The sequence below is a fragment of the Triticum aestivum genome, chromosome 6A (genome assembly GCF_018294505.1).
Source record: "Triticum aestivum cultivar Chinese Spring chromosome 6A, IWGSC CS RefSeq v2.1, whole genome shotgun sequence".
NCBI classification, from domain to species: domain Eukaryota; kingdom Viridiplantae; phylum Streptophyta; class Magnoliopsida; order Poales; family Poaceae; genus Triticum; species Triticum aestivum.
Genome location: NC_057809.1, coordinates 553,315,159 through 553,387,247, shown reverse-complemented (window position 1 = coordinate 553,387,247; position 72,089 = coordinate 553,315,159). Strand labels below are relative to the sequence as shown.

At 45.1% G+C, this 72,089-nt stretch overlaps 1 protein-coding gene across 2 annotated transcripts; it reads left to right on the top strand.

Annotated features, from left to right (window-relative positions):
* The first annotated feature begins 23,029 nt into the window (after positions 1 to 23,029).
* Positions 23,030 to 32,634, top strand: LOC123128435 (uncharacterized). Of its 2 annotated transcripts, none has more exons than XM_044548434.1 (23): positions 23,030 to 23,270; positions 23,433 to 23,509; positions 23,670 to 24,377; positions 25,061 to 25,242; positions 25,347 to 25,418; positions 25,499 to 25,633; positions 26,589 to 26,707; positions 26,885 to 27,178; positions 27,247 to 27,334; positions 27,525 to 27,630; positions 27,797 to 27,907; positions 28,207 to 28,370; positions 28,696 to 28,816; positions 29,050 to 29,274; positions 29,362 to 29,552; positions 29,685 to 29,852; positions 29,933 to 30,038; positions 30,696 to 30,833; positions 30,932 to 31,096; positions 31,167 to 31,370; positions 31,694 to 31,888; positions 31,959 to 32,030; positions 32,110 to 32,634. In XM_044548434.1, the coding sequence occupies exons 2-23, from the start codon at positions 23,450 to 23,452 to the stop codon at positions 32,260 to 32,262; spliced, it is 3,777 nt and encodes a 1,258-aa protein (XP_044404369.1). In that variant the 5' UTR covers positions 23,030 to 23,270; positions 23,433 to 23,449; the 3' UTR covers positions 32,263 to 32,634. The 2 variants fall into 2 exon arrangements, with proteins under 2 accessions (XP_044404369.1, XP_044404368.1); XM_044548433.1 differs by having other exon boundaries at positions 25,344 to 25,418.
* Positions 32,635 to 72,089: the final 39,455 nt, after the last annotated feature.

Sequence of the window (72,089 nt, the reverse complement as noted above, 5' to 3'; positions counted from 1 at the left end):
CTAGTGACTGTTAGGAATTTCGGTGGGACTGACATGCAACTCGGTAGGACCGATTCGGTTAGGGTTTGGGCATAACGTAATCTCGGTGAGACCGATTACACAAACTCGGTGAGACCGAATTTGGTAATTAGCTAACCAAAGAGTTGGTCAGGCAAACTCGGTGGACCGATTTGCTCTTTCGGTGAGACCGAGTGGAACTCGGTGAGACCGAAAAGTTACAGAGGGGAAACACTGAGTTTACATTGCAATCTCGGTGGGACCGATTCGCTCTTTCGGTAAGACTGAAAAGTTACGAAAGGGAAACAGAGAGTTTGCAACCCCATCTCGGTGAGACCGAGATCCTTATCGGTAGAACCGAATTGCTAGGGTTTGGCAGTGGCTAATGACAAGTGAAACTCGGTGGCGCCGGATAGGAAGAATCGGTAGGACCGAGTTTGGCTTAGGGTTTAGGTCATATGTGGATATGGGAAAGTAGTTGAGGGTTTTTGAGCATATCACTAAGCACATGAAGCAAGAGGCTCATTAAGCAACACCTCATCCCTCCTTAATAGTATTGCCTTCTCCTAAAGACTCAATGTGATCTTGGATCACTAAAATATAAAATAAAGAGTCTTGAGCTTTTGAGCTTGAGCCAATCCTTTGTCCTTAGCATTTTGAGGGTTCCACTTTCACATCCATGCCATGCCAATCATTGAGATTTCCTGAAATAATCATCTTGGAATAGCATTAGCTCAATGAGCTATATGTTGTTATGAATTACCAAAACCACCTAGGGATAGTTGCACTTTCAATGTGAAGCGGAGTACATAGCTGCTTCGGAAGCAGCAAATGAAGGAGTCTGGATGAAGGAGTTCATATCCGATCTAGGTGTCATACCTAGTGCACCGGGTCCAATGAAAATGTTTTGTGACAATACTGGAGCAATTGCCTTAGCGAAGGAATCCAGATTTCACAAGAGAACCAAGCACATCAAGAGACGCTTCAATTCCATCCGAGATCTAGTCCAGGTGGGAGACATAGAAATTTGCAAGATACATACGGATCTGAATGTTGCAGACCCACTGACTAAGCCTCTTCCACGAGCAAAACATGATCAACACCAAGGCTTCATGGGTGTTAGAATCATAACTGTGTAATCTAGATTATTGACTCTAGTGCAAGTGGGAGACTGAAGGAAATATGCCCTAGAGGCAATAATAAAGTTATTATTTATTTCCTTATATCATGATAAATGTTTATTATTCATGCTAGAATTGTATTAACCGGAAACATAATACATATGTGAATACATAGACAAACAGAGTGTCACTAGTATGCCCCTACTTAACTAGCTCGTTGATCAAAGATGGTTATGTTTCCTAACCATAGACATGAGTTGTCATTTGATTAACGGGATCACATCATTAGGAGAATGATGTGATTGACTTGACCCATTCCGTTAGCTTAGCACTTGATCATTTAGTTTGTTGCTATTGCTTTCTTCATGACTTATACATGTTCCTATGACTATGAGATTATGCAACTCCCGTTTACCGGAGGAACACTTTGTGTGCCACCAAACGTCACAACGTGACTGGGTGATTATAAAGGTGCTCTACAGGTGTCTCCGAAGGTACTTGTTGGGTTGGCGTATTTCGAGATTAGGATTTGTCACTCCGATTGTCGGAGAGGTATCTCTGGGCTCTCTCGGTAATGCACATCACTTAAGCCTTGCAAGCATTGCAACTAATGAGTTAGTTGCGGGATGATGTATTACGGAACGAGTAAAGAGACTTGCTGGTAACGAGATTGAACTAGGTATTGAGATACCGACGATCGAATCTCGGGCAAGTAACATACCGATGACAAAGGGAACAACGTATGTTGTTATGCGGTCTGACGGATAAAGATCTTTGTAGAATATGTAGGAGCCAATATGAGCATCTAGGTTCCGCTATTGGTTATTGACCGGAGACGTGTCTCGGTCATGTCTACATAGTTCTCGAACCCGTAGGGTCCGCACACTTAACGCTACGATGACAGTTATATTATGAGTTTTATGTTTTGATGTACCGAAGGTTGTTCGGAGTCCCGGATGTGATCATGGACATGACGAGGAGTCTCTAAATGGTCGAGACATGAAGATTGATATATTGGAAGCCTATGTTTGGTTATCGGAAGTGTTCCGGGTGAAATCAGGATTTTACCGGAGTATCGGGAGGTTATCGGAACCCCCCGGGGCTTAATGGGCCTACATGGGCCTTAGTGGAAAAGGAGGGAAGCTAAGGAAGTGTGGGGCGCGCCCCCCAAGACCCAAACCGAATTGGTTTAGGGCAAAGGGGGGCGGCCCCCCTCTTTCCCTCTCCCCCCCCTCCCAAGTCCTAATCCAACTAGGAAAGGGGAGAGTCCTACTCCCGGTGGGAGTAAGACTCCTCCTGGCGCGCCTATGCCCTGGCCGGCCGCACCCCCCCTTGCTCCTTTATATACAGGGGCAGGGGGGCACCTTAGAGACACAACATTAGATCATTGATCTCTAAGCCGTGTGCGGTGCCCCCCTCCACCATAGTCCACCTCGATAATACTGTAGCGGTGCTTAGGCAAAGCCCTACATCGGTAGAACATCAACATCGTCACCACGCCGTTGTGCTGACGAAACTCTCCCTCAACACTCGGCTGGATCGGAGTTCGAGGGACATCATCAGGCTGAACATGTGCTGAACTCGGAGGTGCCGTACGTTCGGTACTTGATCGGTCGGATCGTGAATACGTACGACTACATCAACCACGTTGTGCTAACGCTTCCACTTTCGGTCTACGAGGGTACGTAGACAACACTCTCCCCTCTCGTTGCTATGCATCACCATGATCTTGCGTGTGCACAGGGCCGGTCCTGAGATTTTAGGGGCCCGGGGCGAAACTAGAACTCGGGGCCCTTTAACTTTCAAAAGCTACTTTCGGTATAAACTTTGTGAAACTTTAAGTTTTTGACTGTACAACATACTCTCCATTCTAAAATATAGTGCTTCCTCTATTTCCGTGCTTCAACTTTGACCATAAATTTAACCAACGAGACCGACTGCAGCGGGAGCAAAAGTTATACGAGTGAATTCATATTAAAAAAAAGGTTTTCAATTATATAATTTTTTCTCCCGTCGTAGTCGGTCTCGTTGGTTCAATTTATGGTCAAAATTAAACCTCGGGAAGCGCGGGCGCACTATATTTTGGAATGGAGGGAGTACTAAAACATGCAGTAGGAATGATTATCGATTACTATAAAAGAATAATTACTCTGTGTACATTCGTTTGCTTATTAGCATTGTCATGCCTTTCTCATTTGCGGGTGCTTCAACTATTCCTAATTAATCCGACAAAATCAACCACGTACTTATATATTGTGCTGTGTTTTGACATTTCTTTGATGGTTTTCAAGAAAAAGAAGTGTATGTATTTTTTTTACAATAGAAGTGAATGTAATTTCATATTGCAAGTACACGCAAAAATTGCCTTTCATCAAACAATTTTACTCGGCTAAGATGAACAAATCTATAAGTTGTACATAAATTTCATTGCATCGAGAGTTCTACAGGGTATGTGCATACCTGGATTCGGCAGTCCGGCAAGCAGCCCAGTAAACGCAGCCCCGTACAGACCCTTCAAGCCTTGATGAGGCATAGGTATAGGGAGCAAAAAAGCTGGGACATAAGTTACGTCAAAATCGTTAAGATATAGGACACCTCTCACATCGGCGGCGGTGATGAGGCGTAGGTTGGAGCTGCTGCAGCGGCGGTGCCATGGTGAGGCGTGGTTGTCTCGCTTCCGCAATCCGCTGCCATGCGGCCGCCGCAACCTGTCGGCGATGAGGTTTTGAGGCGATCGGCGAAAAAGAAGGCGAACAACCTGCAGGCGATTGTCATCGTGCGTGATGTAAACCGATGAAATCACTGCGCCCACATTACGCCGCACAATCTGCTCTCGCTCTCTGCTGGATCGATCTCTCCAAAACGTAACCAGTGCAGGTAACGTAGGCCCAGTTATAACACTTTACAAACTGTATTAGCACAGGCCCAGTTGTATTAACAGGCAGATTTGGGGGGGCCCTCGTTTTTGGGGGCCCAGGGTGGCCGCCCCCCTGCCCCCCATCAGGGCCGGGCCTGCGTGCGCATAGGAATTTTTTTAAAATTACTATGTTACCCAACATTTATGACATTTAATTGCTCATCAGGAAAGCTATCATCAATAGGAAGTGGGTCATCAAGCACATTTTCTAACCTAGACAAGTTGTCTGCAACGGGGTTCTCGGCTCCCTTTCTATCAACAACATGCAAATCAAATTCTTGTATCAAGAGAACCCATCTAATAAGTCTAGGTTTAGCATCTTTCTTTTCCATAAGATATTTAATAGCGGCATGATCAGTGTGAATAGTTACTTTAGAATCAACAATATAAGGTCTGAACTTATCACAAGCAAATACAACTGCTAAAAATTCTTTTTCAGTAGTAGCATAATTTTTTTGAGCATTGTCTAGGGTTTTACTAGCATATTGAATAACACTTAATTTCTTATCAACTCTTTGCCCTAGAACAGCACCTACAGCATAATCTCTAGCGTCACACATAATTTCAAAGGGTAAATTCCAATCAGGTGGCTGAACAATAGGTGCAAAGATTAATGCTTTCTCAAGTATTTCAAACGCTTCTACACAATCATCATCAAAGACAAATGGTATATATTTTTGTAATAAATTAGTCAGAGGCCGAGAAATTTTTGAGAAGTCCTTAATGAACCTCCTATAAAGTCCGGCGTGACCAAGGAAACTTCTTATACCTTTGATGTCCTTTGGACATGGCATCTTCTCAATAGCATCAACCTTCACTTTATCAACTTCAATACCTCTTTCAGAAACTTTGTGCCCCAAGACAATACCTTCATTAACCATAAAGTGGCACTTTTCCCAATTCAAGACAAGATTAGTTTCTTCACGTCTCTGCAAAACTCGATCAAGGTTGCTCAAGCAATCATCAAAAGAAGATCCATAGACAGAGAATTCGTCTATGAAAACCTCACAAATCTTTTCACAAAAGTCAGAGAATATAGCCATCATGCATCTTTGAAAGGTAGCAGGTGCATTACATAAACTAAAAGGCATACGTCTATAAGCAAAAGTACCAAAAGGGCAAGTAAAAGTAGTCTTTGATTGATCTTTGGCTGACACAGGTATTTGAGAGAAACCAGAATAACCATCTAGAAAGCAAAAATGTGTATGTTTGGATAATCTTTCTAGCATTTGATTGATAAAAGGTAAGGGGTAATGATCCTTTTTAGTGGCCTTGTTTAATTTGTGAAAATCAATTACCATCATATAACATGTAATAATTCTTTGACGAATCAATTCATCTTTATCATTAGGAACGACAGTAATACCTCCCTTCTTAGGGACACAATGGACAGGACTTACCCACTGACTATCAGCAACGGGATAGATTATACCTACCTCAAGGAGGTTTAGTATTTCCTTTCTTACCACTTCTTTCATTTTAGGATTCAGTCGTCGTTGATGATCACGAACTGGTTTAGCATCTTCTTCCAAATTAATTTTATATTGACATAGAGTGGGACTAATGCCCTTAAGATTATCAAGAGTATACCCAATAGCAGCACGATGCTTCTTCAGAGTTTTCAATAATCTCTCTTCCTCATGCTCTGAAAGGTTAGCACTAATAATAACAGGATATATCTTTTTCTCATCAAGATAAGCATATTTAAGAGTATCAGGTAATGGTTTAAGCTCAAACACGGGATCACCCTTGGGTGGAGGAGGATTCCCTAGGATTTCAATAGGTAAATTGTTTTTAAGAGTATGTTCCTGTTTAAAGAATACTTCATCTATTTCCCTTCTTTCATTCGTAAACATATCATTTTCATGGTCTAGAAAATATTGTTCTAAAGGATCACTAGGAGGTACGGCAATAGAAGCAAGACCAATAATTTCATCCTTACTAGGTAATTCTTCTTCACGGTGTTGTCTACTAAATTTAGAGAAATTAAATTCATGAGTCATATCATCTAAACCGGTAGTAACAACATCCCTTTTGCAATCTATGGTAGCATTAACATTGTTCAGGAAAGGTCTACCAAATATAATGGGACAAAAGCTATCTTGTGGGGAACCAAGAACAAGAAAATCAGCAGGATATTTAGGTTTCCCACACAAGACTTCAACATCTCTAACAATTCCCATTGGTGAAATAGTATCTCTATTGGCAAGTTTAATTGTGACATCAATATCTTCTATTTCAATAGGTGCAATATCATGCATGATTTCTCTATATAGGCTAATAGGTATTGCACTAGCACCGGCACCCATATCACATAAGCCATGATAACAATGATCTCCTATTTTAATAGAAATAACAAGCATTCCTACCACATGTCTAGGTTTATCTTTAGCACAAGGTTTAGCAATTCTAGCAGTTTCATCACAGAAATAAATAACATGCCCATCAATATTATCAGACAAGAGATCTTTAACAATAGCAATATCAGGTTTAACTTTAATTTTCTGAGGAGGTGCATAAGTTTTAATATTGCTTTTACGAACCACAGTTGAAGCTTTAGCATGATCCTTTATCCTAAAAGGGAAAGGTGGTTTCTCAACATAAGAAGTAGGAACAATTGGATCATTATAAGTGACAGTCTTTTCTTCAACTTTAATAGGTGCAACTACTTTTACTTCTATGGGAGGATGATATTTAAACCACTTCTCCTTGGGGAGATCAACATAAGTAGCAAAAGATTCACAGAAAGAAGCTACTATCTCAGAGTCAAGTCCATATTTAGTGCTAAATTTACGGAAAGCATCGGTATCCATAAAAGATTTAACACAATCAAAACTAGGTGTCATACCTGACTTCTTACCTTTGTCGAGGTCCCAATCTTCAGAGTTGTGTTTAATTCTTTCCAATAAATCCCATTTAAATTCAATAGTCTTCATCATAAAAGAGCCAACACAAGAAGTATCAAGCATGGTGCGATTGCTATCAGAAAGCCTAGCATAAAAATTTTGAATAATCATTTTTCTTGAGAGCTCATGATTGGGGCATGAATATAACATTGATTTAAGCCTCCCCCAAGCTTGAGCGGTGCTTTCTCCTTTGCGAGGCCAAAAATTATATATATATAATTGCGATCACGATGAACAAGATGCATATGATAAAACTTCTGATGAAATTCCAATTTCAATCATTTGTAATTCCAAGACCCCATATCATCACATAGCCTATACCATGTCGATGCATCTCCCTTCAAAGATAAAGGGAGGACCTTCTTCTTAACAACATCTCCGGGTACACCTGCAAGCTTAAATAATCCACAAACTTCATCCACATATATTAGATGCTCATCAGGATGATTTGTTCCATCTCCTAAAAAAGGATTAGCTAGCAGTTTCTCTATCATACCCGAAGGAATTTCAAAGCAGACATTCTCATTTTCAGTAGGTTCAGTAGGTTGAGGAGCAACTCTTTGCTCTACTAGTCGAGGTGAAGATACCCCGAACAAGCCCCTTAGAGGATTACTTTCCATAGTAACAAGTGACAGTAAATTTCAGCACACTATATAAATTTTTCCTTACCAAATTCCACCTACCAAAGGCGCTTCACTCCCCGACAACGGCGCCAGAAAAGAGTCTTGATGACCCACAAGTATAGGGGATCTATCGTAGTCCTTTTGATAAGTAAGAGTGTCGAACCCAATAAGGAGCAGAAGGAAATGATAAACGGTTTTCAGCAAGGTATTCTCTGCAAGTACTGAAATAAGTGGTAATAGATAGTTTTGTGATAGGATAATTTGTAATGAGCAACAAGTAACAAAAGTAAATAGAGTGCAGCAAGGTGGCCCAATCCTTTTTGTAGCAAAGGACAAGCCTGGACAAACTCTTATATAGAGAAAAGCGCTCCCGAGGACACATGGGAATATCGTTAAGCTAGTTTTCATCACGTTCATATGATTCGCGTTCGGTACTTTGATAATTTGGTATGTGGGTGGACCGGTGCTTGGGTACTGCCCTTACTTGGACAAGCATCCCACTTATGACTAACCTCTATTACAAGCATCCGCAACTACAACAAAAGTATTAAGGTAAACCTAACCATAGCATGAAACATATGGATCCAAATCAGCCCCTTACGAAGCAACGCATAAACTAGGGTTTAAGCTTCTGTCACTCTAGCAACCCATCATCTACTTATTACTTCCCAATGCCTTCCTCTAGGCCCAAATAATGGTGAAGTGTCATGTAGTTGACGTTCACATAACACCACTAGAGGAGAGACAACATACATCTCATCAAAATATCGAACGAATACCAAATTCACATGACTACTAATAGCAAGACTTCTCCCATGTCCTCAGGAACAAATGTAACTACTCACAAAGCATAAACATGTTCATAATCAAAGGGGTATTAATATGCATATAGGATCTGAACATATGATCTTCCACCAATTAAACCAACTAGCATCAACTACAAGGAGTAATTAACACTACTAGCAACCTACTAGCACCAATCCCGGACTTGGAGACAAGAATTGGATACAAGAGATGAACTAGAGTTTTGAGAGATGGTGCTAATGAAGATGTTGATGGAGATTGCCCTCTCCCGATGAGAGGAGCGTTGGTGATGACGATGGCGATGATTTGCCCCTCCGGGAGGGAAGTTTCCCCGGCAGGACAGCTCCGCCAGAGCCCTAGATTGGTTCCGCCAAGGTTCCGCCTTGTGGCGGCGGAGTTTCGTCCGAGAAGATGGCTTCTTAATTTTTTCCATCGAAAGACTTTATATAGCAGAAGATGGCCACCGGAGGGCCACCAGGGGGCCCACGAGGTAGGGGGCGCGCCCAGGGGGTACGGCGCCCCCCACCCTCGTGGGCGAGGTGTGGCCCCCCTGGTGAATCTCTTCCGCTGAGTATTTTTTATATATTCTGAAAACGTCTTCCGTGAAGTTTCAAGACTTTTGGAGCTGTGCAGAATAGGTCTCTAATATTTGCTCCTTTTCCGGCCCAGAATCCCAGCTGCCACCATTCTCCCTCTTTATGTAAACCTTGTAAAATAAGAGAGAATATGCATAAATATTGTGACATAATGTGTAATAACAACCCATAATGCAATAAATATCGATATAAAAGCATGATGCAAAATGGACGTAACACCTACTCACTCACATTGATATCTATTGATGGGTGTCGGTGTCAAAACCGGCGGATCTCGGGTAGGGGTCCCGAACTGTGCGTCTAGGTGGATGGTAACAGGAGACAAGGGACACAATGTTTTTACCCAGGTTCGGGCTCTCTCGATGGAGGTAAAACCCTACTCCTGCTTGATTAATATTGATGATATGGGTAGTACAAGAGTAGATCTACCACGAGATCAAAGAGGCTAAACCCTAGAAGCTAGCCTATGGTCCGATTGTTGTTCGTTCTATGGACTAAAACCCTCCGGTTTATATAGACACCGAGAGGGCTAGGGTTACACAGAGCCGGTTACAATGGGAGGAGATCTACATATCCGTATTTCCAAGCTTACCTTCCACGCCAAGGAAAGTCCCATCCGGACACGGGACGAAGTCTTCAATCTTGTATCTTCATAGTCCGAGAGTCCGGCCAAAGGTTATAGTTCGGCTATCCGGACACCCCCTAATCCAGGACTCCCTCAGTAGCCCCTGAACCAGACTTCAATGATGACAAGTCCGGCGCGCAGATTGTCTTCGGCATTGCAAGGCGGGTTCCTCCTCCGAATACTTCATAGAAGATTTTGAACACAAGGATAGTGTCCGACTCTGCAAAATAAGTTCCACATACTATCGTAGAGAGAATAATATTTACACAAATCTAATATGCTGACGTATTCCGTAGCGTGTCATCACGCCACAACCAAGCCTTTATTTGAACCGTTTTTACTGTCCCACCTCAGTGCATTTTACGAGGCGGTTTCCTTGGCACGTCTTGTCGAAGCAGAGATCATGTCCCCTTATCCCGGGATTCGCATCAATACGGGCGTGGGTAACCCAACCGCGCCATTGATTACGGCGCTTGGGAGATAAGCGAGTTTTACCAGGCTGGTGGGGACGCATAGTTTCGTCCGCCCATATAAGGGGATAAGGATCCGCCTTTCCATCCACGCCTTCTTCCTCCTTTGCTCATCCATTTTCGCGCACTCAAGCTCCAACGCCCAAGTCCGCATTCCCCACCTCAACCTTCTCCAGCCATGTCCGGAGCGGGAGGCAAGTGGATGGTCTCCTCCATTATGGAGGGACACATCAAGAAGCTGAGGAAAGTCGGGTACTTGTCTGGCGACATCGCGCACCGGCTTCCAGACGAGGGGCAGCTCATCCCCACCCCCAGGCCCCATGAGAGGGTGGTGTTCCTCACCCATTTCCTCCGCGGACTAGGCTTCCCTCTCCACCCATTTGTCCGGGGACTCATGTTCTACTACGGCCCGGACTTCCACGATCTGGCCCCGAACTTCATCCTCAACATCTCGGCGTTCATCGTCGTGTGTGAGGCCTTCCTCTGCATCCAGCCCCACTTCGGCCTATGGCTGAAGACCTTTAATGTCAAGCCGAAGGTAGTGGGCGGCCGCCAGGCGGAGTGCGGAGGCGCCATGGTGGGCAAGATGCCCAACGTTCTATGGCTCGAGGGCTCCTTCGTGGAGACCATAAAGGGGTGGCAATCGGGGTGGTTCTACATCACCGAGCCGCGTGACCCTGAATGGGTCGCAGCCCCCGAGTTCCGATCCGGAATCCCTACGCGGCTCACCTCCTGGAAAGAGAAGGGCCTACCATGGGGTAAAAAAGGAGAGCCGACCGGACTCCAAACATGCGTCCAAAACCTGGTGAGCAAGAAGCTCAAACTTGTTAACGTAGTCCAGGTCATGCTCATCCGCCGGATCCTCCCATGCCAACAACGGGATTTCAGCTTGTGGGAGTTCGACCCGGCCCAACACCAAACTCTGAGCAGGCTCTTCGACACAACGTACGAAGATGCCTGGAAGGTGCTATTCAAGAGCGCCGAGGCTCCCACATCCGCTACCGAGGATCGCGGATTCAGCGCGCAGCGTCAAGCCAATGCGGTAAGCTGTTTTTACCTCTTACAGGATATTTGTCTTTCATAGTTTGACTCTATGCGGGATCTAAGTCCCCATGCCTTTGACAAGACTGGCAGAGGACGGCCGAACAGATCAACTGTCCGGCTCCTTTGCCTGAAGACCCAGCGAACGCCGGCTTGGCAGAGCTGCTGGTTCCGGCACCTTACGTGGTGCCGGAGAAGAAGGCCAAGAAGAAGGCCACGGGAACCCGGAAGAGTTCCCGGTGCCCGGTGGAGTCAGACTCATCGTCCGATGACTCCGAGGCGCACTCCTCCCACAAAGACGAGGAGGAGGAAAGAGAGGTTTCTTCCTCAGCAGGGGGAGAAAAGAAAAGGAAGGCCGCCCCAACTGGGGAGGCCGGAGGGTCCAAGAAAGGAAGGACCCTCCCTACGGACTACTCCACCAACGCTGACGATGGCGAAGAGGAGTGGCCGCTCAGGGCCAAGCCCCTGGCAAAATCATAAGTATTCGGATACCTGAGTGACTCATGGCGTTCCTTTATTGCACAGCTTCTCCTGACACCGAATATAATTATGCAGTCCGCCCAAAGCCCGGCTCGACGTGTCGTCGAGCGGCTCCCTGGATTCGTCGGATGTGAATAGTTCTTCACTTCCGACCGCTACCTCCCCCGCCCTACGGATGATGCCGAGGTGTTGTCCCAAAAGGTTCCAAGCCAGGAGGAGGTGGTCCTGGAGGCGCCGCAGGGCGACCTCCCGGACTCCAGGCGCAAAGGGGAAAAACCCCAAGGGCTCCAAGTCCGGCCTTGGGCCAGACACCGCACCGGAACCTTCAATGGTTCCGGAGTTCGGCAGGCGGCCCCCTAGTAAGAAGGGCAAGCCTACGACGCCGATGACCTCCGTCCAACCGGAGGCACCGGATAATTTGCTAGAGGTGCTTAACGGCGCCTCCATCGACGAGGAGCACCGCACTATTATGAGTGCGGTGATCCAGAAGGTTCAGTCTGCCAAAAGCGGGCTGACTGAAGCCTGTGCCAGCCTGCTAACAGGCTTTAGCGTATGTGAAAAATATGTGAAAATATTACTGCATAGACAGTAGCCCCTGATGCTCTGTTTGGCATTCGGAAAGAAAAGCCGAATAGAGGATCTAACAATATTCGTAGGAGTCTAACATAATTAAGTCAATATGCGTATGCAGGCTTCGCTGCTGGCCTCTGCTGCACTGACTGTGGAGGTGGATGCGCTGAAGCAGAGCCTCGAGCGGTCCGAGCAAGAGCTCGGCCTTGCTAAAAAGGAGCTCGAGGAAAAAGAAGGTAAGTAATGCCTTGTGGAGTATATTTAAAAAGATGCAGTTGCAAAAAATGGCAGGATCGCTATTGGTGTCCTAGGGGCCACGGCTGAGGTGGCTACCCTTAAGCAAGCGCTTTCCGAGGCCGAAAATAAGGTGGCCACGGAGCGCACTGAGCGGGGGAAACATGAGGCGCGGGTTGGCGAGGTGCAGCAAGAGCTCCAGGCTCTCATGAAAAAACATGAGAGTTTGGAGTTTGACTCAAAGACGCGAGAGTCCGAGCTCGCGGCGGCCCTTGAAAGCACCAAGTCTGCCAAGGCCGAAGCCCAGAAAGCCCTCCAGAAAGTTGAGGCGATGAAGAAGATAGCGGTGGGTAAGGCATTCTTTATGCAAAGCAAGCACGTGAAAGTGAATTACTTGTTACTTACCCGAATCCGGAGCTCTCCAGGAGCATTCGCGGATTTGCCCCATAGTGTGTCAGATGCCGCCGCCTTCTACCGGGCCGAGGAGGGCAGCTCAACAGATAAGGTGTTCTGGTCTCAGTATGCTGAGGCCGGACACTCGGTGCCCTTGAGCGACCAGCTGAAGCAACTGGTCGAGCTCCATAAGGTGGCCGAATAGGCCATGAAGGGCCTTATAGTTCGGCTGTGGCTTGGAGAGGCCCTGCCTGTGAGCTACTTCGGGCTGGTGAGGCGGCTGGTGGATGCCTGTCCGTGGCTTGAAGTCGTCAAGCGCTCCGTCTGCATCGAAGGTGCCCGTAGGGCGCTTGCCCGTGCTAAAGTGCACTGGGGCAAGATGGATGCGGAGAAGCTTGTGAAGGACGGGCCACCACAGGGCAAGGAGCATCGCCACCCCGAGATGTATTATGAGGGCGTCATGAAGGGCGCCCGCCTTGTGGCAGACGAATGTTCCAAAGATGTAATATTTGAGTGAACTTGTTCGTTTTATCCTGTGCGCTGAAAACTTGTACATATGCGCTATGCAACGCTTGTTTTAATTTAAAATATTACCTTCTATGCGGCCGTTTATCGAGTCTGAGAGATGGCGAGTCGTCGGCTTCTGCCCCCATGCCACGAGTGATGGGGTGTTCGGGATAAACCTGAGCACTCTTTTTCCCATTCTTGGGTCCTTCGAGGGAGGTGCTCAGCACAACGAACAAGGCAATCGGACTATAATGCATTATCACTCTCACTTAGCCAGAGAATTCTATAATTTTAAATTTCGGCAAAGCCCCTAGTGTTCGGAAGACCGAGTTCGGGGCGCTATACACGCCTAGGCCGGACAAAGCCAACTCCTCGCTCTAAGCGGCATAAGTCTTTAGGGACTCGAAACCTCCCGAACAGCGACCAGCTCTCGCCCTATCATGACAGTTAGTTTTAGCTTTCTCTACTGATGTGCTTAGCCCAGCTCAACCGGGGCACAATCGCAGTAGTTCTCCCAGCGCTACCTTAGCCGATATAGCGGAACGTAAGGTACCAAAACATGGGAGCCGGGCAAACCCAACTATTGACCAAAGACATGATTCAGAGCTGATGCATATAATGCTATAAGTTCGGAGGGCCGCACTTTGTGAAAGTGTTCGGACTTCTCACGCCGTATTATGGGGTGCTTGAGCCCCTGGCGTATGGACCGTACCAAAGTGTACGGGTGCTAAATGTCATAACTGAACATATGTATTGAAAAAGAAATGAATAGAGAATGCAATAATAAGCTGAAGCTAGGCATTGTTTATTTTAAAAGGCTGTTGTGAAAGCAGAACGATACAAATAGTGCGATAAGCAAGAGATGGGACTATTTGACATGTCCCCCTCCAGGGGCGAGCTGCGAGACGGTATGTAAGATAGGTATTTTGCTCATTATAGAGACCACCTGGGAATTCGACGTAGCTTTCTGCCTCCTTGGTTGTTGCATCGTGTGTTCGGCGATTGTACTGCCGGACAGGCCTTCCGAAGAGTGGAGTCCTGAAAGTAGGAAATAATGACAAAATCGGGAGCCCCTAGTGCGGTTGAGCCGCATTTTTGGGCGTGCCGTGGTCGTGCCCCTCCCCCTGTGCCCATGGTATTTTCAGAGCGTAGTTATGTACGCGTAGTACTAATTTCGCATTTTCGCGAGGGTTGGGGTTGGGTCCGTATTGCTACGCTTGCTCGGGACGTGCCAGGCGGTCTTGTTGTAGGTTACTCCGGGTGCGCTTGACAGTGTCCGGACGTTTAATAGCCGGACTAGAGAATTGCCTTGAGAGGCTGCTTTGTACTTCCGCTGCGAGGGCCTCCATGTGCTCCTCCATTCGGAGAGAGCGTTCGGTGTTTCCATTGACCGTAATGACTCCTCGAGGGCCTGGCATCTTGAGCTTGAGATATGCATAGTGCGGCACCACATTGAACTTTGCAAATGCGGTTCGTCCGAGCAGTGAGTGATAGCCACTGCAGAACGGGACTATGTCGAAGATTAACTCCTCGCTTCGGAAATTATCCGGGGATCCGAAGACCACTTCAAGTGTAACTGAGCCTGTACAGTTGGCCTCTACACCTGGTATGACGCCTTTAAAGGTTGTTTTTGTGGGTTTAATCCTTGAGGGATCTATGCCTATTTTCCGCACTGTATCCTGATAAAGCAGGTTCAGGCTGCTACTGTCGTCCATAAGGACTCTAGTGAGGTGAAATCCATCAATGATTGGGTCTACAACCAATGCGGCGAATCCGCCATGGCGGATGCTAGTGGGGTGGTCCCTTCGATCAAAAGTGATCGGGCAGGAGGACCATGGGTTGAACTTTGGGGCGACTGGCTCCAACGCGTATACGTCCCTGAGTGCACGCTTTCGCTCTCTTTTGGGGATGTGGGTTGCGTATATCATGTTCACCGTCCGCACTTGTGGGGGGGAAGCCCTTCTGTCCACTATTGTTCGGCGGCCGGGGCTCTTCGTCCTCGTCGCTATGCAGCCCCTTGTCTCTGTTTTCGGCATTTAACTTGCCATCCTGCTTGAACACCCAGCAATCCCTGTTGGTGTGATTGGCTGGTTTTTCGGGGGTGCCATGTATCTAGCACGAGCGATCGAGTATACGGTCCAAACTGGACGGGCCCGAAGTGTTCCTCTTAAATGGCTTTTTCTGCTGACCGGGCTTAGAGCCTCTGAATCCGGCATTAACTGTCGTATCTTCAATGTTGTCGCTGTTAATGCGGCGCTTGTGCTTGTTGCGATGCGACCTGCCATTACTGTCCTTGGTATCCGAATTACCAGGGCTCTTGGTCATGTTATTGCTATGAGCCAGCCAGTTGTCTTCTTCCGCGCAAAAGCGGGTCATGAATGTCGTGAGGGCTGCCATAGATTTCGGACTTTTCCTGTCCAAGGTGCCGGGTAAGCCACTCGTCACGGATGTTATGCTTGAAGGCTGCTAGGGCCTCTGCGTCCGGACAGTCAACGATTTGATTTTTCTTGGTTAGGAACCGTGTCCAGAATTGTCTGGCAGATTCTTCTGGCTGCTGAATTATGTGGCTAAGGTCATCGGCGTCTAGTGGTCGCACATAAGTGCCCTGGAAATTGTCGAGGAATGCGGCTTCCAGGTCCTCCCAACAACCAATTGATTCTGCTGGCAGGCTGTTAAGCCAATGCCGAGCTGGTCCTTTAAGTTTGAGTGGGAGGTATTTGATGGTGTGTAGATCATCGCCACGGGCCATGTGGATATGAAGGAGATAGTCCTTGATCCATACCGCAGGATCTGTTGTGCCATCGTATGATTCAATGTTTACGGGTTTGAAACCCTCTGGGATTTGATGATCCATTACTTCATCTGTGAAGCATAGTGGGTGGGCGACGCCTCTGTACTGGGCTATATCACGACGTAGCTCAAATGAGCTTTGTCTACTGTGTTCGGCCCGACCGGATTTACTGTATCCGGCGTGACGGTTATCGTCTCGTGTCGTGGGGCGCCCGCACGATCCGTAGATCGATCTTGTTTGCCTTGCCCTGTCTTCCAACATATCTCGCAGGTCTAGCACATTTCCCCGTGCCTTGGTATTTTTTGAGCGACGCCGGGGTGCGGCTTGAGTGGAGGGCCGGGAGGACTCTCTGTCGCGGCCGTGAGGTGTCCGGTCAGCCGCATCATGCGCTGGTGATGTAGGCTTAAGTGCTTCCTCCTCTAAACGGAGTAGCAACCTGCGCTTTGGGTAGCTCTTGGAGGGGCGTTCGAGTTCGTATTCCTCGGCCGCAAGGACTTCTGTCCATCTGTCGGCTAGCAAGTCTTGATCAGCTCTAAGCTGTTGCTGTTTCTTCTTAAGGCTACTCGTCGTGGCCATAAGCCTGCGCTTAAAGTGCTCTTGTTCGACGGGATCCTCAGGCACGACAAATTCCTCGTCGCCGAGGCTTGCCTCGTCTTCGGTGGGAGGCATGTAATTATCATCCTCTTCTTCTCTGTCTGCCGCTCTCTCAGGGGGGCTGGCTTCTCCATCCTCCTGCGCTAAATCTTGCTGGAGGGAATTGTCTTCGGCACTGTCCAGGGTGTTATTATCTCCCGTGCCGGCATCACCGTTTTTGCTTTGGCGGGACTTAGAGCGGCGCCGCTGACGCCAGTGCTTGGGTTGCTTCTGGGAGGGGTCATCCCCCGTTGTTTCGTCGCCATTGCCTTCTTTGGGTGTATCCACCATATATATGTCATATGACGAGGTGGCTTTCCAGTGCCCTATAGGTGCTGGTTCATGTTCGTCTCCTACATCGTCGTCCATACCGTCGATGTCTTCGGAGTCGAAGTCGAGCATGTCGGTTAAATCATCAACAGTGGCTACAAAGTAGGTGGTGGGTGGGCCTCGAATTTCTTCGTCGTCCGCATCCCAATCATGTTGGCTATAGTCTGGCGAGGGCTCTCCTGACAAAGAGAGAGACCTTAGTGAATTCAGAATGTCGCCGAAGGGCGAGTGCTGAAAGATATCCACGGCGGTGAATTCCATGATCGGCGCCCAATCGGATTCGATTGGCAGGGGCGCGGAAGGTTCGGAGTCCGGAAAAGAGTCTGGCACCTTGGAGTCACGGGCTTCGCAGAGGATGAGGCTGGTGTTCGGCTCGATCGCCGTTGAGACTACAGCCCCCGAGGTGGTGTCTAGACACCCGTCCTCGATCGGCGCAGTTGGCTTCGAGCTAAGGGTCGGAGCTGATGCGAGCGCGGCCTCTAGGGTACTGTTCGGCGGCAGAGCTAGGTCATACCCATCGTGACAGTGCGGCGCGCCCGGCTGTGGCTCGAATCCGTCAAAGATCAAGTCTCCACGGATGTCGGACGTGTAGTTCAAACTTCCAAATCTGACCTGATGGCCAGGGGCGTAGCTTTCAATCTGCTCTAGGTGGCCAAGCGAATTAGCCCGCAGTGCAAAGCCGCCGAACACGAAGATCTGTCCGGGGAGAAAGGTCTCACCCTGGACCGCATCGTTGTTGATGATCGGAGGAGCCATCGGGCCTAAAGGTGACGACATAGAGGAACTCTCAATGAAAGCACCAATGTCGGTGTCAAAACCGGCGGATCTCGGGTAGGGGGTCCCGAACTGTGCGCCTAGGCGGATGGTAACAGGAGATAAGGAACACAATGTTTTTACCCAGGTTCCGGCCCTCTCGATGGAGGTAAAACCATACTCCTGCGTGATTAATATTGATGATATGGGTAGTAAAAGAGTAGATCTACTACGAGATCAAAGAGGCTAAACCCTAGAAGCTAGCCTATGGTCTAATTGTTGTTCGTCCTATGGACTAAAACCCTCCGGTTTATATAGACACCAGAGAGGGTTATGGTTACACAGAGTCGGTTACAATGGGAGGAGATCTACATATCCGTATTTCCAAGCTTGCCTTCCACGCCAAGTAAAGTCCCATCCGGACACGGGACGAAGTCTTCAATCTTGTATCTTCATAGTCCGAGAGTCCGGCCAAAGGTTATAGTCCGGCTATCCGGACACCCCCTAATCCAGGACTCCCTCAATGGGCATCTCCATAGCCCGTTGATACGCCTAGTTGATGTGAGACTATCTTCCTCCTTTTTGTCTTCTTCACAACCACCATTCTATTCCACCTATAGTGCTATGTCCATGGCTCACGCTCATGTATTGCGTGAAGATTGAAAAAGTTTGAGAATGTCAAAAGTATGAAACAATTGCTTGGCTTGTCATGGGGGTTGTGCATGATTTAAATACTTTGTCTGGTGAAGATAGAGCATAGCCAGACTATATGATTTTGTAGGGATAACTTTCTTTGGCCATGTTATTTTGAGAAGACATATTTGCTTAGTTAGTATGCTTGAAGTATTATTATTTTTATGTCAATATTAAACTTTTGTCTTGAATCTTTCGGATCTGAATATTCATACCACAATTAAGAAGAATTACATTGAAAATATGCCAAGTAGCATTCCACATCAAAAATTCTGTTTTTATCATTTACTTACCCGAGGACGAGCAGGAATTAAGCTTGGGGATGTTTGATACATCTCCAACGTATCTATAATTTTTTATTGCTCCATGCTATATTATCTTCTGTTTTGAACATTATTGGGATTTATTATTCACTTTTATATTATTTTTGGGACTAACCTACTAACCGGAGGCCCAGCCTAGAATTGCTGCTTTTTTTTTGCCTATTTTAGGGTTTCGAAGAAAAGGAATATCAAACGGAGTCCAAACGGAATGGAACCTTCGGGAACGTGATTTTTGGCTGTTGCTCCACCGACGTACTCCTTCCTCCCAGGCGCGCCCTCCACCCTCGTGGGCCCCCTGTTGCTCCACCGACGTACTCCTTCCTCCTATATATACCTACGTACCCCCAAACGATCAGACACGGAGCCAAAACCCTAATTCCACCGCCGTAACTTTCTGTATCCGCGAGATCCCATCTTGGGGCCTATTCTGGAGCTCCGTCGGAGGGGGCATCGATCACGGAGGGCTTCTACATCAACACCATAGCCTCTCCGATGATGTGTGAGTAGTTTACCTCAGACCTTCGGGTCCATAATTATTAGCTAGATGGCTTCTTCTCTCTTTTTGGATCTCAATACAATGTTCTCCCCCTCTCTTGTGGAGAACTATTCGATGTAATCTCCTTTTGCGGTGTGTTTGTTGAGACCGATAAATTGTGGGTTTATGATCAAGTTTATCTATGAACAATATTTGAATCTTCTCTGAATTCTTTTATGTATGATTGGTTATCTTTGCAAGTCTCTTCGAATTATCAGTTTGGTTTGGCATACTAGATTGATCTTTCTTGCAATGGGAGAAGTGCTTAGTTTTGGGTTCAACCTTGCAGTGTCCTTTCCCAGTGATAGCACGGGCAGCAAGGCACGTATTGTATTGTTGCCATCGAGGATAACAAGATGTTTTTTTATCATATTGCATGAATTTATCCCTCTACATCATGTCATCTTGCTTAAAGCGTTACTCTATTCTTATGAACTTAATACTCTAAATGCATGCTGGATAGCGGTCGATGTGTGGAGTAATAATAGTAGATGCAGGTATGAGTCGGTCTACTTGTCTCGGACGTGATGCCTATATACATGATCATACATAGATATTCTCATAACTATGCTCAATCCTGTCAATTGCTCAACAATAATTTGTCCACCCACCGTAAAATACTTATGCTCTTGAGATAAGCCACTAGTGAAACCTATGGCCCCCGGGTCTATCTTCCATCATATTAATCTTTCAACACTTAGTTATTTCCTTTGCTTTGGTCTATCTTCCATCATATTAATCTTTCAACACTTAGTTATTTCCTTTGCTTTGCTTTTATTTTACTTTGCATATTTATCATAAAAATACCAAAAATATTATCTTATCATATCTATCAGATCTCTCTCTCGTAAGTGGCCGTGTAGGGATTGACAACCCCTTATCGTGTTGGTTGCGAGGATTTATTTATTTTGTGTAGGTGCGAGGGACTCGCGCGTAGCCTCCTACTGAATTGATATCTTGGTTCTCAAAAACTGAGGAAAATACTTACGCTACTTTGCTGCATCACCCTTTCCTCTTCAAGGGAAAATCAACGCAGTGCTCAAGAGGTAGCAACCAGTGCACCAAAACAGAAAACGTTGCGATGAAAAGAAGTAAAAATCGAAAGGATTCAATATGTAGACACACGAACAAATACTGGATCCAAGCAGATTCATCGAAGACCAGCATCGACTGAATCCCACGAGCTCTCGGGTGGCCGCGACAACTCCGCCATGGATGCTGGCTCGAGGTGGCCGTCGGGGCTGGGGGCGTTTGCTTGTGCGGGTGATTTTGGGGAAGAAGATGCCATGGGATAAAACACGGAAAAAAGATAAATAAAAAATCACTTATGGATGGAATATTCGTATTTTACGATAGAAATTTGTGTTATCTGTTCTATCGCAGCCTGCGTGGTAGTTTTAAGAGTTCCCTTATAGTGGTTTTACGGCACAACGATATAAGTGATCTGCTAAAGATGCTCTAGGATGTGTTTTGCGCTTGCACAGTTCTTCGGAACGTTAACATGGACATAATTTCACAATGCTCAAATCATTTAATGAAAAGGAAAATTCAGACACACACACCGGAGCCCCGGTTCGAACTAAAGTTTCAAATAGTATTCAGCTCTGCCTCCAGGCACCAGTCCACCACTGTATACGTGCGCGCCGATAAAATCATAGTACAACGGCGTATCTGCGTACCAAAAAAGCCGCCATCGTTGTGTGCCCTGCCCGACCACCGGCTTTGCCAATCCACGCAAAGGGACGCGTAGTCCATCCATCCACTCCCATTTTCAGGAATTCCTGCAGCTCCAGGCAAATTGCCGCGTCGGGTCGCAGCCTTCAGGCTCAGGTCCCATGTTCCACGGACCTTTGCCCCTCGTCCGCGTCTGCAGTTCTTCGCTGCGTCCCGGCCCACTTGCTGTTAAAAGAAAACCAAAAATGGCAATACCTCCGGTCGCCCTGACTGACATTCCTTACCACCGAAGCAAGCAGTAGGATCTCGCGAGGAAGATGCTTCCGCTCCACGTGCGACGTTCACACCGCGCGGTAAACGACGACGCGAGCCGGGCAGGAAACTCCACGCAAGATTGGACCGGAAGGTCAAGGGGGTGTCAGAGTATTATTGAAGAAATTAACGTAATTAACCGGCAGTTATGTGTAGTAAGTAGATTACCCGGACGGGCGCAACCTTTCCATGGCTCCAGCTCGCGCTCGCAGCACGTTCCATGTGAGTGAGTGAGAGTGAAGGTCGACAGAGGTCGGGTGCATGGCGCGCCCGGCGGTCGCCCACCGAATCCTGCGGCGTTTCTCTCGTCTCGTCTGACCCGACCGGCCGGACTGCTCCCTTTTTCCGCGAGGGTCAATGGAAAAAGCTTGGCGAGGCCATCGCGCGTGGCTGAGAAATGGCCCGGATGATGATGGGAAGACGGACACCTAGTACTGCCTACATGTGCCACTGTACAAAAATAAGTTGCGACGGCGACGTGCTAACCAACCCGGGAACACGAAGAAATTTCGAATTTTTGAACTTCTTGGGAGTGGATAAAATTTGGAGTGCGGCTAATATGGATATGTATAAATAAGTGACTCTAGAGTGTAGTTTATTTTAATTACCAGCCGTTTAAACGAAAATGCAAAATGCCAAATAGGCTGGAGCGGGGCGTGATGGCCACTTTTGGCCACATGCTCCCCTGCGGCTCACCACCCCGTCCCCACCACGTCACAGTCGCCTTAAAAAGGGAATCGCCGAAAGCTCGTACCGTGTCACTGCGTGCCACTCCATCGGTGGCAATACCTTCGTCGCACCGCCGTAATTCCTGCGCAGGGCCGAGGGCAAACCCGTCCGTCCACCCACGACGTACGCTACCAGGAAATTCCCATGCAGCCTCGGACCACGCCGTTCGAAAAAGAGGCCCGGCACGCGGGCCCCGCGCTCATGTGCCCCACCCGACCCCACCCACGCGCCGCCCAAAACAACCCACACCAAAACCAACGTCCCAGATTCCACCGAGTGGGGAATGGACGGCTTAGCTTCCCCCTGGTGGGAGCGGTGCTTGTGGGGAGAGCGGCCGCGTTCCCACGGGTCCACTTCACTCCAGAGCAGCACCGCGCCACTCCCGGTCCACCCGGTCGTCGTCGCGCTCGCCCACTTCCCACCATCAACCCCACGTCGTCCGACCGTTACGAGTGAGGGGGACGGAGCCCCCGGCTGACGCCGTCAACGCCGGCCGCCGCGGCCCCCGCGCCCTCCCGTTGGGCCTGACGCACGCGCCCGTCCTCCTCCCCTACTCCAAAAACGAAACGGAAGGCGAGACGAGTTCCTCCTCATTTTCGCCGAAACCCCCCTCCATTCCCACAAAATCACACATACCCCCACGTAAGAAGCAGTACGCATCTCCATTACCGTGACGGAAAAGATACTCACGGGAGATCGAAGAGGAGATACGTGAGGATTGTGATCCGTTCCAACCCCGCGAAGTAGATGGTTTCCATGTCCGCGCGGATACAATTCCGTGGCGGGGCGCGTGCGTGCGTGCGTGCCAAGATCATATTATCACCTGCCTCTATGACTTTCCAAAAACGGGGCAGGGGCCTAACTGCAAACTCCCCCGCCGTCGTCTCCGTCACGTTATTAATTCGAAATTAAAAACCACTACGGGAGCAGCAGCAGTGGTTTTTTTTCTCCCTCGCCACTAAATAAATAAATAAACTCCTCTTTGTCCCTTTGCTTTGCTCCCCCTTCCCCTCCCAGACCTTTCTTTCTCCCCCACCACTCGCCGCTGCCGCTCCACGCTCCCGTCGCTGTCGCCCTCCTCCTCTCGCACTCGCACTCCCGCTGCTGCGCCGAATTGGAAGCTGTTGCCTCCCAGCGAATTCAAACCCCGGGCGGGGCAGGAGGGAGGAGCGGCCGCCGCCGAGCCCGCGCCGACGATTTGGTGGCGTACCGGGTAAGCTGCGGGCGGTTTTCGTTTCGGCTCCCGGATCCGCGTGCTCGAGGCGGCATTTTGGGGAGTTTTTTTTTGTTCCGTTTGCCGGGATTCACGGGCGCGGCATTTGGGTGGGAGTTTTGCTGATTCCGTGTGCGGATTTGGTGGCGGTGCGTGCGGCAGGGCGGCCGGGGATTTGCATGCCGGCGATGATGTTCACGGAGGGGCTGGATCGGGACGCGCTCAAGTGGGTGCGCGAGGTGAGCGCTCTCCTTGGTCTCCTCCTCCTCCTCGCCGCCGCGGCGGGTTTCCTCGGCTGAACTGAACCCTAGCTGGGGTTGAGTGAGCCCGTTGTTGTTCCGGAGCTGCTGGGGCTCCCCGTCTCTCATCAGTGCCGGTTGGTTGGTGCGAATGTGGCAGGGCCAGGGCGCGGGCGCGGGGGCGGGGGCGCTGCACAGCCACGGCCGCATGGACGCGCTCCGGGCCGCGCGCGGCGCGGGCGGCCTCGGCCTCGGCATGCCGCCGCCGGAGAAGTACAGGAGCGGGCACCTGCCGCGCGCGTCCGTGCCGCTGCGCCCCACCGACAACGGGAGCGCCTCCACGGCCTCCGACATGGACGAGTCCTCCGACGCCGAGGAGGTCGAGGTCTGCAGCGGCGGCAGGTACTCGGTCGACTCCTCGCCCCGCCACCGCGACGAGGTCCCCCGCCGCACCGCCGTGCCCCTGTACCGGTACGCCAACGTGCCCGGGCAGCAGAACTACTACTCCAGCGACGGCTACTCGGATCTGAGCTCTTCCAGAGACACGGCGCTCCCAAGGGGGAAGCCGCAGCAGGCGCGGCGGCCACAGGCGCGCGCTGCTGCGTACGTCGAGGAGGAGGAGTACTCGGACTCTGCGGGCAGCTCCGAGTTCTCAAGCCAGGTGTCGGGGCGGAACAATGGCGTGGCCTCCAAGGGTGGGTACGCATCTGAGTACTCTCATACCGGTCCAGTCCGGAGAGAAGCGAGCAATGCGGTTCCTAAGGCGGCTCGTACGGCAGCTCAGCCTTCAAACTCGAGAGCTTACCAGCCAGAACACTATTCTGCTCATGTTCCTGCTCGAGGCGATGTCAAATCTTCTCCTAAAATGGTTAGTTTTTTCTGTGCTAATTGATGAACTGTTATCATTTTCTTTAGTCCTGCTTCATTCTCTGCCATATCAAATGGGCGAATAGCACTAGTTCCACTCCTCGGCTGCATATGATAGTTCTGACATTTTTTCTGATTTCACAATTGTTCGTACTTGGTACAATAATGTGGTCGAATGGATAATCTTTGCACTTGCACTAGGCAATGCATTGTAATTGCTCGACATAGCGATATTGCAACAAATATTCTGCTCAATGAACAAACCTTCTCCAGATACTACTGTTAAGATACACAAGCTGTTTGTTGGTATCTGCTTAAGGATGACATGCTTCTGCATTTAGTCCACTTGGATAATGATCTGGCCGATCTTTTTCCCCTCAATTATTAGGAGAAACTCGATTTTGCTTTACAATTGTGATCTGGATATTCACTCTCCTTTGGAAAATGCAAGAAAAATTCAATTCCGCAACTGCATCATAATCGTATTTGTCATTGGTTCTAATCCATGATGTAACCTAGGACCCAAAATTGCTGCCAAAAATTGATTCTTTTCTCTGGGTCATTTGGGCCCATAGGCTGCAAGGGTCATCTATTGCCATGCTTTCTAGAATACATGTGATGTTATGATACCGTTCTTACATAATTGAGTAGATTTTGCTGATGAATCGAATGGGTTGTGTGCAGGATGGTTCATCTGATGTCCCGAGTGCCCCACCAATACATGGTTATAGTCAGGAAACTTCACCAGCTCCTCAAAGTGATACCAGAACTTGTGCAAAAGCAAGTGCATCGGATGGTTCAACTGTCAAAAAGGAGGACCATGGTGATGGTATTGTGGGAGCTGACTTACCCGAAAAAACTGATAGGTAGCTTTCGTAATACTGGATGCTTGATCAAACCATTATTCAGGAATCAATTGTATTTCTTCTGCTGGCATGTCGTTCTGACTATTTGTTCTACCATGTAGCAGCGCTTTGAATGGAAGGCACACCAGCAGACCATCTAGTTCAATTCCTCTTCGAGTCCCCACGTTTCATGCCAGGTATGTAGAGCACACATTTAAATAAAAATTTGTTTACTGTTCCATATTTCTCTACTAACCTGTTCCATTAAAAAAAACAGTTTGCAAGGTCCCTGGTATTCTGTGCTTGCATATGATGCTTGTGTTCGCCTGTGTCTTCATGCATGGGCTAGAGGCTGTATGGAAGCTCCGGTTTTTCTGGAAAATGAATGCACATTATTGAGAGACACATTTAGGTGAGTTATGGTTGAATTATTTCATGCTCGTAACAATCAACTGGAAAGATGTCATGAAATATTCTAGCTGCACTTTTCTTACCGATTTTAATTACCATGAGCGATTGTGGAAATGCATATAGTTATTATGCACAATAGCTATTTTAGTTAAGGATAAAGTTGAACTGGATACACAAAGCTAGAAGAAGTTTGAATCCAACCTGTTCTGAACTTTAGCCTAATCCATCTGGCCTTCATGGGGGCACCTTCTCTTAGCTACTGCGCCTCTGGGGATCTTGTCTGATCCTAGCATGTCTCATCAGTCTATTGCAACTATCGTCACCCGTTCTTCTGATGACAATATATTCAATCTGTTCTGGAAGCAAAAGACATGCTTGAACTTAAGTCAATTTGTTCCATTGATTACCCGCAATTTTTTTTTTGTTCCATTGAAAGCTCAGTGCCCCTCTGTTGATGCAAATTGTAAATATTAAGAGACATAGAATCAGCCAAAATAGCTTCTTCCTCCGTAAACACCAATCATTCAACTTTTCATGTGTTCTAATCTAAGATATTGCAAAATTTCCAAGAACAGCATATTTTATCAGTGTCTTGTTGCTGAGTATCATCACTCAAAAAAGAACTGTCGCAAACTCACAATGCCATTAAGTAAACACACCAGTATCTCCTCCTTGAGCGCTTCAAAACCTCTCGACTTACTCTAAGGTGGAGTGAAATACTCCCTCCGTACTAAAATATAAGACGATTTTTAGTGTTTAAAAATGTCTTATATTTTGGTACAGAGGGAGTACCTATCTGTACTTTGTAAGCATATCATTCATTTGTTACTTGTTCATGCTGGTCAATGTACTATCTTTTTACATGTTGCAGTGAAAACTTAATGCACCAAATATGAATATAATCCGTCAATAATTATAATCCTAGGTAAATTGATATTTTTGCATGTTTCATTCAGCTTGCAAGATGTGCTGCTGCGATCGGAGGAGGAACTCATGACAAAACAGGCATCAGAACGAGTTACGGAAGGAGCTGCATCAAAACCCAAGAAAACAATTGGAAAAATGAAGGTTCAAGGTACACACTTCCCAAATGCAGGCCAAATCTTTCCCTTTTTCAACTTGCTGTTTGTGAGGACTTCTAATAGAGCCGCAGATCATTCTAGCTATTAGGAGTTCTCTTTACATGCTCTGCAAACTACTCTCAGAAATTGCCAAGATGTTAAATGGTAACATAATGTGATTTCAATTGCAGTTCGCAAAGTTCGCATGTCTGTAGACATGCCTTCTGGTTGCAATTTTTCATCATTGCCAGTGGTGAAATTTGATTCAGTTCGTCACCGCTTGTCCAACGTACAATCATCAATCACATCTGGGTGGGAGTCAGTTAGGAGAGTTCAAGTAGCAACACATGTGCCTCCTAATAGTTCCTTCTCGAAGCATAGCTTAGCATACATGCAAGCAAGTGCTCAATATATAAAGCAGGTATCTGGTCTGCTAAAAGTTGGTGTGACTACCTTGCGCAGCAGTTCAGCCGATGAAATACAAGGTAAATATGCTTTATTTCTTTCATGACCTGCAGCCTCTTGAATTGACCTCACCATATTCTTGCCTCAGAGACATACTCATGCAAACTGAGGCTTAAAAGTTCACCTGAAGACGACGTGGTACCAATGCAGCCAGGATCTGGTGAAACACATGTCTTGTACGTAAAGAGAAATTTCTATATAGCATGTTATTTAATAACATATATGCCACTGTTAACTTTGTATCTGATGATGTAGCGACCCAATCAATGTGCTATATATATGTTGAAAAATATTTTTTGTGAGGACATAGTATATATATATTATGAAATTGGTGTCAAGCTGAATATCTTTCTGTTTACATTTCAGCTTTCCAGATAGCCTTGGAGATGATTTAATCATTGATGTATCTGATACCAAAGGAAAACCCTGTGGGCGTGTTGTTGCTCAAGTTGCTACAATGGCAGAGGAACCTGTAAGATTTTCCTTGCCATGTTGTTACTTGCTTGAAAGTTCTTTAAAGAAAAAGGTTTTTATAGTTTTCCATAGCTTGGTGTTTCTTGATATACCATGTACCAATTGTGTGCCTTTTAGCGCAATTGATGATGTTCCCCAGAAAACTTCTGAATTTTCTTGTGCAGGCTGACAAACTTCGTTGGTGGTCAATATACCGGGAGCCAGAGCATGAACTCGTGGGCCGCATACATCTATATGTTCAATATACAACCGCTGCAGATGAAAACAACACAAAGGTACTGATGCATGGCTATAGTGCTGCTGCCTTTTTTTTGTTAGTTATAGCACTAGTTTTAGTTTTAGTGCATTAAGATTAAGATTATCTGTCTCAGCGAAGTAAAAGGTTCTCCGGAATGTCCTTGTACTGAGGAATACTATCGATTTCAATACAAGTAACCAGGGAATCCTATTTATTAGGATGTCAACCATTAAAGAACTATTGGATGTGTATGTTTCTTGATGATAGAGTGAATGGATGCGTCATGCTTTTGACATGCTGACCAATTTCTTAACATACCTTTCTTTGTTCTTGTAGTATGGCTCTGTCGCAGAGACTGTGGCATACGATATTGTTTTGGAAGTTGCAATGAAGGCACAACACATTCAGCAACGGAATCTTGTCTTGCAAGGTTCTTGGAAATGGTTGCTGACAGAATTTGCGTCATACTATGGGGTTTCAGATGCGTACACTAAGTTGAGGTACTTGGCTACAGTAGTCCCAGCTCTTTCTAGCTTCTTTTGGTCTCTTTATTATCACTTGTATTCAGTATTTACTATTTCAGTCCTTTTGCATGATTTTTGTGTTCTGTGTGATTTAGCTTACCTTAATACTCATGTCTGTCTGCTACATCATGATAGATAGTTGATTGCAGCCCCTATATTTGGTGTTGCGACTTTGAGTGTGCTAGAAATGCTTTTGTGATACTTGCTTATGATTGTTTGGGTTTGCATCGAGTGTTTGTCTCTTCTTTCAAATTACTTTTGCCCCTCCTCAGTGAGCTGCTATTTATCATTCTTCCTAAAGGTACCTCTCGTATATTGTGGATGTTGCAACCCCTACCGCTGATTGGCTGAATCTGGTTCACGAGCTCTTGCTCCCAGTACTAATGAAGAGCCATGGTACTGCCACATTGAGCCATCAAGAGGTACTCGCTCCTTTTCCATGAAAAGATGTTTTTTTTTGGCTTGAACGGTATTTTTATCTTACAAGATAGGTAACAAATTTCTTAAGTTTGGAGTAAATATTCTATTGTTTCTCCGATGTTACAAGAAAATTAATCTAGTTAGCTGAAATCAATAAAATCCATCCCGCTCTTTAGCCTCTTCATTACCTGCTCCTGACATCTCAACATGAACATGTGACTGATTGCTTCATTAGAATCGAATACTGGGGGAAGTGGAGGAGCAAATCGAGCAAACTTTAGCAATGGTATTTGAGAATTACAAGTGTCTTGATGAGTCACTGGTCTCTGGACTGGCGGAAGACTTCAGGCCTCCAACTGGATTGGCCGCGTCAGCCCTGGCGCCGGCTATAAAGCTGTACAGTCTTCTCCATGATGTGCTATCTCCAGAGGCCCAACTGAGACTCTGTGGTTACTTCCAGGTCATTCTTCAACTGTTCTGTATATGTATATGTATGTTAACCTTATCTCTAGATGCTGATGCTTATTAAGTTTTAATTTATATCCAGACTGCTGCCAGGAAGCGCTCGCGGAGGCACATGCTCGAAACTGATGAATTTGTGGCAGGAAATTCTGAAGGCATAAAGATGGACATGGTGACCTTCACAACTGCTTACCAGAAGATGAAATCATTGTGCCATAATATACGCAATGAAATATTTACAGACATTGAAATTCATAACCATCACATACTTCCCAGGTACTTTATTGTTTCCGGGCCTGCTGTTCATCTTTTAGAAACTGTTCATTGTGTATGATCTATGAGAAGCATTCACTACAAAATGATTCTGTTACCTTGCTTTAATCTCTGTTTATTCTTCTGTTTCCACAGTTTTGTCGACCTCCCGAATTTGACAGCCGCCATCTATAGTGTGGAGCTCTCAAATAGACTACGCTCATTCCTTGTTGCGTGCCCTCCTACTGGCCCTTCTTCTCCGGTTGCAGATTTGGTGATCGCCACTGCAGATTTTCAGAAGGATCTTGCCAGCTGGAACATTTGGTAAGTATCCTTGTTAACTGGGCTCTGTTCTTGCACTTGTGTCTTGTATATGCAAGACTAATGTACTTTTTAATCCTCAGTTCTATTAAAGCTGGTGTTGATGCAAAAGAGCTGTTCCATTTGTACATTGTATTATGGATTGAAGATAAACGAAGAGCACTGCTGGAAAATTGCAGACTGGATAAGGTAAATGTTTCTCTTGTGTTTGCTTTTGGTTAAATCATATGATAAATGGTTGGCACATATTTCTATATGATAAATGGTTAATAAGTGATTAATGTCCAATATTATGTTGGTGGCCAACTGTGAGTCCTCCATTTCTTTCTCTTCTATTTCCATTTGTTGGGTCTTAAATGACACTGGCTTGGTTGTTAGTGGAACCACTAAGAGTTAATAACTAAAGTAACTCAAGCAATCAGATGAAGGTTATGGGTGTGGACATCTCTCCAGTAGTGAACTGATTCAATACCTAAAACCACTTATAGATGATTAACTAGTGATATTGAAAGTTTTGTTAGTACACCCATGCACGCACATGCACAAATGCGGGCCTTGTCTAAAGATGAACGCGCTTGCCAGGCAGTTGTTTCAGAGTTTGTAATTTTGACGTCTCATTTAACTTGAGTGACATAATAACTGAGACAGATCTGTTTTCACTTCTTAAATTCTGAAAATTTATTATTTGCTGCACTAGTTACTGTACAACAGATCTGTTTTCACTCTTTATATTCTGAAAATTTATTATTTGCTGCACTAATTACTGCACAATATCTATATATGGGTGCACCAGCTTTTCAGTATTTTGATATTTTGGGGTCTCATCCTATCTTTTCCGATTATCAGGTTAAATGGTCAGGAGTTAGGACTCAGCATATGACGACACCTTTTGTGGATGAGATGTATGATTTACTGAAGAACACATTGACGGAGTATGAGGTTATCATTTGCCGATGGCCAGAATACATATTTGTTCTTGAGAATGTATGTGTGGATTCACTTGCAGACCCTTTAATTGACTTGTTTGCATCAGAATGGAAATCTGACTTACCTTGTGCTATTGTGAATTTTTGTCAAAAAAGGCTATTGCAGATATTGAGAAAGCGGTAATCGACTCCCTCGAAAAGCAGTATGTGGATACTTTGGCCCCACTTAAAGATTGTATCGCCCCCAAAAAATTTGGCCTCAAATATGTACAAAAGCTAGCAAAGCGCAATTCAACGTGCCCTTATGTTGTACCTGAAGATGTAAGTTTTCTTGTGCATTCACATTTGTTAGAATTTCAGATTTTGATGTCTGACCCCTATGTGCTCACAGCTAGGGATCCTCTTGAACACAATGAAAAGACTATTGGATGTTCTGCGGCCGCGGATCGAGAGCCATCTGAGGTCCTGGAGTTCCTGTATACCTCATGGAGGAAATTCAGCTGCCATCGGCGAAAGACTTAGTGAGGTTACAGTAACATTGAGGGCGAAATTCAGAAACTACATGCAAGCAGTCGTCGAGAAGTTGTCTGAGAATGTGAGTGTTTTTGCCAAACTTGAAACCATGCTTCCATTATTTACAACTTGATGTTATCATCATGTACTGCAAACGTTAATTGGCATGTCATGCTGGGTTGCTACGTAGATTTGGCAATTGCATTGAGGAATACTATTGGTGAATTAGGCTTTGATAGTAGCAAGTTCCGGTAGCCTTTTAAACTGTTTGCAACTGCAGTAATTTGGTTATATCTAGTCCTAGACTCAGCTTTACTGTCAGTTTTGCGGGAAGTTTTACTGTCACTACACTTGGATAATGTGCGGGTCATTTTGGTTACAATATGTTGTTATTTTTATGTGCAGACCCGCATGCAGAGCACCACAAAGCTCAAGAAGATCATCCAAGACTCAAAAGGATTGGTCCTGGAGTCAGATATCCGCGGCAGGATGCAGGAGTTGAATGATCAACTAATTGGGGCAATAAATCATATGCACAAAGTCTCAGAAGTTCATGTGTTTGTAGCCATATGCCGAGGCTTTTGGGACCGTATGGGGCAGGTAAGTGAACGATCAATAGAACCATTGTTTCTCCTCGTATCATATGAGTTGCTAACTAACCTTGGTTTAGGATGTCTTGAGTTTCCTGGAAAACCGCAAAGAGAACAAGGCCTGGTACAAAGGCGCGAGAGTTGCAGTGTCGGTAAGTTCATTTTCTTACAGTTCCTGTTGTTGGTTGCTCCTCTTTGCTGCTATGGTCATATAAACTTGTAATACTGCAGGTGCTCGATGATACATTTGCATCCCAGATGCAGCAGTTGCTTGGCAACACACTCCAGCCAAAGGAGCTGGAGCCGCCTAGGTCCATCATGGAAGTGAGGTCAATTCTCTGCAAAGACGCTCCCCGACAGAAGAATTCGGGCTTCTACTATTGATCATTTTGTTGTGTACATATGGATGCACATTCGAGTGTGCAGCTTAGAAAATGATGACAAGGCCGAAGTGATGCTGTGGAGATCTTTGTAAAGAAGACAAGACAATAGTAAGAAATAGAACATAGGGCTACTGGTGAAATACATGAGCTAAGAAGCCGCAAAAATAGTGCTTTGCTGGTTAACCAGGTTAAAATATGTTCCCATTGTCTGTGGGATGGTCTGAATGTGGAGTAGTGGTAGTTTCACTGGTAGCACCTAGCTAGCTGAGATTTCACAATAACTAATATTGATTTGAACATGTTGACTGGATCATATTAATTTTTGTATCTTGGTAAGATGCTAAGGGGCAACCTTTTGATGGTCATCGTTTCATCAATGTGTTTGAATAGGTAAATTCAATTGTGGTTGGTAAATGAAACATTAGACTGCCATGAAATATATCAAGTTCATGTCTTCTACTGTTGAATCTCTTGTTGAAGAGAGAAAGTTACTTGCGATAACCCGTGCCTTGTACTGTTCTTAAAATTGCAGCAGCATTTTGGTGTGCTCAACTAAAAACTGCCAGTTTCTTTCAATTATTTATCATCAGGGTAGAAGCGTAGATAAATCAGATCTCTAAATTGATAGATTTCATGGCTGTTAAATCACGTACACTAGCATCATCAGATCTTCTATATCTAAATAGACAGCTCCCACTAACATATTTCTCCCGCCATGCAAGCATTTCATCTCATTATTCAACATACATAGAAAAATGCCCACCTCAACATGCAACTATGCATGCATGGAAAATTCCATCTGTTATGTTATTTACATTTAATTCTTATATAAGTTAAAAAACTATTATTTCAAATATTCATGTTTCATATAACCTAAACCTCATTGAAATATTGCAAAACATTCCCGCAACAACACGCGGGGCATCATCTAGTTGGTACACCGTTGGCACATCAACCAGACGCACCAAACCTCACTTAACTAAATCTGAGGCAATATGCCCGCCGTGCAACTTGTGCGGGTTACATTTTCATGTACAAACTTGAAAAATAGAGAGTGCGTTTGGTTACCTGCATTGATTTTGACCTCCTTGACAAAATGATGTAAGAGATGTGTTTGACTCTCTGGCCATTTGTTCGGCTGTGACAGAAGGCTCGGGCAAGCGCCTCTTGAACGCATGGGGTAGCACATGCGATACGATGACAATGTCCCACAGGCGTGGTATTGTAATTCAAGTGATGAAGATGATCAGTGTTATGATAAAGTTAATGGTCTGTTACGATAAGGAGGTGGCTAAATATCTTAGAGAGGAAATTGCCTTAGATGATACTGTTTGAAATGATGGCACACTTGATGAGAATAGTGCTTTTTGATGACGCTATGTGTATTGGCACTGTTGGTTATGATTTTTTTTATGTCTGCTTCTTATTGTGATGATCATGAAACGCAAACAAACATGAAAGGCCAAGCCCGCAACTCCATAGATTATCAAAGCTAGGCGTGCGCGATAAAGATCGACAACTCAGAAGGCTCCGACCTAACTGATTTCTCGGTTGCATCAGACCCATGTGTCAGCGGACTCGGCGAAAAGGAACGCGCCTCTACGGACCTAGGTTGGCGCTTATCACCTTTGTGTTGGAAATATGAGCAATTTACCGAATGATTTTATGAACATAAATATTAAATAAAGCATGACTAATATAACAGGGATAAAACTAGTCATGTGATTTGACAGAGAGAAGGTAAATAACATGGGCATATATGAACTGTAATCAAGCTTATCTAGAGCAGACAACAGGGCAAGTTTCATATATGAAGTAGAATCTAACACATATAGGACCAGCAGCAGAACCAGGAACTGTGGCAAGACCTCGAACAGAAAGGAGAGGAGCACATACAGGACATCAGCAGCAGTAGCACTGGACTTGGGGTTGGTGTCCTCGCCAGCCATGTCGTCGAGGAGGTTGTCGACGTCGGGGAAGTAGTCGTCGGAGTCCGGGAAAGTCAGTAGTCGCGCTGAGCGCTTCCCAAAAACCTTATCACCCTTCTCCCATACATGACTCAAAAGGTGCGGTTCCGGAGGCCACGTGACCTTTCTATACCCGTCGTGCGTGGTAAAAATTTAGACATCGACTCGGCTCATTCCCGCAACCCGCGTCGAGTCGAGTCGAGTCGTGGCATGGCGAGGCGGGCGGTGGAGGAGGAGCGCGCATGTATGTCCCTCTTGTTCTCATCCTCATACATGTGGAGAAAAAGCCTCCTTTATAAAGAGGTCCAACTCCCTCTAAACTAGCAATGTGGGACTAAATTTTAGTTCCACCTCTTGCCTTGCATGAATGGGCTGCTTGGGCCTCTAGGATTTATTAAGAATTTCTGAAACTGCTATTGGGCTAGGCCCAAAATAGACAAAATTCCAGCAATCCCCCACCAGATCTCAAAGGCACACAAAATTCGCCTTTGGTTCCAAAACACTGTTTTATATACCGGTACTGCAGTGGAGACTGTTAAGTTGAATTTCCACCTAGAACTCTATGCTACACTAGTAAGCAACTTGAACAGTGGATTGGGCCTTGAACTGCAAGTTTTCTGCAAATCTAGCTTGATCGATACGTGGCTACCGTGGGTCTTCCCCGCGGGTGGAGCTTATGCGTTATACTCCGAGACCTTTCATGAGTTTACTAGAGAGAACCCTACTCTCATAGATTGCGACGTTTAACAATCAGACTCATATAGGTGCGTTCTTCAAAAGATGTTCTGCAGGACGACATCTCTGCTTCAATGAGCCACTTAGAACACATTAAGATATACATCAACCTGCCATGCAGATTAGGAGAGTATTGCATCTTCATGGAGTGGTATTGTTAATAGTAAGGATACTCTCCTCTCAGTTGACCAACAACTTGTCTTCCACATCTAATTCACGGGATCTCCGATCACATAGACTAGGTTACCACTGTGAACAACTCATATTGTGGGTCTCATACCCATCTCCCTCGATGCATTATCTATCACATTACGTGATAGACCCTTAGTGAAAGGATCTGCCAGATTTTTAGACATTTGGATATAATCCAATGCAATAACTCCGGAGTTTCTCATTTTCCTGACAGACTTTAACCTTCTTTGAACGTGTCTTGATGACTTCATGTTATCCTTTGAGCTTCTCACTTTCATGATCACAGTTTGATTGTCGCAATTCATAAGGATACCCGGTACAGGTTTCTCAACAACCGGTAAGTCATTCAAGAGCCGGCGAAGCCAATCTGCTTCGACCGTAGCTGTATCTAGTGCTGTGAGTTCTACTTCCATTGTTGACCTCGTTAAGATGGTCTACTTGCAAGACTTCCAAGAAACAGTGCCACCTCCATGAGTGAATACATAACTGCTCGTGGCCTTTATCTCATCAGCGTCTGAGATCCAGTTTGAGTCACTCTACCCTTCAAGCACCTTTGGGTGCCTAGTATAGTGAATTACATAATTCGCAATGCTTTTCAAGTAACGCAAAACTCTTTCTAGAGCTTTCCAATGCACATCTCCTGGTTTTGAGACAAACCGACTCAGTTTTCTAACAACAAAAGAGATGTCAGGTCTTGTAGCACTGGCTAAGTACATAAGCGAGCCAATAATCTGAGAATATTTCAATTGATCTCTAGCAATTCTTCGATTCTTTCGAAGTAACACACTCGCATCATATGGTGTTGGAGAGGGCTTGCAGTCACTATAGCCAAAGCGACTCAAGATCTTTTCCACATAGTGAGATTGAAGCAATGTAATCCCACCATCATCGTCTCTCAACAACTTGATGTTCAGAATGACATCAGCCACTCCTAAAATCCTTCATCTCAAAACAACGAGATAGGAAATCCTTGGCCTCCTTAATAACATTCAGATTTGTTCCGAAAATCAGTATGTCATCAACATACAAGCAAAGGATAACTCCCTCACCCCCACCATGGCGATAGTACACACATTTGCCAGCTTCGTTTACAACAAAGCATGTAGCTGTTAAAGTTCTTTCAAACTTCTCATGCAACTGTTTGGGTGCTTGCTTGAGTCCATACAAAGACTCTAGCAACTTGCACATTTTTCCTTCCTGACCATCTAGTACAAACCCATTTGGTTGTTCCATATAGATTTCCTCGTCCAACTCTCCATTTAGGAAAACAGTCTTAACATCCATTTGATGAACGAGAAGACCATGTGAGGCAGCTAGTGAAAGTAGAACTCGAATAGTGGTCAGTCGAGCCATAGGTGAGTAAGTATCAAAGAAGTCTTCACCTTCCTTTTGGGTATAACCCTTAGCCATGAGCCGAGCCTTGTACTTTTCAATAGTACCATCAGGCCTAAGCTTCTTCTTGAATACCCATTTGCATCCTATAGGTTTGCACCCATAAAGGACGACCAGTTATCTCCCAAGTTTCATTCGCCAAGATGGAATCCATCTCGCTACGAACCATTTCCTTCCAGTAGTCAGCATCTTCAGATGCATAGGCCTCTGAAATAAAACTAGGAGTATCATCTATGAGATACACAAGGAAATCATCACCAAAGGACTTTGCAGTCCTCTGTCTCTTGCTCCTAGTACGAACTTCATTGTTCTCCTTCACAGGACTTTCAAAGTGTTCCATCGAAATGGCAGGTTTAGTAATTGTAACTGGTTCTTGATTCGATGAACTAGGCATCTCTTGATTAGATGAGGTAGCCATATCCTTCATGGGAAAGATATCTTCAAAGAAAGTCACATCATTCGACTCCATGATCGTACCGACATGCATGTCAGGTACCTCAGATTTTACAACCAAGAATCTATAACCAATGCTATGAAAAGCATATCCTAGGAAAACACAATCGACGGTCTTTGGTCCAAGCTTGCGCTTCTTTGGAATTGGCACATTGACTTTCGCCAAACAACCCCAGGTTCGTAGGTAAGAGAGTTTTAATCTTTTCTTCTCCCATTCCTCGAATAGAGTTATCTCTTTATTCTTTGTGGGAACTCGGTTTAGGACATGACATGCAGTCAATATCGCCTCCCCCCACCATGCCTTGGAGAGACCCGATTTGTCTAACATGGCGTTAACCAAATCTGTTAGAGTACGGTTCTTTCTTTCGGCCACCCCATTTGACTGAGGTGAATAGGGATGCGTCCTCTCATGGGTTATACCATGTTCCGCACAAAAAGCATCAAATTCATTGAAAAAATACTCTCCACCACGGTCGGACCTACACTTCTTGATTTTTCGATCAAGTTGGTTTTCCACTTCAGCTTTATAGATCTTGAAAATTTTCAAAGCCTCATCCTTAGATTTCAGAAGATACACACAACAGTATCTAGTGGAGTCGTCAATTAACGTCATGAAATATTTCTTTCCACCTTCTGTCAAAACACCATTCATTTGACATAGATCTGAATGTATGAGTTCTAGTGGTGCAAGATTTCTCATTTCCGCAGTCATATGAGACTTACGAGGTTGCTTAGCTTGCACACACACTTGACACTTGGATCCCTTGACAGTGGTGAAACTAGGGATTAAGTTCAACTTCGCTAGTCGTGGCATGCAACCAAAGTTAACATGACAAAGACGTGAATGCCACACATTTGATTCACTATTGTTGCAAATATGATTAACAACTTTATTGCAAACGTCTGATAAGGATAAACGAAACATGCCTCCTGACTCATAGCCTTTACCAACAAAGGTTCCATACTTGGATATTACAAATTTATCCAACTCAAAGACAAGCTTGTAGCCATCTCTACACAGAAGAGATCCGCTAACAAGATTTTTATTAATGGAGGGGACATAATGCATGTTCTTCAGCCGCACGATCTTCCCTAAAGTAAACTTCAGATCAACCATGCCAACACCACGAACATAAACACTTGAACTGTTGGCCATCAGCACAGTTGAAGTCCCCGCGGTCTGATAAGACGAAAACATGGAAATACCACCGCATACATGCACATTAGCACCCGTGTCAATCAATCAATCAATCAGGAGAATGACATACTGAAAGAATAGTGGGAAATATACCATACCCAACATCCTTCATGTCAATGTCTCCAATGACAACATTAGCGGTCTTGCCGCCTTTCCCAGGATGACGCTTGTCATAGCGATTGGGGCAACTAGGAGCCCAATGATCAGGATCCCCACACACATGACAAACACCTTTCTTCTTGTCATTCTTCTTCTTGAAGTTCATGTGTTGCACAGCCTTATTCTTCCCATCAAACTTTGCTTTACCATCAAACTTGCCCTTGTTCTTGAACTTGTGGGGCTGGAAGTTCTTCTTCTGTACCAAATTGGCACTAGATCCTCCCTCAATACCTCAAGCATGTGTGTCCTTTTCTCTCGCCTTTTCTTCCACATCAAGAGTGCCAATGAGATCCAGAACGGAAAACTCCTGCCTCTTATGCTTCAGTAAGGTAGCAAAGTTCCTCCATGAAGGAGGAAGCTTAGTGATGATAGCTCCGGCAACAAACTTGTCCGGTAGCATACAATTGAAATGCTCAAATTCTCTAGCAAATGACTGTATCTCATGAGCTTGCTCAACCACGGAGCGCTCTTCACTCATCCTGTAATCATAGAATTCCTCCATGATGTACAGCTCAGTGCCCGCATCCGAGACCCCAAACTTGGCCTCGAGTGCGTCCCACATATCTTTTTCATTATCAATTGACGCATAAGCATCAACTATGTTCTCACCAAGAACACTCAAGAGAGCAGCCTTAAACAGAGTATCCATTTTCTGAAAAGCTTGTTCCTGTTGGGCATCAGACTCCCCTTTAGGTTTGCCAAGAGTGGCGTCATAGCAACTCATGGTTTGAAACCATAAGGCTGCTCTCATGCGCCACCTCTTATAGTGGATACCCTCAAACATAGGAGGTCTCATGGAAGCAGCAAAACCACTTGGGGTAAATTGCCTATAATAAGGTTTTTGGATTGTTGGAAATATGAGCAATTTAGCAAATGATTTTATGAACAAAAATATTAGATAAAGCATGACTAATATAACAGGAATAAAACTAGTCATGTGATTTGACAGAGAGAAGGTAAATAACATGGGCATATATGAATTGTAATCAAGCTTATCTAGAGCAGACAGTAGGGCAAGTTTCATATATGAAGTAGAATCTAACACATCTAGGACAAACATCAGAACCAGGAACTGTGGCAAGACCTGGAACAGAAAGGAGAGGAGCACATATGGGATAACAGCAGCAGCAACACTGGACTTGGGGTTAGTGTCCTCGCCAGCCATCTCGTCGAGGAGGTCGTCGACGTCGGGGAAGTAGTCGTCGGAGTCCGGGGCGTCCGTGACAAAAAAGTCAGTAGTCGCGTCGAGCGCTCCCCAAAAACCTTATCACCCTTCTCCGTACAGGACTCAAAAGGTGCGGTTCCGGAGGCCTATTGTCCCGACCTGCGGTGCACGCCGCAAGCCGGGATGGGGAAGAACGTAGCAGCACTGCATTGCTCAGGAATTTGTGGCAAGAGGAAGAAGAGGTTCTGGTGCGTCACTCTAAGAGGAGCGACCTCCCTTTTATAGGCGCAAGAGAAGGAGGCGAGAGGCTGTGCTGGGAGCTGAAGAGAACGAGGGAGACGAAACGAACAGGCAACAGGCGAAGAGGTGCGTAGTTCATATTCAGTCTCCACTACAGCAAAAACATTTCAGCTTCCGCGTGACCTTTCGTATACCCGCCGTGCGTGGCAAAAATTTAGACATCGGCTCGGCTCATTCCCGCAACCCGCAGCGCGGCGCGACGAGGCGGGCGGCGGAGGAGGAGCGCGCGTGGATGTCCCTCTTGTTCTCATCCTCGTACATGTGGAGAAAGAGCCTCCCTTATAAAGAGGTCCAACTCCCTCTAAACTAGCAATGTGGGACTAAACTTTAGTTCCACCTCTTGCCTTGCACGAATGGGCTGCATGGGCCTCTAGGATTTATTAGGAATTTCTGAAACGGCTATTGGGCTAGGCCCAAAATAGACAAAATTCCAGCACTTTGTTATTTCATGCTGCTTTCTGATGACCCACAAGTATAGGGGATCTATCGTAGTCCTTTTGATAAGTAAGAGTGTCAAACCCAACGAGGAGCAGAAGGAAATGATAAGCGGTTTTCAGCAAGGTATTCTCTGCAAGTACTGAAATAAGTGGTAACAGATAGTTTTGTGATAGGATAAATTGTAACGAGCAACAAGTAACAAAAGTAAATAAAGTGCAGCAACGTGGCCCAATCCTTTTGTAGCAAAGGACAAGCCGGAACAAACTCTTATAATAGGAAAAGCACCCCCGAGGACACATGGGAATATCGTCAAGCTAGTTTCCATCACGTTCATATGATTCGCGTTCGGTACTTTGATAATTTGATATGTGGGTGGACCGGTGCTTGGGTGCTGTTCTTACTTGAACAAGCATCCCACTTATGATTAACCTCTATTGCAAGCATCCGCAACTACAACAAAACTATTAAGGTAAACCTAACCATAGCATGAAACATATGGATCCAAATCAGCCCCTTACGAAGCAACGCATAAACTAGGGTTTAAGCTTCTGTCACTCTAGCAACCCATCATCTACTTATTACTTCCCAATGCCTTCCTCTAGGCCCAAATAATGGTGAAGTGTTATGTAGTCGACGTTCACATAACACCACTAGAGGCTAGACAACATACATCTTATCAAACTATCAAACAAATACCAAATTCACATGACTACTCATAGCAAGACTTCTCCCTTGTCCTCAGGAACGAATGTAATTACTCACAAAGCATATTCATGTTCATAATCAGAGGGGTAATAATATGCATATAGGATCTGAACATATGATCTTCCACCAAATAAACCAACTAGCATCAACTACAAGGAGTAATCAACACTACTAGCAACCTACTAGCACCAATCCTAGACTTTGAGACAAGAATTGGATACAAGAGATGAACTAGGGTTTGGAGATGAGATGGTGCTGGTGAAGATGTTGATGGAGATTGCCCTCTCCCGATGAGAGGAGCGTTGGTGATGACGATGGTGATGATTTCCCCCTCCCGGAGGGAAGTTTCCCCGGTAGAACAGCTCTGCCGAAGCTCTAGATTGGATCCGCCAAGGTTCCGCCTCGTGGCGGCGGAGTCCCGTCCCGAAAAGTTCCTTCCTATTTTTTTCTCATTGAAAGACCTCATATAGGAGAAGATGGACGTCGGAGAGCCACCAGGGGGCCCACGAGGTAGGGGGCGCGCCCGAGGGGGGGGGGCGCCCCTCCCTCATGAGCAGGGTGTGGCCCCCCTGGCCTTCATCTTTGGCGTGAATTTTTCTTTATTTCTTTTAAGACGTTCCGTGGAGTTTCAGGACTTATGGAGTTGCGCAGAATAGGTCTCTAATATTTGCTCCTTTTCCAGACCAGAATTCCAGCTGCCGGCATTCTCCCTCTTTATTTAAACCTTGTAAAATAAGAGAGAATAGCCATAAGTCTTGTGATATAAAGTGAAATAACATTCCATAATACGATAAATATCGATATAAAAGCATGATGCAAAATGGCGTATCAACTCCCCCAAGCTTAGACCTCGCTTGTCCTCAAGCGAAAAGCCGATAACAATAAATATGTCCTCACGTTTAGAGGTAGAGGCATCGATAAAAATAAAATATGGACATGGAGGCATCATGATTATTCTCATAACAACAACATATATAGATTTTTTTCATATGCTTACTTATGTTCAAGTGATGATCTATTCACAATGCAAAAGTATAAATCATAAACCTTATTGGGCTCCGACAAACGATAATCTCAGTCATTGAAGCAATTGCAATTTATCATAACATCAGAAAGAGTCTATGTCAGAGCTAAAAAGCAAGTCCACATACTCAACTATCATTTAGTCCTCCATAATTGCTAACACTCACGCGATACTTGTGGTTACGGAGTTTTAATCGGACACAAAGAAAGATAGGGGCTTATAGTTTTGCCCCACAACCTTTTACCTCAAGGGTAATGTCAACAATAATGGTTCATGCTCCCCTACATCCAATTAGATATATATATATATCATGTTCTTTCCAACATGCTAAGCTTGCCAAAGGATAAAATGAAAAAGAAAAGGTGAAGATCACCATGACTCTTGCATAAGGTAGAAGATAATAATAAAGGATAGGCCCTTCGCAGAGGGAAGCAGAGGTTTCCATGCGCTTTTATGGTTGGATATATAAAATCTCAATGCGAAAGAATGTCACTTTATATTGCCCCTTGTGATATGAACCTTTATTATGCAGTCCGTCGCTTTTATTACTTCCACATCACAAGATCATATAAAGCTTATTTCTCCCACACCAATCAATCATACATATTTAGAGAAATTTTTATTGCTTTGCACCGATGACAACTTACTTGAAGGATCTTACTCAATCCATAGGTAGATATGGTGGACTCTCATGGCAAAACTGGTTTAAGGGTATTTGGAAGCACAAGTAGTATTTCTACTTGGTGCTGAGAATTTGGCTAGCATGAGGGGGAAAGGCAAGCTCAACAAGTTAGAGGGTACATGACAACATACTTTATCTCAGATATAAGAAATACATAACTCATTACGTTGTCTTCCTTGTCCAACGTCAACTCTTTAGCATGTCATATTTTAATGAGTGCTCCCAATCATAAAAGATGTCAATGATAATATATCTATATGTGAAAACCTCTCTTTCCTTATTACTTCCTATTAATTGCAATAAGGACCAAAGCTATGTCTGCCAACTCCCAACAACTTTTAATCATCATACTCTTTCTATGTGAAGTCATTACTCTCAATAAGATCAATATGAACTTTTTGTTTCTTTTTATTCTTTTTCTCTTTTCTTTTATTCACCCAAGATCATGGCAAATTAATCAAGCCCTTGACTCAATACTAATCTTTATTATATATAGCTCATGGACTCGATTACATAGAGAGATCATAAAGCAAAACTCAAAACTAGATCATGCCATAAACTTTATTCTACTAGATCAAGATACTACTAATAGGATCGAACTAAGAAAAACGGTAAAGATAAGAGTTGTGATTGTGATACGATACCGGGGCACCTCCCCCAAGCTTGGCAGTTGCCAAGGGGAGTGCCCATACCCATGTGATTATGTCTTCTTCTTCGTTGTTGGTGTAATATTCTTGGCGATTATTCCTGACGGTGTCCTGGACTAGGGGGTACTCACCATGTTGTCTCCCGATCTGTTAGATTGGGCCGAGGACCCCCATGGCCGTATACTCATGGGCCAGTTCGGACGGCTGCCGCATACATGGAAGATTCACAAGACTTGGTGATCAAGACAAGGACTCCTCCCCACCGGCATATTCGGCTAGGACTCTTGTTATCCTAGGCCTCTGGTGCATTATATAAACCGAGGCCAGGCTAGTCAATAGATTATATACATACAATCATACCATAGGCTAGCTTCTAGGATTTAGCCTCTCCGATCTCGTGGTAGATCAACTCTTGTAATACTCATATCCTCAAGAATAAATCAAGCAGGATGTACGGTTTTACCTCCATCAAGAGGGACCGAACCTGGGTAAAACATCAAATCCCCTGCCTCATGTTACCATCCGCCTTAGACGCACAGTTCGGGACCCCCTACCCGAGATCCGCCGGTTTTGACACCGACATTGGTGCTTTCATTGAGAGTTCCGCTGTGTGATCGGCAAAAGGACCGATGGCTCGTCTGCAGGTCAACTGCGATGCCGACATCTTCGTCGCCGGCTCGATTGGTCACCTTGGCTCGACCGAGGACCGTGCTCCATCTCCGATCGTCATGTTCGGTTGATAGCCTTCATCAACGTCAACTCCGATCTCTATCAAGATCATGGAGGAATCATCCATGGAGCTCAGGGGCTCAACGTCAACATTGCCCTCGGGCGACCGTGCTGTTTTTCCCAACAGCAAACTTGTATCCGCTGCCACCACCTCTTAGAGTATCACTTTGATGATCACTTTGGTGTAATTATGCGGAACTGAGTCTACAAAAACCATGCAAAATTTCGTCGAGTTCCGATGGAGGAATCTCCGACAATCTACGATATACCGGAGCCCTGTCAAATCTAGACGGGAATCTGAATGAGTTTAGGGCGCGGTCTCCAAAGCCTAGCTTGGAGGTCCTTTGGAAGTGTTGGAAATATGCCCTAGAGGCAATAATAAAAGCATTATTATTATATTTCCTTGTTCATGATAATTGTCTTTATTCATGCTATAATTGTGTTATCCGGAAATCGTAATACATGTGTGAATAACAGACACCAACATGTCCCTAGTGAGCCTCTAGTTGACTAGCTCGTTGATCAACAGATAGTCATGGTTTCCTGACTATGGACACTGGATGTCATTGATAACGAGATCACATCATTGGGAGAATGATGTGATGGACAAGACCCAATCCTAAACATAGCACAAGATCGTATAGTTCGTTTGCTAGAGTTTTCCAATGTCAAAGTATCTTTTCCTTAGACCATGAGATCGTGTAACTCCCGGATACCGTAGGAGTGCTTTGGGTATGCCAAACGTCACAACGTAACTGGGTGACTATAAAGGTAGACTACGGGTATCTCCGAAAGTGTCTGTTGGGTGACATGGATCAAGACTGGGATTTGTCACTCCGTATGACGGAGAGGTATCACTGGGCCCACTCGGTAATGCATCATCATAATGAGCTCAGAGTGACCAAGTGTCTGGTCACGGGATCATGCATTACGGTACGAGTAAAGTGACTTGCCGGTAACGAGATTGAACGAGGTATTGGGATACCGACGATCGAATCTCGGGCAAGTAACATATCGATAGACAAAGGGAATAGCGTACGGGATTGATTGAATCCTCGACATCGTGGTTCATCCGATGAGATCATCGTGGAGCATGTGGGAGCCAACATGGGTATCCAGATCCCGCTGTTGGTTATTGACCGGAGAGTCGTCTCGGTCATGTCTGCTTGTCTCCCGAACCCGTAGGGTCTACACACTTAAGGTTCGGTGACGCTAGGGTTATGAAGATATGTATATGCAGAAACCCGAATGTTGTTCGGAGTCCCGGATGAGATCCCGGACGTCACGAGGAGTTCCGGAATGGTCCGGAGGTAAAGAATTATATATAGGAAGTGCTATTTCGGGCATCGGGACAAGTTTCGGGGTTATCGGTATTGTACCGGGACCACCGGAAGGGTCCCGGGGGTCCACCGGGTGGGGCCACCTGTCCCGGGGGGCCACATGGGCTGTAGGGGGTGCGCCTTGGCCTAGATGGGCCAAGGGCACCAGCCCCTATAGGCCCATGCGCCTAGGGTTTCCACCATGGAAGAGTCCATGTGGTGGAAGGCACCCCTAGGTGCCTTGGGGGGAGGGAAACCTCCCCTTGGCCGCCGCCCCCCCTAGTAGATGCCATCTACTAGGGCCGGCGCCCCCCCTGGCACCCCTATATATAGTGGGGGGGAGAGGAGGGATTTCACACCAGCCCCTGGCGCCTCCATCTCCCCCCGTTACGTCTCTCCCTCGTAGTCTCGGCGAAGCCCTGCTGCTGTGACGCCCTGCATCCACCACCACGCCGTCGTGCTGCTGGATCTTCATCAACCTCTCCTTCCCCCTTGCTGGATCAAGAAGGAGGAGACGTCTCCCGTCCCGTACGTGTGTTGAACGCGGAGGTGCCGTCCGTTCGGCGCTGGTCATCGGTGATTTGGATCACGTCGAGTACGACTACATCATCACCGTTCTTTTGAACGCTTCCGTGCGCGATCTACAAAGGTATGTAGATGCATCTAATCACTCGTTGCTAGATGAACTCCTAGATGATCTTGGTGAAACGAGTAGGAAAATTTTTGTTTTCTGCAACGTTCCCCAACAGTGGCATCATGAGCTAGGTCTATGCGTAGTTCTTCTTGCGCGAGTAGAACACAATTTGTTGTGGGCGTAGATTTGTCAACTTTCTTGCCGTTACTAGTCCTTTCTTGCTTCAGCGGTATTGTGGGATGAAGCGGCCCGGACCAACCTTACACGTACGCTTACGTGAGACCGGTTCCACCGACTAACATGCACTAGTTGCATAAGGTGGCTGGCGGGTGTCTGTCTCTCCTACTTTAGTTGGAGCGGAATCGATGAACAGGGTCCTTATGAAGGGTAAATAGAAGTTGACAAATCACGTTGTGGCTTTAACGTAGGTAAGAAAACGTTCTTGCTAGAACCCTAATTCAGCCACGTAAAACTTGCAACAACAATTAGAGGACGTCTAACTTGTTTTTGCAGCAAGTGGTTTGTGATATGATATGGCCAAAGTTGTGATGAATGATGAATGATCTATATGTGATGTATGAGATGTTCATGCTATTGTAATAGGAATCACGACTTGCATGTCGATGAGTATGACAACCGGCAGGAGCCATAGGAGTTGTCTTTATTCTTTTATATGACCTGCGTGTCATCAAGAAACGCCATGTAAATTACTTTACTTTATTGCTAAACGCGTTAGCCATAGTAGTAGAAGTAATAGTTGGCGAGCAACTTCATGGAGACACGATGATGGAGATCATGATGATGGAGATCATGGTGTCAAGCCGGTGACAAGATGATCATGGAGCCCCAAGATGGAGATCAAAGGAGCTATGTGATATTGGCCATATCATGTCACGTTTATTATTTGATTGCATGTGATGTTTATCATGTTTTGCATCTTGTTTACTTAGAACGACGGTAGTAAATAAGGTGATCCCTCAAATAATTTCAAGAAGTGTTCCCCCTAACTGTGCACCGTTGCGACAGTTCGCTGTTTCAAAACACCACGTGATGATCGGGTGTTTTATTCAGACGTTCACATACAACGGGTGTAAGACAGATTTACACATGCAAACACTTAGGTTGACTTGACGAGCCTAGCATGTACAGACATGGCCTCGGAACACAGAAGACCGAAAGGTCGAGCATGAGTCGTATAGAAGATACGATCAACATGAAGATGTTCACCGATGTTGACTAGTCCGTCTCACGTGATGATCGGACACGGTCTAGTTAACTCGGATCATGTAATACTTAGATGACTGGAGGGATGTCTAATCTAAGTGGGAGTTCACTAATAATTTGATTAGTTGAACTTAATTATCATGAACTTAGTCTAAATATTTTACAATATGTCTTGTAGATCAAATGGCCAACGTAGTCCTCAACTTCAACGCGTTCCTAGAGAAAACCAAGCTGAAAGACGATGGCAGCAACTATACGGACTGGGTCCGGAACCTGAGGATCATCCTCATAGCTGCCAAGAAAGATTATGTCCTACAAGCACCGCTTGGTGACGCACCCGTTCTCCCTGCAGAACAAGATGTTATGAACGCTTGGCAGGCACGTTCCGATGACTACTCCCTCGTTCAGTGCGGCATGCTTTACAGCCTAGAGCCGGGGCTCCAAAAGCGTTTTGAGAGACATGGAGCATATGAGATGTTCGAAGAGCTGAAAATGGTTTTCCAAGCTCATGCCCGGGTCGAGAGATATGAAGTCTCCGACAAATTCTTCAGCTGTAAGATGGAGGAAAACAGTTCTGTCAGTGAGCACATACTCACTATGTCTGGGTTGCATAACCGCTTGACTCAGCTGGGAGTTAATCTCCCGGATGATGCGGTCATTGACAGAATCCTCCAGTCGCTTCCACCAAGCTACAAGAGCTTTGTGATGAACTTCAATATGCAGGGGATGGAAAAGACCATTCCTGAAGTATTTGCTATGCTGAAATCAGCAGAGGTAGAAGTCAGGAAGGAACATCAAGTGTTGATGGTCAATAAAACCACTAAGTTCAAGAAAGGCAAGGGTAAAAAGAACTTCAAGAAGGACGGCAAGGAGGTTGCCGCGCCCGGCAAGCAAGCTGCCGGGAAGAAGCCAAAGAATGGACCCAAGCCCGAGACTGAGTGCTTTTATTGCAAGGGAAGCGGTCACTGGAAGCGGAACTGCCCTAAGTACTTAGCGGATAAGAAGGCCGGCAAAACAAAAGGTATATGTGATATACATGTAATTGATGTGTACCTTACTAGTGCCCGTAGTAGCTCCTGGGTATTTGATACCGGTGCAGTTGCTCACATTTGTAACTCAAAGCAGGGGCTGCGGAATAAGCGGAAACTGGCAAAGGACGAGGTGACGATGCGCGTCGGGAATGGTTCCAAGGTCAATGTGATCGCCGTCGGCACGCTACCTCTGCATCTCCCTTCGGGATTAGTTTTAAACCTTAATAATTGTTATTTAGTGCCAGCTTTGAGCATGAACATTGTATCGGGATCTCGTTTAATTCGAGATGGCTACTCTTTTAAATCTGAGAATAATGGTTGTTCCATTTTTATGAGAGATATGTTTTATGGTCATGCTCCTATGGTGAATGGTTTATTCTTTATGAATCTCGAACGTGATGCTACACATGTTCATAATGTGAGTACCAAAAGAAGTAAGGTTGATAATGATAGTCCCACATACCTGTGGCACTGCCGCCTTGGTCACATAGGTGTCAAACGCATGAAGAAGCTCCATGCTGATGGACTTTTAGAGTCTCTTGATTATGAATCATTTGACACATGCGAACCATGCCTTATGGGTAAAATGACCAAGACTCCGTTCTCAGGAACAATGGAGCGAGCAACCGACTTATTGGAAATCATACATACTGATGTGTGCGGTCCAATGAGTGTTGAGGCTCGCGGTGGCTATCGTTATGTTCTCACCCTCACTGATGATTTAAGTAGGTATGGGTATATCTACTTAATGAAACACAAGTCTGAAACCTTTGAAAAGTTCAAGGAATTTCAGAGTGAGGTTGAAAATCAACGTGACAGGAAAATCAAGTTTCTACGATCAGATCGTGGAGGAGAATACTTGAGTCACGAGTTTGGGCACACTTAAGAAAATGTGGAATAGTTTCACAACTCACGCCGCCTGGAACACCTCAGCGTAATGGTGTGTCCGAACGTCGTAATCGCACTCTGTTAGATATGGTGCGATCTATGATGTCTCTTACCGATTTACCGCTTTCCTTTTGGGGCTATGCTTTAGAGACTGCCGCATTCACTTTAAATAGGGCTCCGTCGAAATCCGTTGAGACGACACCGTATGAATTATGGTTTGGGAAGAAACCTAAGCTGTCGTTTCTAAAAGTTTGGGGATGCGATGCTTATGTCAAGAAACTTCAACCTGAAAAGCTCGAACCCAAGTCGGAAAAATGCGTCTTCATAGGATACCCAAAAGAAACTATTGGGTACACCTTCTACCTCAGATCCGAAGGCAAGATCTTTGTTGCCAAGAATGGGTCCTTTCTGGAGAAAGAGTTTCTCTCGAAAGAAGTAAGTGGGAGGAAAGTAGAGCTTGATGAAGTATTACCTCTTGAACCGGAAAATGGCGCAACTCAAGAAAATGTTCCTGAGGTGCCTGCACCGACTAGAGAGGAAGTTAATGACAATGATCAAGATACTTCTGATCAAGCCCCTACTGAAATTCGAAGGTCCACAAGGACACGTTCCGCACCAGAGTGGTACGGCAACCCTGTCTTGGAAATCATGCTGTTAGACAACGGTGAACCTTCGAACTATGAAGAAGCGATGGCGGGCCCGGATTCCGACAAATGGCTAGAAGCCATGAAATCCGAGATAGGATCCATGTATGAAAACAAAGTATGGACTTTGACTGACTTGCCCGTTGAGCGGCGAGCCATAGAAAATAAATGGATCTTTAAGAGGAAGACAGACGCGGATGGTAATGTGACCATCTATAAAGCTCGGCTTGTCGCTAAGGGTTATCGACAAGTTCAAGGGGTTGACTACGATGAGACTTTCTCACCGGTAGCGAAGCTGAAGTCCGTCCGAATCATGTTAGCAATTGCCGCATTCTATGATTACGAAATATGGCAAATGGACGTCAAAACGGCATTCCTTAATGGTTTCCTTAAGGAAGAATTGTATATGATGCAGCCGGAAGGTTTTGTCGATCCTAAGAATGCTGACAAAGTGTGCAAGCTCCAACGCTCGATTTATGGGCTGGTGCAAGCATCTCGGAGTTGGAACATTCGCTTTGATGAGATGATCAAAGCGTTTGGGTTTACACAGACTTATGGAGAAGCCTGCGTTTACAAGAAAGTGAGTGGGAGCTCTGTAGCATTTCTCATATTATATGTAGATGACATACTTTTGATGGGAAATGATATAGAACTCTTGGACAGCATCAAGGCCTACTTGAATAAAAGTTTTTCAATGAAGGACCTTGGAGAAGCTGCTTATATATTAGGCATCAAAATCTATAGAGATAGATCGAGACGCCTCATAGGTCTTTCACAAAGCACATACCTTGATAAGATATTGAAGAAGTTCAATATGGATCAATCCAAGAAGGGGTTCTTGCCTGTGTTACAAGGTATGAAATTGAGCTCAGCTCAATGTCCGACCACGGCAGAAGATATAGAAGAGATGAGCGTCATCCCCTATGCCTCAGCCATAGGTTCTATTATGTATGCCATGCTGTGTACCAGACCTGATGTTAACCTTGCCGTCAGTTTGGTAGGAAGGTACCAAAGTAATCCCGGCAAGGAACACTGGACAGCGGTCAAGAATATCCTGAAGTACCTGAAAAGGACTAAGGAAATGTTTCTCGTTTATGGAGGTGACGAAGAGCTCGTCGTAAAGGGTTACGTCGACGCTAGCTTCGACACAGATCTGGATGACTCTAAGTCACAAACCGGATACGTGTATATTTTGAATGGTGGGGCAGTAAGCTGGTGCAGTTGCAAGCAAAGCGTCGTGGCGGGATCTACATGTGAAGCGGAGTACATGGCAGCCTCGGAGGCAGCACATGAAGCAATATGGGTGAAGGAGTTCATCACCGACCTAGGAGTCATACCCAATGCGTCGGGGCCGATCAAGCTCTTCTGTGACAACACTGGAGCTATTGCACTTGCCAAGGAGCCCAGGTTTCACAAGAAGACAAGGCACATCAAGCGTCGCTTCAACTCCATTCGTGAAAATGTTCAAGATGGAGACATAGAGATTTGTAAAGTACATACGGACCTGAATATAGCAGATCCGTTGACTAAACCTCTCCCTAGAGCAAAACATGATCAACACCAGAATTCCATGGGTGTTCGATTCATCACAATGTAACTAGATTATTGACTCTAGTGCAAGTGGGAGACTGTTGGAAATATGCCCTAGAGGCAATAATAAAAGCATTATTATTATATTTCCTTGTTCATGATAATTGTCTTTATTCATGCTATAATTGTGTTATCCGGAAATCGTAATACATGTGTGAATAACAGACACCAACATGTCCCTAGTGAGCCTCTAGTTGACTAGCTCGTTGATCAACAGATAGTCATGGTTTCCTGACTATGGACACTGGATGTCATTGATAACGAGATCACATCATTGGGAGAATGATGTGATGGACAAGACCCAATCCTAAACATAGCACAAGATCGTATAGTTCGTTTGCTAGAGTTTTCCAATGTCAAAGTATCTTTTCCTTAGACCATGAGATCGTGTAACTCCCGGATACCGTAGGAGTGCTTTGGGTATGCCAAACGTCACAACGTAACTGGGTGACTATAAAGGTAGACTACGGGTATCTCCGAAAGTGTCTGTTGGGTGACATGGATCAAGACTGGGATTTGTCACTCCGTATGACGGAGAGGTATCACTGGGCCCACTCGGTAATGCATCATCATAATGAGCTCAGAGTGACCAAGTGTCTGGTCACGGGATCATGCATTACGGTACGAGTAAAGTGACTTGCCGGTAACGAGATTGAACGAGGTATTGGGATACCGACGATCGAATCTCGGGCAAGTAACATATCGATAGACAAAGGGAATAGCGTACGGGATTGATTAAATCCTCGACATCGTGGTTCATCCGATGAGATCATCGTGGAGCATGTGGGAGCCAACATGGGTATCCAGATCCCGCTGTTGGTTATTGACCGGAGAGTCGTCTCGGTCATGTCTGCTTGTCTCCCGAACCCGTAGGGTCTACACACTTAAGGTTCGGTGACGCTAGGGTTATGAAGATATGTATATGCAGAAACCCGAATGTTGTTCGGAGTCCCGGATGAGATCCCGGACGTCACGAGGAGTTCCGGAATGGTCCGGAGGTAAAGAATTATATATAGGAAGTGCTATTTCGGGCATCGGGACAAGTTTCGGGGTTATCGGTATTGTACCGGGACCACCGGAAGGGTCCCGGGGGTCCACCGGGTGGGGCCACCTGTCCCGGGGGGCCACATGGGCTGTAGGGGGTGCGCCTTGGCCTAGATGGGCCAAGGGCACCAGCCCCTATAGGCCCATGCGCCTAGGGTTTCCACCATGGAAGAGTCCATGTGGTGGAAGGCACCCCTAGGTGCCTTGGGGGGGAGGGAAACCTCCCCTTGGCCGCCGCCCCCCCTAGTAGATGCCATCTACTAGGGCCGGCGCCCCCCCTGGCACCCCTATATATAGTGGGGGGGAGAGGAGGGATTTCACACCAGCCCCTGGCGCCTCCATCTCCCCCCGTTACGTCTCTCCCTCGTAGTCTCGGCGAAGCCCTGCTGCTGTGACGCCCTGCATCCACCACCACGCCGTCGTGCTGCTGGATCTTCATCAACCTCTCCTTCCCCCTTGCTGGATCAAGAAGGAGGAGACGTCTCCCGTCCCGTACGTGTGTTGAACGCGGAGGTGCCGTCCGTTCAGCGCTGGTCATCGGTGATTTGGATCACTCGAGTACGACTACATCATCACCGTTCTTTTGAACGCTTCCGTGCGCGATCTACAAAGGTATGTAGATGCATCTAATCACTCGTTGCTAGATGAACTCCTAGATGATCTTGGTGAAACGAGTAGGAAAATTTTTGTTTTCTGCAACGTTCCCCAACAGGAAGATCCAACCGTTCATCTACTGTGGAATTCCCATATCTACCACTCCTCCAAATTTCAGCTCGATCCGACGGTTCAAACTCCGGAAACCTTTCGATGAGTGGATCAATTTTCGGATCCGTTTTCTGCGCGAATACGGATCCGACCCGAATTCATGTTTCTTTATAAATGTGACATTGGACAACCTTTTTAGAGGAATTCTCTTCTAGGGTATTGTGCGTTGTTTTTAAACACGTGCCCGTAAATTTTTAAGCCTGCCCTGAGGTCGCCTTCATCATCATGCTGGTGTCAAACCAGTCCGGCGGTATTGCTCCAAGGCTGCCGACCTGCGCTAGACACGTCGCCACTTTGTTGAGCCGAGCTCAACTTCTTCGGATCATCATCTCGGCAAGCCGAACAAGAGTCCGACATCGTGAAGGGTAAATCATCACCAACATCGCTGCCCCACGGATTACACGAAGCGGGCATACCGGCATCGTCGCACGATCACTTCATCAAGCCGGCATCGACCACGTCACGACCTGCATCGGCAGGGCCGCACTATTGCTTCTTCAAGCTGGTGTCCATCACGCCGACCTACTTCGACTCATCGATTGACATCGAGGCTTCGACATCTCGACTGGACCGGGGGCTTCGCCATCTCTTCATCAACCTACTCCAGAGACTTCGGCGTCACTAGCCGACCAGCTCCGTCACGTTAGCTGGACCGAGGGCTTTGCCTCGGCGAGCCAACCTTTGCCAGCATCGCCATACCGTCGCTTTATCGCCCATCAGGCAATGGGTGTGCAGATTGAGTCCCAATTTTGGGAATCACCTTTCTTCGGATTGCTACTACAAATAAACCAGGTGCTATTAATCCTACTATTTTTTGCTTGTTTGGGTTTATTTTTCCCAAGGAATTATTACTCTGGTTTGTCCATCATCTGTACACAGGTCTATCAAATGATGGCCGCATTAACGACGGTAGTGTGGTGGTTCGGTCAGTTTCCATACATAGTCCAGCGAACGCCGCATCCGGAACTCGGATCGACCTGTAAATTCAGGCTTTCCCATGCCTTTATCGCATCACACTGATGCCTTGCATCGACATTGACTTCGGAAACTGATCCGGGGACTTCGGCGTCACTCTGCCGGTCTGCATTGACCGCGCTATGTCACCACTTCGACGTGTCGAGCTCTCCGCTCCGCCACCTCGGGACCGGCTTGGGGGATGGAACCTTGTCCCGCATCAAGCTCGGACCGCGTCATCAATGCCGAACACATTAACCAGCTAAGTTGCTTTCATGCTCAAAGTTTTAATTTTTAACTTGTGTTCGGTTCGACCAAGCATTATACTTTTTTGGAAAAAAGTTGCTTGTAGAAAATTTCCTTGTCCAAACTTTGTTTGTGACACACAAATTCAAATACCCCGTTTATTTGGGGGCTTCTTTTATGAAGCTTTTCCTCTTGCATATGATTATACTTGTACGACTTCGTTCCTTGTTTGTGTATTACGCCACAATATGCACCATATTGACTTAGGCGATTTGCAAGCTGGGTTGCCTGGCTTCTGTGCTTACCCCTACGTTCCCGATTGTTCGGCTAGGGAGTAAAGGGAGCACCTCTGTGATTGTCACGACCGGGTCCTCCGAGTTCTGACCTCAGACTGGGTGAAGCCGAAAGCTAGCGCTCTTATTGTTTTCAATCATGGCCGGCACACAACGGAACTCATGAGTACAAAAAATCTATTGCACAAGTCTCATAGTAATAATGAGCACCGAAGAAAGGTATCAGTGGGGGTACTATTTTCTTTGAAGATCCTTCTTACACTTTGTTTGTAATATAGCATAAGTTCCCTGAGTGCGCTTTGTCTATTACAGCCTTATGGCCCGGTTGCCTGGTTATCGGAAACACTGTCGATATTCTTGACAGGTGGAGTACATAACACTTTTCGGTCCTTGACCGAAGAGGGAGAAGCCGACGATCGGTTAAGACGCGTTTAAAGTTCGATTGAACAAAGATATGATATTAGTACTTCGGTACATACAATCATTATACATAAAATTCTTTTACCCAAGTCACTTGGGGGCTCTTAAATTTATATGAGATATTTTATAGTAATTGTGTTTTCTTTTTGGTCGTTGCAAAGTCTTTATTTACCACTCCCCTTTTCAACACGAGTGTGTGGTCACTAGCCGGGGAGCCTAATTTCTCTCTCAAAGCCGCTAGAGTTTAGTTTGCTAAATTGGCCTAATGAGAAGTACTCCTCCTTCGGGATAGGAGGTTGAAGCCGTAGGCTGACCCGCTTGAAGTCTTGAGATAGGATGTGTCATGTTAAAGCACGACAGAAGCACTTTTTTTTTTCTAAAGTACAATTTTCAGATTGGCACCGAACACTTGATCTTGTTCGGACGTCAAGTTTTTACTGACGTTTTTTTGGTTTTCCAAGCTTATGGCACTTTTAAACTATTTGTGTGTTTCCAGCACAAGTCTCACAGTGCAATGCCGGACACCTTTATAGATTCGGCAAAAACATTCTCGGATCTCACTATATATGCATTGGTTTCGAATTGTGTCTTTGGTCAATAGTTGGGTTGCCCGGCTCCTGCGCTTGCCTCCTATGTTCCGCTTTGTTCAGCTAGGTGTGCAAAGGGAGAACCACTGCGATTGTGCTTCCAGCTCACATGGTTAAGCACCTCAGTGGAGAAAGCCGAAAACTGACTGTCACAATAAGCGTAAACTAGTCAGCGATCCGATGACTGTGTTAAATGATGGGCCATTCATAACATTGGCCGAAGTGTTTACGGCTTGACCTCGACTGTCGCCGAACACTACCGGGGGCTAGTAACTGGCCTCCCAAACTAAATCCTCAATATTTTGCTCTTACATTAGAGCTGAGGTTTCATGATCATGCTTAGCATGACAATGCAAAGAAATGAACCGATAGCGGGACTATTTTCTTTGGAAGACATTTCTTATGTTAAACAGTAATATAACATATCTCTCTGCGTACCTTTGTTTATAAAACCATATGGCCAGATTGCCTTTTTTGTCATAAATCTTTGCCCTCATAAAGGATTTATAAAGTAGGACAAACACTCCTCGGCTACTAGCCGAGGAGGTGGAAGCCGATGGTCGGTCAACAAAGTTTTGTACAATGCGGATCCGAGCATTAATGATGTAAAGTACTTGGATACATTGAGTCATTACACATAATCTGTGATTTTACTGTCGATATTGATCCTTAATTCGGCCACCCGTGCCCGCATTAAGGCTAGGGGGCTACTGGGCTTCGGGCTTATTATTTACAAATATTAAAGGGGTACATCGATCCCCTGATCTGGTGTTGCCACCCGACCAGTGTCTCGGGGGCTACTGCATTGCATGTCCAATGCAGAAAATTTTAAGTGCAATATAGTTTCTGAGGAGATTATGATCCTCAGGTTGGTCGGCCGCACCCAACCTGAGTCTCGAGGACTGAGCACGCCGCTTTTTGTATCCCGAAGTATTCTGCCAAGCTAGGACTTGATCCTCAGGCCGATTTTGCAAATCAACCTGAGTCTCAATGGCTACTGGGATCAGCGGTCTTACGTCATCCTTCAGGTGCATCTTGGGTTTTAGACCGATACACACCTTGAGGGCTACTGGCTATATATCTCGGCAGAGAATAAATTGCACCAATCAAAATTATTGACAAAAAATCGGCCCATAGTAGGGGTGGTGCACCACCTCGGAAGCAGTCCGGCATAAAGCTCGGGCGCTAGTGGCTGGCTCCATAGAGGGCATTTCCAGCATTAAGCTCGGCTAAACTCCTTCAACTTTTTTGGACCAAGATGATCTATGACATCTTGGATATAGTTCGGCGTTGGAGCTTGGACACAGTCCGGCGTTGGAGCTCGGATACATTTCGGCGTTGGAGCTCGGAAGCAGTCCGACATTGGTGCTCGGCTGCAAAACATACCTCGAATGCAGTCCGGTGTTAGAGCTCGGACGCAAGAGGACACTGCCTCCTGGGAACAACTTCAAACCCGAGGTGTGGCATAAAAATAAAAAGGCATTGATAAAGGCCGGAAACTTAAAGGGGCTCCTCGGATACCCGACGTGCAAACTCGTCGAATGCATTTCGGCGATCCTCAAGATCGAAGATGAGAAGATTTGTTGAACTAGTTTTCAAGACCGACAACCGAAGATGAAGAATAGTTCGGAAGAACCGAGGAGCGTCCCCAACTTGAAGACCGGTTCAGGGGGCTACTGACGGTGTCCTGGACTAGGGGGTACTCACCACGTCGTCTCCCGATCTGTTAGATTGGGCCAAGGACCCCCATGGCCGTATACTCATGGGCCAGTTCGGACGGCTGCCGCATACATGGAAGATTCACAAGACTTGGTGATCAAGACAAGGACTCCTCCCCACCGACGTATTCGGCTAGGACTCTTGTTATCCTAGGCCTTTGGTGCATTATATAAATCGAGGCCAGGCTAGTCGATAGATTATATACATACAATCATACCATAGGCTAGCTTCTAGGGTTTAGCCTCTCCGATCTCGTGGTAGATCAACTCTTGTAATACTCATATCATCAAGAATAAATCAAGCAGGACGTACTGTTTTACCTCCATCAAGAGGGCCCGAACCTGGGTAAAACATCATGTCCCCTGCCTCTTTTTACCATTCGCCTTAGACGCACAGTTCGGGACCCCCTACCCGAGATCCGCCGGTTTTGACACCGACAATTCCCCTCAGGATGCGGTTCTCCTCCTCGAGCTTATTGACTTGATGTTTGAGGTCCATTATTTCCTTACGAAGCTTTCCTATGATAGCTAAAGCTCCTTGCACCCAAGGGTGTAGCATAGCTGCAGGAGAACAAGTGACACTCCTCTTCATATCTTCATAGGTAAGAAATCTAGCATTAGAAGGGATAACCGAGTTTGGAATAGCTGAGCTCTGTAGTTCCCCCATCGTGAACCCAGCTCGGAGGCGAGAGGTGACTTCTTCATCCTCCATGGCATCTACTCTCATCAAGTCAGCCTCCATCTCTTCCTCCATTGCTGGCCGAAAGTGGTCACCGTCGCTGTTTGCCCTTGGTTCTGGTGCCGGATTAGATACCCGGCTCTCCCCGATTGACTCTTGAGAAGACATCTTGTTGTAATCTGCAGCAGCGACAACTCAAAAACAAAAACAGAGGAAATTTGCGTGATACGGGAGTCAAAACCTTCGGGAGATTATATAATGAATTTTTACCGACCAAAATACGTAACGTGCAAGAAAACGGAGTCCGAAAGGCACACGAGGTGCTCACGAGGTAGGGGGCGCGCCCAGGGGGGTAGGGCGCGCCCACCACCCTTGTGTCCTTCCCGGACTGCTACTTATTTTTCTATTTTTCTAAATATTCCAAAACGGAGAAATATTGCCTTAAAAATTGTTTTGGAGTCGGTTTACTTACCGTGCCACATACCTATTCCTTTTCGGAGTCTGAAACATTCCGGAAAGTGTTCCTTATGTATTCCTCCAGGGTTACAGTTTCAATAATATTGGTTTTAACATTTATGGGATTACCTGAGATATAGTGTTTGATTCTTTGACCGTTTACCACCTTCGGATTTGTGCCTTCGAAGTTGTTGATTTTTATGGCACCGGAACGATAGACCTCTTTGATAACATAGGAGCCTTCCCATTTAGAGAGAAGTTTTCCTGCAAAAAATCTTAAACGAGAGTTGTATAGCAATACATAATCACCTACATTAAACTCATGCTTTTGTATCCTTTTGTCATGCCATCTTTTAACTTTTTCTTTAAACAACTTGGCATTTTCATAAGCTTGGGTTCTCCATTCATCAAGTGAGCTAATATCAAATAACCTTTTCTCACCGGCAAGTTTAAAATCATAGTTAAGCTCTTTAATAGCCCAATATGCCTTATGTTCTAGTCCGAGAGGTAAGTGACATGCTTTTCCATAAACCATTTTATACGGAGACATACCCATAGGATTTTTGTATGCAGTTCTATAAGCCCATAATGCATCATCAAGTTTCTTGGACCAATTCTTTCTAGACCTATTAACAGTCTTTTGCAAAATTAATTTGAGCACTCTATTGCTCAACTCTACTTGACCACTAGACTGTGGGTGATAAGGAGATGCAATTCTATGATTAACATCATATTTAGCAAGCATTTTATGGAAAGCACCATGAATAAAGTGTGAACCACCATCAGTCATTAAATATCTAGGGACTCCAAACCTCGGGAAAATAACTTCCTTAAGCATTTTAATAGAAGTGTTATGATCATCACTACTAGTTGGAATAGCCTCTACCCACTTAGTAACGTAATCAACAACAACTAGAATGTGTGTGTATCCATTAGAGGCAGGAAAAGGTCCCATATAATCAAAGCCCCAAACATCAAATGGTTCAATTACAAGAGAATAATTCATAGGCATTTCTTGATGTCTACTAATATTACCAATTCTTTGACATTCATCACAAGACAAGACAAAGTTACGGGCATCCTTGAAGAGAGTAGGCCAATAAAAACCATATTGCAATACCTTATGTGCAGTTCTATCTCCAGCGTGGTGTCCTCCATAAGACTCGGAATGACACTTGCGTAGGATCTGTTCCTGTTCATGCTCAGGTACACAATGTCTAATAACACCATCTACTCCTTCTTTATAAAGATGTGGGTCATCCCAAAACTAATGTCTTAAATCATAGAAGAACTTTTTCTTTTGTTGGTATGTGAAGCTAGGTGGTATAAATTTAGCAACAATATAATTAGCATAATCAGCATACCATGGAGTACTACGAGAAGTACTTATAACATTTAATTGTTCATTAGGAAAGCTATCATTAATAGGTAGTGGGTCATCAAGAATATTTTCTAACCTAGACGGGTTGTCTGCAACGGGGTTCTCAGCTCCCTTTCTATCAACAATATGCAAATCAAATTCTTGTAGCAAGAGAACCCATCTAATAAGTCTAGGTTTAGGATCTTTCTTTTCCATAAGATATTTAATAGCAGCATGATCAGTTTGAATAGTTACTTTAGAATCAACAATATAAGATCTGAAGTTATCACAAGCAAATACAACTGCTAAAAACTCTTTTTCAGTAGTAGCATAATTTCTTTGAGCATTGTCTAGAGTCTTACTAGCATAATGAATAACATTTAATTTCTTATCAACTCTTTGCCCTAGAACAGCACCTACATCATAATCACTAGTATCACACATAATTTCAAAGGGTAAGTTCCAATCAGGTGGCTGAACAATAGGTGCAGAGACTAATGCTTTCTTAAGTATTTCAAATGCTTCTACACAATCATCATCAAAGACAAATGGTATATCTTTTTGCAATAAATTAGTCAGAGGCCGAGAAATTTTTGAGAAGTCCTTAATGAACCTCCTATAAAATCCAGCGTGACCAAGGAAACTTCTTATACCTTTGATGTCCTTGGGACATGGCATCTTTTCAATAGCATCAACCTTGGCTTTATCAACTTCAATACCTCTTTCAAAAACTTTATGCCCCAAGACAATACCTTCATTAATCATAAAATGGCACTTTTCCCAATTTAAGACAAGATTAGTTTCTTCACATCTCTGCAAAACTCGATCAAGGTTGCTCAAGCAATCATCAAAAGAAGATCCATAGACGGAAAAGTCGTCCATGAAAACCTCACAAATCTTTTCACAAAAGTCAGAGAATATAGCCATCATGCATCTTTGAAAGGTAGCAGGTGCATTACATAAACCAAAAGGCATACGTCTATAAGCAAAAGTACCAAAAGGGCATGTAAAAGTAGTCTTTGATTGATCTTTGGCTAACACAGATATTTGAGAGAAACCAGAATAACCATCTAGAAAGTAAAAACGTGTATGTTTAGATAATCTTTCTAGCATTTGATCAATAAAAGGTAAGGGGTAATGATCTTTCTTAGTAGCTTTATTTAATTTGCGGAAATCAATTACCATCCTATAACCTGTAATAATTCTTTGTTGAATCAATTCATCTTTATCATTAGGAACAACAGTAATACCTCCCTTCTTAGGGAGGCAATGGACATGACTTACCCACTCACTATCAGCAACGGGATAGATTATACCTGCCTCCAGAAGCTTTAGTATTTCTTCTCTTACCACTTCTTTCATTTTAGGATCCAGACGTCGTTGAGGATCACGAACTGGTTTGGCATCCACTTCCAAATTTATTTTATGTTGACATAGAGTGGGACTATGCCCTTAAGATCATCAAGAGTATATCCAATAGCAGCACGATGCTTCTTCAGAGTTTTCAATAATCTTTCTTCTTCATGCTCTGAAATATTAGCACTAATAATAACATGATATATCTTCTTTTCATCAAGATAAGCATATTTAAGATTATCAGGCAAAGTTTAAGCTCAAACACGGGATCACCCTTGGGTGGAGGTGGATCCCCTAAGATTTCAACAGGCAAGTTGTGATGCAGAATAGGTTCCTGTTTAAAGAATACTTCATCTATTTCCCTTCTTTCTTTCATGAACATATCATTTTCATGGTCTAGCAAATAGTGTTCTAAAGGATCACTAGGAGGTATGACAATAGAAGCAAGACCAATAATTTCATCCTTACTAGGTAATTCTTCCTCACGATGTTTTTTACTAAATTTAGAGAAATTAAACTCATGAACCATATCATCCAAGCCAACAGTAACAATATTTTTAGTGCAGTCTATGGTAGCATTGACAGTATTTAAGAAGGGTCTACCAAATATAATTGGACAAAAGCTATCTTGCGGAGAAGTAAGAACAAGAAAATCAGCAGGATATTTAGTTTTCCCACACAAGACTTCAACATCTCTAACAATTCCAATTGGTGCAATAGTATCTCTATTAGCAAGTTTAATAGTAACATCAATATCTTCTAACTCAACAGGTGCAATTTCATTCTTAATTTCTTCGTATAAAGTATGCGGTATAACACTAGCACTAGCACCCATATCACATAAGCCATGATAACAATGATCTCCTATTTTAACAGAAATAACTTGCATGCCTACCACAGGTCTATGTTTATCTTTAGCACAAGGTTTAGCAATTCTAGCAGTTTCACCTTCAAACTGAATAACTTGCCCATCAATATTATCATACAAGAGATCTTTAATAATAGCAATATTAGGTTATACTTTAACTTGTTCAGGAGGTGCATAAGTTCTAATATTGCTTTTATGAACAACAGTTGAAGCTTTAGCATGATCCTTTATTCTAACAGGGAAAGGTGGTTTCTCAATATAAGAAGTAGGAACAATAGGATCATTATAAGTGACAGTCTTTTCTTCAACTTTAATAGGTGCAGCTACTTTTACTTATATGGGAGGATGATATTTAAACCACTTCTCCTTAGGGAGATCAACATAAGTAGCAAAATATTCACAGAAAGAAGCTACTATCTCAGAGTCAAGTCCATATTTAGTGCTAAACTTACGGAAAATATCAGTATCCATAAAAGATTTAACACAATCAAACTTAGGTGTCATACCTGACTCCTTACCTTCGTCGAAGTCCCAATCTTCAGAGTAGCGTTTAATTCTATCCAATAAATTCCATCTGAATTCAATAGTCTTCATCATAAAAGAGCCAGCACAAGAAGTATCGAGCATGGTGCGATTGTTTTCAGAAAGACGAGCATAAAAACTTTGCATAATTATTTCTCTTGAGAGCTCATGATTGGGGCATGAATATAACATTGATTTAAGCCTCCCCCAAGCTTGAGCGATGCTTTCTCCTTCGCGAGGCCAGAAATTATATATATAATTTCGATCACGATGAACAAGATGCATAGGGTAATACTTTTGATGAAATTCCAGCTTCAATCTTTTATAGTCCCATGATCTCATATCATCACATAGCCTATACCATATCAATGCATCTCCCTTCAAAGATAAAGGGAAGACCTTCCTCTTAGCAACATCACCGGGTATACCTGCAAGCTTAAATAATCCACAAACTTCATCCACATATATTAAGTGCTCGTCAGGATGCTTTGTTCCATATCCTGTAAAAGGATTAGCTAGTAGTTTTTCTATCATACCCGAAGGATACTCATAAGGAATTTCATTTTCAATAGGTTCAGTAGGTTGAGGAGCAACTCTTTGCTCTACTAGATGGGGTGAAGATACTCCTAACAAGCCCCTCAGAGAATTACTTTCCATAGTAACAAGTGACAGTAAATTTCAGCACACTATATAAATTTTTCCTTACCAAATTCCACCTACCAAAGGCACTACACTCCCCGGCAACAGCGCCAGAAAAGGGTCTTGATGACCCACAAGTATAGGGGATCTATCGTAGTCCTTTCGATAAGTAAGAGTGTCGAACCCAACGAGGAGCAGAAGGAAATGATAAGCGGTTTTTAGCAAGGTATTCTCTACAAGTACTGAAATAAGTGGTAACAGATAGTTTTGTGATAGGATAAATTGTAACGAGCAACAAGTAACAAAAGTAAATAAAGTGCACCAAGGTGGCCCAATCCTTTTGTAGCAAAGGACAAACCGGAACAAACTCTTATAATAGGAAAAGCGCTCCCGAGGACACATGGGAATATCGTCAAGCTAGTTTTCATCACGTTCATATGATTCACGTTCGGTACTTTGATAATTTGATATGTGGGTGGACCGGTGCTTGGGTGCTATTCTTACTTGAACAAGCATCCCACTTATGATTAACCTCTATTGCAAGCATCCTCAACTACAACAAAAGTATTAAGGTAAACCTAACCATAACATGAAACATATGGATCCAAATCAGCCCCTTACGAAGCAACGCATAAACTAGGGTTTAAGCTTCTGTCACTCTAGCAACCCATCATCTACTTATTACTTCCCAATGCCTTCCTCTAGGCCCAAATAATGGTGAAGTGTTATGTAGTCGACATTCACATAACACCACTAGAGGCTAGACAACATACATCTTATCAAAATATCAAACGAATACCAAATCCACATAACTACTCATAGCAAGACTTCTCCCTTGTCCTCGGGAACGAACGTAATTACTCACAAAGCATATTCATGTTCATAATCAGAGGGGTAATAATATGCATATAGGATCTGAACATATGATCTTCCACCAAATAAACCAACTAGCATCAACTACAAGGAGTAATCAACACTACTAGCAACCTACTAGCACCAATCCCGAACTTTGAGACAAGAATTGGATACAAGAGATGAACTAGGGTTTGGAGATGAGATGGTGCTGGTGAAGATGTTGATGGAGATTGCCCTCTCCCGATGAGAGGAGCGTTGGTGATGACGATGGTGATGATTTCCCCCTCCCGGAGGGAAGTTTCCCCGGCAGAACAGCTCTGCCGAAGCTCTAGATTGGATCCGCCAAGGTTCCGCCTCGTGGCGGCGGAGTCTCATCCCGAAAAGTTCCTCCCTATTTTTTTCTTATTGAAAGACCTCATATAGGAGAAGATGGACGTCGGAGAGCCACCAGGGGGCCCACGAGGTAGGGGGGCGCGCCCTAGGGGGGGGGGGCGCCCCCCACCCTCGTGAGCAGGGTGTGGGCCCCCTGGCCTTCATCTTTGGCGTGGATTTTTCTTTATTTCTTTAAGACGTTCCGTGGAGTTTTAGGACTTTTGGAGTTGCGCAGAATAGGTCTCTAATATTTTCTCCTTTTCCAGACCAGAATTCCAGCTGCCGACATTCTCCCTCTTTATGTAAACCTTGTAAAATAAGAGAGAATAGCCATAAGAGTTGTGATATAAAGTGAAATAACAGTCCATAATGCGATAAATATCGATATAAAAGCATGATGCAAAATGGACGTATCACTTTCCCCTCGACACCGAAACCTATATTCACGCTTGGTCACTCCGGCACCGAGGTCATGCATAAGGGGTTGTTTGGTTTGAAAGTAAGTTTGCCTAAGGTTGCATCTCCTAAGTTTAGGCAAGTTCAGCAAATTTAGATGGGTGTTTGGTTCAAGCCACATTTTCTCATTCTTATTAAATTAAGCTTAGGCAAAAAAAGTGTGTTAAACTGTGGCATTGATATGCCTAGAACGAAGCAACCCCTATGTGCGACTAGTACGAACGATCAGCTGCCTTGATCCAAGGATACTTATCTCTGTTTGTTAGCATATCTGTTGCTTCTTAGGCCTTGTATAAAGCTAGACGCTTAGAAAAACAAATCGGGTTTTTTCTAAAGTATCAGTGCCTATTTTTTACATAAGAGACGCCTAATTAAGCGTGTGCCCTGTACAAATAAGCACCGGTATTTAAGAAAAGCTTGATTTATTTCTCCAAGCATCTCTCCTAAGCACCTTGCATTGTACAAGGCCTTCGTGTTCATTCCCATATGCGTTTTCATTCATGCTAATCCCCTTTGGATATTATTTATTTATAAAACGAACATCTATTAGATGTGTTGCCCATAGCATTGCGTAACTTCCAGTCTGTTCATGCGGTCGGGCATACCCTGGGCACACCCAGGGAGAATATCTGGTACTCTCACCCATAGGGTGCTCCCGGTGCTCCAAACTTGGTAGCATATTTTTAAATGGTCGAAAAATTCTGAAAAAAATCAAGAACACTAACACAACATCAATGTATGTTGTAAAAATATTTAAATAAAAATTCAAAATATTGCTTGAGATACAAAAAAGACAAAATCAACATCAGCGTGATAACGGGCCAAACGTAAAGCCCAACTTATGTTGTGTACTATTTACTGTCAAATTTGTCATTTATGTTTCTCAAGCTATGTTTCGAATTTTGATTTCAAATATTGTGATGACATACACATTGGTGTTGTGTCTATATGCTGATTATTTTTCAAAAAATTTCGAACATTTAAAAATGTGCTATCGAGTTTGAAGCACCGGAAGCACCCTATGGGTGGGAGTACCAGATATTCTCCCGATACGCCCATGCGTCCGGCCACCCTCTATGGGGTGATCAGCCTTTGCCGACGGGCTCTGTTGTGGAATTGTCACGACAGATGTCCTAGTGAAAGGACTTAGTCGAGAGCCATCGCAACTAGGAAGCTTAAAGGGGTTAATCGAGACAAAGGACACGAGAGGTTTTTATACTGGTTCGGCCCCTTGCGGTGAAGGTAAAGCCTAGTCCAGTTGATGTGGTATTGCTAGGCTTCGATGACCAAGAAGCGAAATACGCTAGCTTGGCTCTTGATCTGTTGTTTCTTGCCCTAAGCCGCTGCCGGGTCGTCCCCTTATATACATGGGTTGACGCCCTACGGCCTACAGAGTCCCGGCCGGCTCATACAACGTGTCCGGCTCGGTGATGTATTTTACATGCCTTACTTTACAAGTCTTATTCATGCATGACGGTTTATACTCACGGGCCTTAAGCCGCCTCTGGGCTTGGGCCTACTACAAGCCTTATCCTTAAACCGTCACCTCTGTATACTCTTCGGGCTTCGTCTAAGTAACCCGCCATTGTGATTGACTCAGCCCCTCCTGGGCGGGTCATGCCTGGTAGTCATATCCCCAACATTAGGCCCTAGGTTGATTTGAACTTTGTTCTTGTCAATCTCCAACACTTAGAAGAAATCCATCTATTACTGCTGTGACAAACTTGTAACCCGCCATGACGTCATCTCCGGATTTTTCGGAAACCCGCCACCACGTCATCTTTAACAGATATTTATCTTTAGTGCCTTTCCGAAAATCGAGGCACTTAGGTAGCTGGATAACCATGTTTCGGCCTCCTAGTTTTTCGCGCCTGCCTATTCACCTATCCCCTTATAAACAGGTACGACCGGTCTTCCTTAGTCTTCTCCTTCTTCCTCTCGCAAACTCTCTATCGCTCGAGCTCTGCCGCCGCCGCAGCGCTCACCGTCGTTGTAACGCCCCGGACACACCCGCCGGTGGTTGTTACTCCTAGCGGGATCTAGACTGGCCCCACAGATCAATACTAGTCTTTTCTGCGCACTTTGTCCTCACTCTTGCACACTCGAGAGCAACTTCCCAGTCGGTCACCCATCCTGACACTACTCCAAGCTGAGCACGCTTAACTTTGGAGTTCTGTCCGAATGGGCTCCCGGAAAAGAAGGAATTCCTTATTGATATGAGTAGCCTATCATCCCTAATAAGCCAGGCCATCACATACACCCCCACTCAGAGGAACCGACGTCCTCGTCGGGCCACATGAACGTTCCCTCTTGGCACATACGTCTGTGCATCCAGTCTGGTACATGTACTATGCCATGTGCCACGACGGGTCACAAACATCATGAACAACATGAGCGCGCACCAAACATCGGTGTAACCGCGAGGGTCGGCTCTGATACCAACTTGTAACGCCCCGGACACACCCGCCGGTGGTCGTTACTCCTGGCGGGATCTAGAGTGGCCCCACAGATCAATACTAGTCTTTTCTACGCACTTTGTCCTCACTCGTGCGCACCCGGGAGCAACTTCCCGGTCGGTCACCCATCCTGACACTACTCCAAGCTAAGCATGCTTAACTTTGGAGTTCTATCCGAATGGGCTCCCGGAAAAAAAGGAATTCCTTATTGATATGAGTAGTCTATCATCCGTAATAAGCCAGGCCATCACAGTCGTCCTCAACCTCGGCCGCTGCATCACCCTGAGCTTGTCCAGAGAACGACGGCGATCCTCCGCAGTAGATCTGCGTTCGTAAGTCCTTTCTTTCCCATACCTTAGATATGCATTAGGGTTTGTGAGTTCCTTCTGTGTTCTTCGCTGTTCATCGCGGATTCTTTGTAGTTTCTCCACCGCATCCTCCTTTGATCTAAAAGAAGTATAGAACTCATGCGGTAGTTGTTTTGCATCCATTCCAGACGCTAGCAGATTGCTTTTTCTTGTACAAAGGCCTCCTTAGAACTGATGAACTCCTCTGCGCTGGTTTTTTTAGGTCTAGATTTATTTTTCCTTTTTGAACCATCTTGATCCAAAATAATAGCAACAACTTGTGAAACTTGTTTATCTCAATACTTAGCCAATCCTGTCTCAGGCAACCTTCGAATATCTTTAGTCATGGTGGCTTATCATGCCGGCTCATTTTTCCTTTATATATCATTAGCCCTTACTTAAGCCGCCATTACTCATCTGTACTATAATTATTAACCTGTAATTCCACCAATTAATTTGAACCGACAAATTACTTTCTTTTCAGCTTGTCCTTTTTCATTATGCCGTTAAAAGCGCCAACAGTCTGCAATTGGGTCCCTTCCACAGTCACTGATGACACTTTGAAGGATTTTGTCACCATCGAATACTTGCCGGAGAAGAACATTATGTCCTATCGTGCTCCTGACCCGGCCGAAGAACGATCTCAGCCCAAAGACAGTGAAGTCATCATCTTTACTGATCACATGAACCGGGTTTTTCACCACCCGGCTCAAAGTTCTTCAGAGATGTATTGCATTTTTTCAAGCTTCATCCACAAGATCTAGGACCCAACTCCATATCCAACATCTGCAATTTTCAAATTCTTTGTGAGGTTTATCTTCAAGAAGAACCTACCGTTGAACTCTTCAGAGAGTATTTCTATCTGAACCGTTAGAATGGATGCACCAACGGCCCTAGCTTGGAACATGGTGGAATTTCAATTCAGCGCCGACAGGGTGCTGTATTTCCTTTAGTAGTCTTACCAAGCCATCCCAAGGATTGGAACCAAACTTGGTTTAATTGGAAAGACACGTCTCCAGCTGATGAAAAACCAATGCCGGGTTATCGCGTGGAGCGTCTGGATTCTAAGTTTGTGCTCCCTAACAAGCTGACTGCCGCTGAACGTAAGAAGCTCATCCCGTCCAGCAAAAGGATTCAAGCCTTGTTGGGAAACGGCCTGACTGGAGTTGACTTGATCTATTGTTGGATCGCATGGCGGGTCATCCCTCTGAGCCGTCGAGCCAACTTGATGTATAAATATGGCGGAGGCCCAGATGATCCTCTGCATCATAGTTCTGTACAACTAACTGAAGAGGCCATTGTCGAAATGTCAACCACCCTTATAAATAGTAAATACGAGGACTGTAGTAAAGTTGGATTGAATCCTTTCTGCAAACTTAACCCGACACCAGAGGTAAGTCCCCTTGACTCCCTTTTTTTCTTTAGTAGTTAAGTACTTGTCTGTCTTTTAACCGGTTATCTGCCTACAGGCCAAATCTGACTTTTGGAAAGTCAAATATGATCATGAATCTGCCAAGAAGGCTAGAGCCGCCGCCATAGCCGCCAAGAAGACAACCCGAAAATCCAAGAAGAAAAGAACTGCTTCTGATATGTTCAAGCTGGATGATGTTTCTGAGTCGGAGGTAGCCCTTGACTCTCTTGGCCTGCTTTTTAACAACCTTATTGACATTGACTATTGCCAGGATGACACGGGGGCCAGCCAGGCAGTAGAAGAAGAGGTAACTATTTCCTCCGACTCAACCCCTTTGCCAAGACAGAAACCTCGACTGGTAACCCGGAAAGTAAGGTTTTCACACCCTTTGGCTTATTTGGATCCCCATTTTCTTTTGAAAAAACAGCAACATGAAAGCCGTCGTTAGGCCCAGACTAGCGACGACAATGAACTGCCCTCCGGCTTACCAAAAACTCCTCGAAAATGCCAGAATGAGGTTTCTTTCGCCTTTGTCTCTTGATTTTATCAATGAATTCATTTCCTTACTCTCTTAACTGTAATCTTACTATTGCAGGAGGTTTCTCGCTCTTCTAGCGATTCTTCACAAACTCAATTTCCAGCTTTCAAGACTGCCCCTGGGTAAAGAAAATTATCTTTCTTCTGCATCTTTAAGACTGCATCATTATACTAACTCATGAAAACCTTTTTAGCGGTCAAGCAAAGCCCAAGAAAGCCAAGGTGGCTAAGCCGGCGAAAGACCCGAAAGACCCTGCTCCTGAACCGGCAACACCAACTGCTCCTGAACAATCTGAAGCACCAGAAGACCCTGCTATCAACCTTCAATCAGACCTTCCTGAGCCGTCAGCTGATGAAACCATTCTCAATCCATCCACCGTTGGGCCGTCCAGCTCAGTTAGCTCGCCGGCGCCTTCTGACAATGACGTTCTAATCACTGGTAGCAGATTCGTTGTGCCGGGTAACCCAACTGTACTGGCCAGGCACTCTGCCAAGCAAGAAGCTTTGGAAAGGCAGAAGGTACGATTTGACGTCTCTCACTATGCTCACCTGAGCATTAGTGATGTGCTATCTGGATACCTTAGTCATGTGCATTCCAGTCGTGACTCTGAAATTGAAATGGTCAAACAGCTGCAACTGAAATATGAGGTACGCTCCACGGCTTCCATTAGTTTACATATACTCTGCCAGCCCCCAAGTCTCCGGATTATGATGAACCTGAATGATCTGTAGACTTACGATATAGGTTGATGTTCTGTCTTAGATTTTCCCTAAGTCTAGTGGATTAGCATAAATGTCACCTGTAGTCCCCAAGGGTGGTTTAATTCATCATGAATGAGCCGGTACTTGATTTCATAACTGACTTGAATTAGGCCAAACAAATGTTGTTATCCAGCTCAAGAGGAAAAGACTTTCTTAATATCATGCATTAGCCCCCAAGTGCCAAGCATTGTTACTTGTAACACACTTGGGACTTTAATCATAGAAGAATCATTTTTGTAGTTAAAAATCGCTTTGGCAGACATTAGCCCCCAAGTGCCGAGTGGTGTTGCATTGCAAAGTACTTGGGACTTCAATCATTATGACTTTTATTGGAATAATTTTTTGACACACCTGTGCATGTGTTGTAGACCGCGATCAATGAATTGGGTTCCCAGTTGACTGATGTAAATACCCGGTTGGCGGCTCAAGAAACGGAGATAAAAAGTGCTGACTCCAAACTCCAGCTGAGCTTATCCGAAGCAGAAAACTGAAGACCAGTTTTGACACAGAGAAAAAATCTTGGGCCAATGAAAAAACCATGCTGATACAACATGCTGAAATAGTCGAGGTGGCTCTCAAGGAGGTTTCCACGGAGCTCACCGGTTTAAAGAACCAGGTGTCTCAGATGGTCTGTGCAATCTTTGGTGAGTCATTTGCATTATTTATTGAAACTCTATTTTTGCTAGAAATATAAGCCGTCTGCTTAACCTTTTAAAATACTCATAGGTCCATGGAGCAGTAATCTGAGCCAAAACAGTTTGATAAAACTCAAGGCGGTTTACACCCTGGTGGAGCAACTGTACACTGGAGCTCAACGGGCGCTTGCTATCATTTCCCCAGCCAACCAAGGACCAAACCTCTTGAGTGATGTTTTGAAGAAGCTATCCATCTTACCCGCCAGATTCCAAGAGGTCAAACGTTCTTGTGCAAGAGCCGGAGCCCTAACCGCGCTAAGCCTCTCCAAAGCCTGGGTGCCAGAACTCGACCCGGCGGATGTAGCCAAGGGGTATCCCAGTTTTAAGGAAGACGGGACCCTATTTAATCAAGACGATTTTGCTGCTTGTGTGAGGGGAGTTCATCCTTAGGCTACTATCCTTGGTGATGAGACCAATATTGATAAGTATTAGCCGGGTTTTGATATGGAGAATAAAAAGATGGCGACGCCGTCATAAAGTGACAGATCTTATTCCGCCGGTTCGTCAACACACCTTTGCCCCAGAGATTGACCCGTCTGGACTAATTGATGACGAAGCTGAGTTTGTTGCTCTTCATGGCTTTGATTGGTCCAAGCCCAGCTTCCAACCAGTGGAGGGAGTTGAACCGGCGAGGGAGGAGTCATAATCATCCAAAATAATCCGGGCAAGACTTAATGAATCGGCTTAGCTTAACATCTGCTTAGGAGAAAAACAGTTTTAACGTTTTGGGCTTTCAACCCTTGTAATAGGCTAGCTTGAAACTGCATGTTCTGCCTATGCCATCGTTCATATTATACTGCGTATGACTGGTTTTATCCATCATGTTAATATATGCTTTATATCCTTTATCATATCTATAGCGTTTAAACCTGTTCCTGTATGTAAGAGATGAGAAAATTGTCCTAGCGGTTTGT

Bases quoted from the DNA above. Each gene is read 5' to 3' on its own strand.
- LOC123128435 (XM_044548433.1), top strand. From the start codon at position 23,450: ATGCCGGCGATGATGTTCACGGAGGGGCTGGATCGGGACGCGCTCAAG. The intron at 25,419-25,498 runs GTATGTAGAGCA...TAAAAAAAACAG, and splicing joins GTCCCCACGTTTCATGCCAG to TTTGCAAGGTCCCTGGTATT. The intron at 31,097-31,166 runs GTAAGTTTTCTT...ATGTGCTCACAG, and splicing joins CTTATGTTGTACCTGAAGAT to CTAGGGATCCTCTTGAACAC.